The sequence below is a fragment of the Homo sapiens genome, chromosome 11 (genome assembly GCF_000001405.40).
Source record: "Homo sapiens chromosome 11, GRCh38.p14 Primary Assembly".
NCBI lineage: Eukaryota > Metazoa > Chordata > Mammalia > Primates > Hominidae > Homo > Homo sapiens.
In genome coordinates, this window is record NC_000011.10 from 123,902,390 (window position 1) to 123,961,203 (window position 58,814).

At 36.0% G+C, this 58,814-nt stretch overlaps 3 protein-coding genes across 3 annotated transcripts in view; 2 read left to right on the top strand and 1 right to left on the bottom strand.

The window, feature by feature from the left end:
• Positions 1-6,840, top strand: part of OR8D4 (olfactory receptor family 8 subfamily D member 4) — a 7,063-nt gene extending 223 nt beyond the window's left edge. The window contains exon 2 of the mRNA NM_001005197.2: positions 4,028-6,840. Within this exon, the coding sequence (NP_001005197.1) occupies positions 4,043-4,987 (945 nt within the window). The 5' untranslated portion in view covers positions 4,028-4,042 and the 3' untranslated portion in view covers positions 4,988-6,840. The remainder of the gene's footprint in view (positions 1-4,027) is intronic.
• Positions 6,841-37,227: 30,387 nt separating this feature from the next.
• On the top strand, positions 37,228-38,184 carry OR4D5 (olfactory receptor family 4 subfamily D member 5). Its single transcript, NM_001001965.1, has one exon. The coding sequence runs from the start codon at positions 37,228-37,230 to the stop codon at positions 38,182-38,184; it is 957 nt and encodes a 318-aa protein (NP_001001965.1).
• A 2,293-nt stretch (positions 38,185-40,477) lies between these two features.
• On the bottom strand, positions 40,478-41,449 carry OR6T1 (olfactory receptor family 6 subfamily T member 1). Its single transcript, NM_001005187.1, has one exon. It carries the CDS (start codon positions 41,447-41,449, stop codon positions 40,478-40,480), a length of 972 nt encoding a protein of 323 aa, NP_001005187.1.
• Positions 41,450-58,814: the final 17,365 nt, after the last annotated feature.

A 58,814-nucleotide genomic window follows, 5' to 3' on the forward strand; every position in this document is an offset into this window, starting at 1 on the left:
CCATAGGCATCCATCTCAGACTCATTTATGCATTGTCCAGTCACCTTACCTAAGTATCTTGTGTCTAATATATGAATTAATCTGTGAAATCACCTGCTTTAAAAATATATTTACAAATATATTTATGTGAACCTTATAATATGTAAAATACATTCACAGTTATTGTCTCATTTGATTTGCATAACAATCTTTTGAAGTATTTATTATTTTTTACAGATTAAAATATGAAGTTCAGAGAGACTTTATGAGTCAAAGGTTGCACTGTAAATCTTAGAAATGAAAATGATACTGCATCTTATAACTCAGGGTTCATGGTCTTTCTGTTACCTCTGTACTAATGGTTTCTTTCTTTAAAAGGGGACAATTCAGATTTGAAAGATTTAGGGAAAAAGATCACATTCTAGACTTCTGTTGTCCAGTAATATAGCCACTAGCCATAGGTGGCTACTGAGCATTTGAAATCTGGCCGGGTATAAAATACACTATGGATTTCAAAGATTTGTATAATAAAATAATGTAAAATATCTCATTATTTTTAAAATATGAATTATATGTTGAAATGATGTACATGTACATCATTTTGCATGTACAGTTGGCCTGTGTGTCTGTGGGTTCCACATCTGTGGATTCAACCAATGGCAGATGGAAGATTTTTTTTTAATGGGTGGTTATATCTGTACTGAATATGTACAGACATTTTTCTTGTTATTCCCTGAACAATATACTAAAAGAAATATTTACTTAGCATTTACATTATATTAGGTATTATAAGTAATCTAGAGATGATTTAAAGTATACAAAAGGATGTGCTTAGTTAGGTTACATAAAAATACGACACCATTTTAAATCAGGGACTTGAGCATTCAGGGATTTTGGTATCTGAAGGGGTCCAGGAACCAGTCTCCTATGGATATCAAGGACTGAACTGAGTTAAACAAAACATACTAGTAAAATGTATTTTATCTTTTTATTCTGACTTTTTACAAAATGAACTTCTAGGATGTTTTAAATTGCCCGTGTGTCTGCATTATATGTCTATTGGGCAATGCTGATCTAGCATTTACCTTTGCAAAATACTTTCAATAGTCATAGTTTTAATAATACTGTGAGATGCATTGAAATGTTTAAAAACACTTTTCTTATGATTTTAAATTGCTAAAAACCACCTGAGTCCTGAATGAGGTCTGAATCAATGTAGTAGATTATTTTGGTCAGAAATACAACCTCATAAATTTGTATCCCTAGGCTAGTCAAGTTTACTGTTTATCGGTTGGTTAAATAAAGTAGATGCTGGTTATCATTGCTTACTTTTGTGTGGACTAAGATGGAATGTGTATAATTTTTCTTCCTACAAATGCAAAAACAGAATACAATTTGTTGCAATAATCTATTTGACATGCACATTACACTGCCATGGAATCTGTGAGTTTTCAAATAGGTGGCAAAATACTGAAATGTAAAATTGTACACTTTCTATTCTTCATCTGAGAAGGCTTTCCTTGAGAAGATGTCTTCAAAGATGGGCTTTACATAATCAGGTAATGCTTTCTGGCACAAAATGAATCAGAAAAGTTTAGAGAAGGAAACAAGAAAGAAGATCGATGACTTCAGCTCTAGGAGAAAATAACTGAAAATAGCGCCTCTCAAATGTTAATGCACTCACAAATCATGTGAGAATCCCACTAAAATGTAGATCCTCACTCAGCAGGTGTGAGGTAGGGCCTGAGACTGTGCATTGCTAAAAAAATCTCTGAGTGATACTGCTACTACTGGTTCATAGACCACACTGTGTAGTACAAACCTAAACCACAGAAATGTTTTAGAAAGTGAGAACACAGGAAAAAGAAACCTCACAGGCTTGAGAAGAGGGAAGAACAGTGCAGGACACTAGAATAAAACAAGGAACATGAGCAGAATAAGACATTTTACTTGGAGAGGGAGCCCAGTAGGAATTAGGGGGCATGCAGGAGAATTAAATATAAGAGTGGTCAGTGTGTTTGTAACACTCAGGACAGATTTTAAAACATGCTTTAAAAAACCCATGATATTAAAGACAAAAAACTGAGCATATAGGTTTTTTGAACATTACTTCGATAAGCCTCTGTGACTAGACTACACACATGAATGCTAACTGGTAAGGAGTAATGGGAAAGGAAGACTCCGGGTATTTCTGTAACAGGCAAAGAGCAATTGGACACTCACTTTTGCACGTGATCTTCCATCTCCATCATTTAGGATGAGAGAGGAGCAGATACAAAAGACACAGGTTCTGAAGAATGGGGAAGCCTGCTCAGAGAATAGCTGTTCAGTGCTCATGCAGCTTATTTGTTTTAAACTGTGAGAAGGATTTGGGAAATAAGGAGTCACCTGCATCCTGGGAACTCAAGCTGCCTACGGAAGTTTGGCTTGTCCTATTACAGCAGTAATATATTGGAAACAAGAAGACATGAACAGCTTATTAAATAGCCAGGTAGCTGGGCAGAATGAGAAAATGCAACCCTAGACAATTGAGCCATTTGGGCAAATATGAGAGTCTGGAGTGAGCTCTGGGAGAGGCCCAACACTAAATAAAGGGTCAGCTTTCTCAGAGATAAGGCCATGATTGACCCCAGAATAGACGATTCCAAGATGTGTGCTATGTGGGAGCCTCCAAGTGGCAACAAAAACATCTGGGTTGCTTGCATTGCCAGTAGTGGCAGCACTAGTGTGTTATATTGGACTCCATGGCCTTGGCGAGAGATGTAGCCTTAGCCTGGAGGATGGCCAGAGATCCAGAAGGTAGAAACAGTTTTGGGAAGTCTGCCATTCTACTATCATCCAGCTTTTTACTCAAGTGTACGAATTAATTTCCCACCTGGAAATCAATGTATGATTAGATTAAAAATAGAACAAACACACAAATGAAAATATAGTTTTCTAAAATACATTCTGAGCCATGCTTGTGCTATAAAATGTTTTTAAAAAGTGTGAAGTTGGCCTATCACCAAGTAAGTTTGATAAATATTGTATTTATATAGTCCTTCAGGAGGACTGAGGCATCCTCCAGTTACAAAACCAGTTTAACTATGTAATTCAGGATGTCTGAAGTCATATGATCCTCAGATACTTATTTAATGTAACACCTTTTAACATCTCCCTGGAATTATTCTTTTGCTGAACACCCTTGGAAACCTTGATGTAGAAAATTATAATTCACCTTAACAGTAGATACCTTCTCTATAGGAAATCCTGGAGGAAGAGTCAGCCTTTGGCAAATGTGTCACTAGCAAAAGTATTCTCATAGTCCTCAGCCTCTAGTTTATGCACCTACTTAACTAATTTGCTTTAAGAAACTGTGGAGTCCTAATTAGGGAAGGGGAGTCAGGCTGGTGGGAGCAGGGAAAAGCAAAAAGAGAAAGCAGATGAGCTACAAGTCTGCCTTTCTTCATGGCCCAGGACACACAGCCCTCCTGCACAAATAACTCACAGTCTTCCTGCATCCAACTATCACCAGACACCTGCAAATTAGCTCCCTGCAACCTTGGTGTTATCAGTACTGCACAAAGCCCTCTTCAACAAACAGCATAAATATCATCCTATAAAATTTTCAGCAAGGCTTTGTATCTTTGCAGTCAGCTTCTGCTGAGTAGCTCGTTGTCTCCCTGGCAACGTATTTTCCTACTTTCTCTAATTAGTCTGTCTTCCTTTACCTACAACTGTCTTGCTAAATTCTTTTACTCCAGTGGCTGGCATTTCTCCACAACAGAAATCCCCTGGTTTTAAGCATTAGTTTTGTCTCTAACTCTGGAGTAAAAGGTTCTGTCGTTTGCTAAGAGAATTTGTTCCACTGGAGGGTATGGAAAAGTGTGTTTCTGGTTCCTAAAATCTATAGGTAGGTAGATGCTTACCGACTCCATTTCATCTGAGTGTTCACTTTTTGGTTTTCGTAACACAAAGTCAGTGTTTTCATAGAGAGAAAACACTGATATTTGTTTTCTATAGAAACAAACACTGATAGAATTTGACTTTTTCTCTCTCATCTCCACAGATTTCTCAGAGAAGAATGGGTGTAAAAAACCATTCCACAGTGACTGAGTTTCTTCTTTCAGGATTAACTGAACAAGCAGAGCTTCAGCTGCCCCTCTTCTGCCTCTTCTTAGGAATTTACACAGTTACTGTGGTGGGAAACCTCAGCATGATCTCAATTATTAGGCTGAATCGTCAACTTCATACCCCCATGTACTATTTCCTGAGTAGTTTGTCTTTTTTAGATTTCTGCTATTCTTCTGTCATTACCCCTAAAATGCTATCAGGGTTTTTATGCAGAGATAGATCCATCTCCTATTCTGGATGCATGATTCAGCTGTTTTTTTTCTGTGTTTGTGTTATTTCTGAATGCTACATGCTGGCAGCCATGGCCTGCGATCGCTACGTGGCCATCTGCAGCCCACTGCTCTACAGGGTCATCATGTCCCCTAGGGTCTGTTCTCTGCTGGTGGCTGCTGTCTTCTCAGTAGGTTTCACTGATGCTGTGATCCATGGAGGTTGTATACTCAGGTTGTCTTTCTGTGGATCAAACATCATTAAACATTATTTCTGTGACATTGTCCCTCTTATTAAACTCTCCTGCTCCAGCACTTATATTGATGAGCTTTTGATTTTTGTCATTGGTGGATTTAACATGGTGGCCACAAGCCTAACAATCATTATTTCATATGCTTTTATCCTCACCAGCATCCTGCGCATCCACTCTAAAAAGGGCAGGTGCAAAGCGTTTAGCACCTGTAGCTCCCACCTGACAGCTGTTCTTATGTTTTATGGGTCTCTGATGTCCATGTATCTCAAACCTGCTTCTAGCAGTTCACTCACCCAGGAGAAAGTATCCTCAGTATTTTATACCACTGTGATTCTCATGTTGAATCCCTTGATATATAGTCTGAGGAACAATGAAGTAAGAAATGCTCTGATGAAACTTTTAAGAAGAAAAATATCTTTATCTCCAGGATAAATATGCTCTTTATTAAGATCTATTTCTGTATTCATAATCATGATTATATGTATATATTTATACCTTGACTATTTAAAAGTAATTTGAGGTCCAGGTACGGTGACTTACGCCTGTAATCCCAGCACTTTGGGAGGCCGAGTTGGGTGGATCACGAGGTCCGGTGTTCAAGACCAGCCTGGCCAAGATGATGAAACCCCATCACTATTAAAATTACAAAAAAATTAGCAGGGCATGGTGGTGGGCACCTGTAATCCCACCTACTTGGGAGGCTGAGGCAGAAGAATTGCTTGAACTCGGGTGGCGGAGGTTGCAGTGAGCCGAGATCACACCATTGCACTCCAGCCTGGGTGACAAGAGTGAAAGTCTGTCTCAAAAAAAAAAAAAAAAAAAAAAGTAATTTGAAATCAGATGAAATTATATATATTTAGATTAGTAAATATATGCACAGATAATTACATTAATAACATGTAAAACAACATATATGAAAGTGAAAAGTAAAAAATATTTTAAATTTAAAGTTAATACCTTTGCTGGGATTGAACAACAATTTTTATCTTTAGTTTCCTGAATCCAAGCCCAAAAGGAAATCATCATCATGGTGTACTGCATAGTCATATCAGAAGAAAACCACACCTAATTTCAAAAAAAATTGAGCAGCGTGATGGAAATTATTACAACAATTTTGTAATAACTGTGGGAGAATTTTTCTTGATTGTTTCTTATAAAGGGCTTCTTGAAAGCCAGTATTGTCTTACAGTGTAATGCAATGAAGAAGATTCAACAAAGGACTAAGCTAATATGGTCTCAGTATTTGGCAGCTGTTGATCCAAAAATAAGATTTAACAATGACTAGATGAAGAGATGATGTTTATAACCTTATTAAAATGTCTTGTTTTTTTTCAGCATGACCAGTATATGTGCAGTATTTTGTAACTTTCTGTTTGTTTCTTTTGAGTTGGTATTTTCTTTGTAAGCTGTAACTAGGTGTCTTTAATTTCCTCCACATGTTTTGAGATAAAGATAATGAAAAAGCTTATGATTTTTAAGAATGAACCTATACAGTGAACCAAGATAGTATGCTGTATGGGGAATGTGATGTATTAGCTAATTCATTTGTTCAGCATATGCTTATCATGGACACCATGTGCCAGGCACTGTTCTGAGTGTTGGAATATTATGGTGAATATGATAGACAAGGTATCTCTTTACTTTTAGGGGGTGAAAAAGATGATAGATAATACAGAGGTAGTTCAGTGAACAAACATAATTATAGATAAGTCCTTTGGAAAAAATGAGTTATGTAATTTTCAGTGGTTCAAATTCTACTCTCAATAGAGCTCTTTGAAGAAAGGACATTTGAAATGAAACCTAAATGAAGAAAAGGGTACAGTTATGCAGAAACCAGAAAGGCAGCGGCAAGTACAAAGTCGAAGGCTGGAACAAACTTGGCCATATTCAAGAAACGGAGAAGGCAGTATGGCAGACGGTCAGTGAGAGAGGGAGAAAAGGAACCAAAGGAGGTTGGATAAGTAGGCAAACTCTAGATCACTTAGGGAGTTTTAATTCTATCCTAAGTACAATGAGAAGCAATTGGAATGTTTCAAAAGCAGAGCGATGTAATCTGTTTTACATTTGAAAAATATCTTCTGGTTATTGATTAGAAAATAGATAGATATTTATGTGTGTGTATGTTTGTGGGAAGGGTTAGATAGGGAAAGATAGTGCTATTGGCCAGAGTGGAAGCAGAGAGGGTACTTTTGATGCTGTTAAACTTATTTTGGTAAGAAACAATGTGATTTTAGTTCCAGGAATAGCAGTAGAAATAAAAAAAAATAGATTCAAGATACATTTCTGACTGTGAATAAATAAGATTTGCTGTTGAATTGAAAGTGTGATGCTTGAGGATGATATATTTTAATAAAGTTAAAATAAAAATTTCAAAATAAGGAAAATATAAACAATAAAAGTGAGTCAAGACCAGTCAAAATAAAAACACAGATGGATCATAAAATCCAAAGTAGTTGCAATGTTTGATCTTCATATCTGTCTGAGTTTCCAAGTAGCCAAAATTAACATAAATATAATAGTAGAGTTATACAGTTTTCAATGTATGTTAAACAATGCTTATTATAAAGAAGCAAGCCTTTCAGTTATTCATAGTAAGCAAAGTTTTCTCATAAAGTAAAAATCACTTCTAACTCATTTTCTCTTCCCCAAAGAAACAAAAACAATTTACATGGAAATTTACATAGGAGTTACTGACAGATACCACTAGACAGAGCTTTTGCAAGAAGGAGAAAAGCTGTGTTTTTTATATAAAGTGCTTAATTTTTTGTGTGTGTTATATCTCCATTATGGGATGCCTCTCATGTTACTGATTAGTTAACAAGGACCTGAGATATTTTTCTACTTAGAAGATTTTTCTGACTCCTGTTTAGAAGGTCAGTTAAGAAAATTAGGAGAGAGTAGGTAAGAAATGGTTTGACCGAGGGATGATACATAGGTGGGGTTACTGCATTTACTCTTGTATGCATATCCATGGCAGGCATAACTTCTGCATTATGGGACTCCAAAAAATTCAGATGTGGTGTGGTCTTTTTTTTTTTTTTTTAAACTCAGTGCTCAAGACTACCACTGTCATTTGACTAGCAATGACATATATAAAGAAATCTAATTTCCTTGGGGCTTTTACTAATTTTATATGCAGCTTATTCATTTTCAATACATTTTCCAAGGCTGAGAGACTACATAATGATTTAGGAACAACATCCTAGCTAGGGCTAAAGAGTATTTGTTTTTTGTATGTTCTCTTTGCATATATTCCATTTAAAATTTTGAAGGTTGAAGGTGGAGCAAGAGGGTGGAATAGAAGCCTACATTCTTTGTCCCTCTCTGCTGTAACATCAAATTTTTAACAACCATCTGCACACAGAAAAGCACCTTCACAAGAACCAAAAAGCGGGTGAGCAATCGCAGTACCTGGTGTTAACTTAATATCATGGAAAGTGGCATTGAGGAAGCCAGGAGAGACAATCTAGAATCACCATTGCCATCTTTCCTCTATTCCCTTGCAGTGGCTGTGAAGCATGTAGAATCTGTGCACTTTGGGGAGGGAGAGTACAGCGACTGGGAGACTCGGCATTGAACTCAGTGCTGCCCTGTCAAAGCAGAGAATAAAGCCATGCTAGGCTCGGCCAGTGCCTGCACACAGAGGGACCATTTGGACCAGCCCTAGCCAGAGAAGAATCACCCATCCCAGCACTCAGAACATGAGTTTCTTACCAAGCCTCACCACTGCAGACTGAAGTGCTCTATAGTCCTAGGTAAACTTGAAAGGCAGTCTAGGGCACAGGACTGTAATTCCTAAGCAACTGCTAGTGCTAGCGTGGGCTTCGAGCCAGTGAACTGGGGTGGCATGTGACCTAGGGAGACATCAGCTGGCATGGGTAAGGGAGGACTTGCACTATCCCTCCCCCAGCCCCAGGCAGTGCAGCTTGTAGCAATGAAAGTGACTCCTTCCTTCTGCTTAAGAGGCGGAGAGTGAAGAGTAAAGCAGACTTTGTCTTGCATCTTGGATATCAGCTCAGCCATAGTAGGATAGGGTACCAGGCAGAGTTGTGAGACCCCCATTCCTGGCCCTAGTTCCTGGATGACATTTCTAGACTCACCCTGGGCCAAAAGAGAGCCAGTGTCTTGAAGGAAAAGACCCAGTCCTGGCAGGATTCATCACCTGCTAACTAAAGAGACCTTGGTATTTGAATAACCAGCAGTGATACTCAGGGAATATGCCATGGGCCTTGGGCTCTGAGACATGCTAGCTTTAGGAGAGACTCAGCATATTCCCAGCTGTGGTGGCTACAATGAAAGTCTCCTGTTTGAGAAAAACAGAGGGAAGAGTAAAGAAACTTTTTATTGCACCCTAGTTACCAGCTTGGTTACAGTGAGATATAGCAACAAGTAGGCCCAAGTCCAGGCCTAGGCTCTTGGACAGCATATCTGGGCCTGCCCTGGGCTATAAGGGAGGCCACTGCCCTAAAGGGTGAGTCCCAAGCTTGGCAGTATTCACCACAAACTGATAGAAGAGTCCTTGGGGTTTAAGCAAACATCAGCAGTGGCCTGGCAGAACCCCCCATGGACTGGTGGTGGTGGTGGCCACAGAAAGAGGCTCCTCTGCCTTTGGTAAGGGAGGGAAGAGTGGGAAGGACTTTGTATTGTGCTTTGAGTGCCAGCTTAGCTGCAGTAGAACAGAACATCAGGTAAGGCTTTTGACTCCAATTCCTGGCTCCTAGACAGCATCTGGGGACATACCCAGGGCCTGGGGGACTCACTATCCTGAAGGAAAAAGCCTTGGGCAAAACCCAGTGCTCTGCTGGCATCAAGTCTGACCCAGTTCAGTCCCAGTGGTGGTGGCCACGGGGTGCTTGCCTTACTCCCACTGTGCACACCAGTTCCAGGTGGATCAGCACAGAGAGAGTGAGACCCTGAGTATTTGGGAGAAAGTAAGGGAAAAGAACAAGAATCTTTTCTGGGTAATCCAGAAAATTCTTTTGGATCCTATCGAAGACCAAGGCAAGTCGGCAAAAAGCACAGCATTATTAGGCGTGGGGCACATGTCCCTTTGAATACCTGGAAAGCCTTCCCAAGAAGGACAGGCACAAACAAGCCTACTGTGAAGATTACAAGTGCCTAACTCTTCAATGTTCAGACACTGAAGAACATCTACAAGCATCAACACCATCTACAAAACATGACCTCACCAAATGAACTATATGAGCCACCAGGGTCCAATCCTGGAGAAACCGATATGTGACCTTTCAGACGGAGAATTCAAAATAGCTGTTTTGAAGTAACTCAAATAATTTCAAGATAACACAGAGAAGAAATTCAGAATTTTATCAGATAAATTTAACAAAGAGATTGAAATAATTAAAAAGAATCAAGCAGAAATTATAGAGTTGAAAAATGCAATTGACATGTTTAAGAATGTATCAGAGACTTTTAATAGCAGAATTGATCAAGCTTCTGCTTGAAAGAATTAGTGAACTTGAAGACAGCCTATTTGAAAATACAGAGAGGAAAGAGAAGAAAAAAGAATACAAAGTGGCGAAGCAGCCTACAAGATCTAGACAATAGCTTCAAATGCGAAAATCTAAGAGTTGTTGGCATGAAAGAGGAGACAGAGAATGTGATAAAGGTAAAAAGTTTATTCAAAGAGACAATAACAGAGAACTTCCCAAACCTAAAGAAAGACATTAATATTTAAGTACAAGAAGGTTATAGAACATTAAGCAGATCTAACCCAAAGAAGACTACCTCATGGCATTTAATAATCAAACTCCCAAAGGTCAATGATAAAGAAAGGATCCTAAAAGCAGCAAGAGAAAATAAACAAATACCATATAATAGAGCTCCAATACGTCTGGCAGCTAACTTTTCAGTGGAAACCTTACAGCCCAAGAAAGTGTGCCATGACATTTCAATTGCTGAAAGAAAAAAAACTTGTACCCTCGAATAGTATAGTATATCCACTGAAAATGTCCTTTATACAAGAAGGAGAAATAAAGTCCTTCCCAGACAAAAGTTGAGGATTTCATCAACACCAGACCTGTCCTACGAGAAATGCTAAAGGGAATTCTTCAATCTGAAAGAAAAATATGTGAATGAGCAAGAAGAAATCATGTGGAGGTACGAAACTCACTGGTAATATTATATAGTAAGCACACAGAAAAGCACAGATTAATATAATGCTGTAATTGTGACACATAAACTTCTCTTAAGTATAAAGACTAAATGATGGGCTAATCAAAAGTAATAACTACAACAACTTTTGAAGACACAGACAGTACAATAAGACATAAACAGAAACAATAAAACGTTAAAAAGCAGAGAGATAAAGTGTAGTGTTTTTATTATTTTCTTTTTGCATGTTTGTTTATGCAATCAGTGTTAAGTTGTCATCAGTTTAAAATAATGGGTTATAAGATAGCACTTGCAAGCTTCGTGGTAATCTCAAACAACATGCAACAGATATACAAAAAATAGGAAGCAAGAAATTAAAGCATATCAGTAGAGAAAATCACCTTCACTAAAAGGAAGACAGGAAAGAAGAAAAGAAGGAAGAGGATACCACAAAACAACCAGAAAAACCAATAACAAAATGGCAGGAGTATGTCCCCATTTATCAATAATGACACTGAATGTAAATGGTCTAAACTCTCCAATCAAAAGACATAGAGTGGCTGAGTGGATGAATAAACAGGACCCAACAATCTGTTGCCTAAAAGAAACACACTTCATCTATAAAGATACACATAGATTGAAAACAAAGGGATGGAAAAAGATATTCCATGCTAATGGAAACAAAAAAAGAGCAGGAGTATCTATACTTATATCAGACAGAATAGATTTCAAGAAAAAAAACTGTAAGAAGAGACAAGGAAGGTCATTATATAATGATATGGGGTCAATTCAACAAAGGATATAACAATTATAAATACATACACACGCAACACTGGAGCACACAGATATATAAAGCAAATATTATTAAAGCAAAAGAGAAAGGTAGATCTCAAGATAATAATAACTTGTGACTTCTACACCCCACTGTCAGCATTGGACAGATCGCCTAGACAGAAAATCAACAAGGAAACATCAGACTTTATCTGCACTATAGAGCAAATTGACCTAATAGATATTTACAGGACATTTCATCCAGTAGCTATAGAATACACATTTTTCTCCTCAGCACATGGATCCTTCTAAAAAATGGACCATATGTTAGACCATAAAACAAGCCTTAAATCATTCAAAAAATTTAAAATAATATCAAGTATCTTCTCTAACCACAGTGGAATAAAACTACAAATCAGTAACAAGAGGAATTTTGGAAACAACACAAACACAAAGAAATTAAACAATATGCTCCTGAATGACCAGTGGGTCAATGAAGAAATTAGGAAGGAAATTGAAAAAATTTCTTGAAACAAATAATGGAAACACAACATAGAAAAACCTATGGGCTACAACAAAAGCAGTACTCAAGAGAAACATTTATAGCTATAAGTAGCTACATCAAAAAAGAGGAGAAACTTTAAGTAAATAATGTAATGATGCATCTTAAATAATTATAAAACCAAGACCAAACCAAATGAAAAAATTACTAGAAGAAAATGAATAATAAAGATGAGATAAGAAATAAATGAATTTAAAATGAATAAAAAATACAAAAATCAAAATAAAAAGTTGTTTTTTTGACAAGTTAAACTAAATTGACAAACTTTTAGCCAGACTAAGAAAAAAAGACAGAAGACCCAAATAAATAAAATCAGAGGTGAAAAAGATGTTATGACAGATACTGCAGAAATTAAAAAGATCATCAGTGACTAATATGAGCAACTATATGCCAATAAATCAGAAAGTCTAGAATAAATAGATACATTCCTAGACAAATACAACCTACCAAGATTGAACTAAGAAAAAATCCAAAACCTGACCAGACCAAGTAACGAGATCAAAGCCATAATAAAAAGTCTCCCAGTAAAGAAAAGCTTGGGATCCAATAACTTCATGGCTGAATTCTACCAAATATTTAAAGAAGAACTAATACTAACCCTACTCAAACTGTTCTGAAAAATAGAGGAGGAAGGAATACTTCCAAACTCATTCTATGAGGCCAGTATTACCCTGATACCAAAACCAGACAAAGACACATAAAAAAAAAGAAATTACAGGCCAATATCCTTGATGAATATTGATGCAAAAACACTTAATAAAATACTTGCAAACCAAATTCAAGAATACATTAAAAAGATTATCCATCATGACCAAGTGGGATTTCTCCCAGGGATGCAAGGATGGTTCAACATATATGAATCAATCAATGTATACATTATATCATCAGAATGAAGGATAAAAACCATATGATCATATCAATTGATGCTGAAAAGTATTTGATAAAATTCAACCATCCTTTCATGAAAAAAAAAACCTCAAAAATTGAATATAGAGGGAACAAACATCAATATAATAAAAACCATATATGACAAACCCACAGTAAATGGGGAAAAGCTGAAAGCCTTTCCTCTAAGATCTGGAACATGACAAGGATGCCCACTTTCACCCCTGTTATTCAACATAGTACTGGGAGTCTCAGCTAGAGGAATCAGAAAAGAGAAAGAAATAAAGGATTTGTCTAGGAATGTATCTATTTATTCTAGATTTTCTGATTTCCAAATTGGAAAGCAAGAAGTCAAATTAACCTTGTTTGCAGATGATAATATCTAATATTTGGAAAAACCTGAAGACTCCACCAAAAAACTATTAGAACTGATAAACAAATTCAGTAAAGTTGTAGGATACAAAATCAACATAAAAAATCAGTAGCATTTCTATATGTCAACAATGAACAATCTGAAAAAAAATTTAAAAAGTAATCCCATTTACAACAGCGACAAAGAAAATTAAATACTGAGTAATTAACCAAAGAAGCAAATGATCTCTGCAATCAAAACTAGAGAACGCTGATGAAAGAAATTGAAGAGGACACAAAAAATGGAAAGATATTCTATGTTCATAGATTGGAAAAATAAATATGGTTAAAATGTCTATACTCCCCAAAGCAATCTACAGATTCAGTATAATCTCTATCAAAATACCAATGACATTCTTCACAGAAATAGCAAAAACAATTCTTACACCACAGAAGACCCAGAATAGCCAAAGCTATTCTGAGCAAAAAGAACAAAACTGGAGAAATCACATTACCTGACTTCAAATTATACTGTAGAGCTACAGTAACCAAGACAGCATGATACCGGCATAAAAACAGACACATAGACCAATGGAACAGAATAAAGAACCCAGAAATAAATCCACACATCTACAGTCATTTTCTACAAAGGTACCAAGAATAAACACTGGGGGGAAAACCAGTCTCTTCAATGAATGGTGCTGGAAAAACTGGATATCCATATGCAGGAGAATGAAACTTGACCCCGCCTCTAGCCTTATACAAAAATCAAATACAGATGGATTTAATACTTAAATTTAAAACCCCAAACTATGAAACTACTACAAGAAAACATTGGGGAAACACTCCAGGACATTGGTCTAGGCAATAATTTCTTGAGAAATACCACATAAGCACTGGCACCCAAAGCAAAAACGGGCAAATGGGATCACATCAAGTTACACAGCTTCTGTACAATAAAGAATACAATCAACAAAGTGACAAGACAACCCACAGAATGGGAGAAAATATTTGCAAACTACCCCATCTGACAAGGGATTAATAACCAGAATAGCTCAAAACAACTCTATAGGAAAAAAATCTAATAATCTGATTAAAAATAGGCAAAATATTTTAATAGACATTTCTCAAAAGAAGACATGCAAATGGCAAACAGGTGTATGAAAAAGTGCTCAACATCATTGATCATCAGAGATATGCAAGCAGAACTACTGTGAGATGTCATCTCACCCCAGTTAAAATGGCTTTTTTTTCCAAAATTCAAGCAATAACAAATGCTGATGAGGGCATGGAGCAAAAAGAACCCCCTTACACTTTTGAGGGGAATGTAAAATACTACAACCACTATGGAAAACAGCTTAAAAGTTTCTCACAAAACTAAAAATAGAGCTACCATACGATATAGCAATCCCACTGCTGGATATATACACAAAAGAAAGGAAATCGGTATATCAAAGAGAAATTTGCACTCCCATGTTTATTGCAGCACTGTTCACAACAGCCAGGATTTGGAAGCCACCTAAGTAAGTGTCCATCAACAGATGAGTGGAAAAAGAAAAATGTGGTACCTATAAACAATAAAAAACTATTAAACCATAACAAAGAATGAGATTCTGTCATTTTCAATGACATGGATGGAACTGGAGATCATTATGTTACGTAAAACAAGTCAGGCACAGAAAGACAACCATTGCATGTTCTCACTTATTTGTGGGAACTGAAAATTAAACCAATCGAACTCATGGACATAGAGCATAGAAGAGTGACTACCAGAGTCTGAGAAACTTACTGGGCAGATGAGAGGGATTTGGGGATGATTAATGGGTAAAAAAAAAAAAAAAATTAGAAAGAATGAATAATACGTAGTATTTGATAGCACAACAGAAGGACTATAGAAAATAATAATTTACTTTTACATTTTTAAATAATTAAAGAGTATAGTTGGATCGTTTGTAACAAAAAGGATAAACGCTTGAGGGGATGGATGCCAGATTTTCCATAATGTAATTATTATGCATTGTGTGCCTGTACCAAAATATCTCATGTACCCCATAAATATATATGCCTACTATTTACCCACAAAAAATGTTAAAACATTAAAAAAAATTAGGGGGCATTTAGAAACAACTGTTGGGGAAATCAGAGTGTCAGGATGGCAGCCATTTTTTTCCCCAAAAGTACATCTAATACAATTTTAAAATATAATTAATATATATTTATTAAAACTTACGCTCTCCAGAGAAAACCTCTTTGTTTCTATCCATGCTTTGTAAGAACTTATTATATAAAATTCTGGGGAAAAAGTCAACAAATTCAAAACAACAGAAATGCCTTTAACCACAGCATAATAAAATTTGAAATTAATATGTGCAGTTTAAACACACCAACCTTATATTTTATATACCAATTTTTTAAAAGTCTTCTAAATAGCTAGAGTCAAAAAAGAATTCTTAGAATTAACGACAACTCCAATAAATGAGAAACTTCCACACTGGCCATGAAGAATAACTGAGATCAGGTTAAGTCCCTGCTATAAACAACCAGAAACAAAAAAAAATATTTAAAAACTACTGCTTGGACACATTGGCAATAGGTAGGCTGAGTATGATCCCTGATAGAAGAGAAACAAATGAGGTGAGTCTTATAATTACATTGATTGTTCTCCCTGTTGGCACTTTCTAGACTATAAGTCAGAGAAGGGAATCCTTAACAGAGCACAGTAGTCTTACTGTGCTGAGGAGAGTTTGGGGAGGTGAAGGCACTTAGACTATTTGGTACACATCTTCAGAGAGGAGGGGCGTCATATAGAGAAAGAACTCTATAAATTCTCATAGGAAGTTACCTTCAGTGTTTGACTGAACACCAGTGTTTGGGGTAGAACTCCACAAGGCCTAGCAAATAACAGCTGGAAAGCTACAAGGTAAAAACTTCTCAGAGCTCACAACCGTATGATCTTTTCATTTGACACAATTGATCATCCATTTGTGAAAAAAATATGTTGCAAAGCAGGAAACGACACGTGATAAAAGCTTTGAAATTATTAAAAATCTATGTATTACTTCTCTATAATGACTTGAAAGTCATACTAAAATGGACCAACTTTAAGAGAAAATTTGTATTGAGTCAAAGAGGAATTTAAAGCACAAATAAATGAAAACTTTGAAAGAAATTGCTTCCAAAAGAAGATCCAAGTCTATATCACTGGTAAATTCTGTAAAAAGCATCAAGACGTAAATATTCCCGATACAGAAAATCTTGAGAGGACCTCCTATTTATTAGGTATAATTCTGATACCAAAGCCTATCCAGATAGCTTGAAAAGTAAAGTCTGAAGACTGATTTCACCAATATAGATGTAAAAGTCCTAAAACCGACACTAACAAACCAAAGCAATGGCACATTAAAACGTCATCCAGAAAGTCTAGAATTTGTGTAATTAAGCAATCTATCAAATTTATGTCATACAAATTGATTCTATTAGAAAATATTGATAATCTTGAATTTTTTTTCTTATTTCCATAAGTTTTTGGGGAACAGGTGGTATTTTGTTACATGAGTAACTCTTTAGTGAGATTGTGGTGCACACATCACCCAAGCAGTATACACTGAACCCAATTTGTCATCTTTTATTCCTCAGCCCCTTCGACTCTTTGCCCCTGAGTGTCCAAAGTCCATTGTATCATTCTTATGCCTTCGCATCCTCATAGCTTAGCTCTCACTTATGAATGATAACATAACGATATTTTATTTTCCATTCCTGAGTTAGAAAATGTTGATAATCATAATAAGTGCCTTGTGTTCTTCCAGGTTCTGATTTGAAACAAAGCAATAACAACCAAAAAACCTTTCAATATCTTTAATCATCTAATAATAAAATGATCTTACCTCAACAAAGAAAAAAGCAATATTTAATATTAAAATCAGAGACTCAAGACAATAATGTTTGCTATCACCGTCGTTATCTAATATTTTCTGGATTTACAGCTAATTTTGAACCGGTGAAACCTATGTAAGTGTATTATTTTAAAAACAAGTAGAGCTTGGTCATACCGATAGAATTGACAGAATCTTCAATGGAATTGAATCAAAATTCTTAAAACAAAGTTTAATATATATATAGACAAACTTAGTATATGATTTTGTAAAAATCATAAACCAAAAGCGAAGTGGTAATTTACACTAAAAACAGAGATTGAAAATTTAACTTTTTTTTTTTTTTTTTTTAAAGAAATGGAGTCTCAGTAAGTTGCCCAGACTTGTCTTGAACTCCTGGCCTCAAGCAACTCTCCCACCTTGACCTCTCAGAACACTGGAATTACAGGTGTGAGCCAACATGCCTGGCCTGAAATTTAGCCTTTTTTTTTTTTTTTTTTTTTTAGTAGAAAACTTTAACTCTTCAGTTAAGAAAATCCTGGACTCTGTAGATTTAAATAGAAAATTTAAAAATAAAGGAAAAATTTTAAATAAAGCAATCCATACTAGGTGATATATGATGAACATTGGAATGGGTGAAGCCTTTTTAAACAGAAAAAAAAACAATGGAATAATATTTAAAAGACAAAAAAGTGATTTTTGACTGCTAACAGTTAAGAACATAATGTATATAAATTATAAATATGCATATCAACGCATATTCAAATGCACATTTACCTATTTATATATACATACACATACTTATGTACATGTAATATGTGTTTTTGTATGTGCAAATAGAGCTATATTCTTAATAAATAACTCGTAATTTAGATAAACGCTACAAAAATAAATGTTGTATGGGAAATCTGGGCAAAGAACAGAAAAGACATTAATACCAACATGAAAGTCATGGAAGAATTTTTAAAAGGCAAAGAAATGCTTATCCTTAATGATTAAAATGCATATGAAAATGAGATTTTTTAGAAAACTCAATTGAAAATGATGTAGAAATTGATAATATTTACTGGAGGAAAGACTGATGAGATTGGATAGCTCACATATACCTCAACTCTATGTATTTTCTCAAAATCAGTCTATACAAACCATTCAGTAGAATTTACATATCTCTGAGGGATCTTTCTAAGACATCAGCAAATTTGAGGATTTTGTGCAGCATATAATTTACCTTATTAATATGTATTAAATATTATTCACTGTTTAAATGACCTTTTAAATCTTTAACAAGAATAGTTGTGCAAAAAGCAATTAGTAGAGAACATTAAAGTCAAATCTGGGCATAGGTTTGAAGTGGTTGGCTGGACTTTTACTTTTTCAGAGAATCGTTTTACATTTAAAATTTTATCTGTATCGTAGGGTTATAAAACAGTATACAAGAGAAAGGCAGGAAAAAAGAATTTTAGAGACAGATGATTTCAAATGTAATCTTTGAATTATGGAACTATGACATGGTGATGAGGAAGCATTTAATTTATCCTACTGGGATGTCTTACTTGGGTGATTGCCCTTTCAGGCCCTGATGCTGGGTGTGGTCCCCGGCGACTCTTGGCTTTGGAAAGCACCAGAGGTTCAGCTGCCCAGACCTTGGCATTTCCCTCCTACTCTATCAATAAATCTTTCTCACCAGAACTCGCCAACTTCAATTCTCCAAGGCTGTCTCAAGGGCCTGATGAAATCTTTGCAGTCTTAGAATGTATTTTGACTTGAATTTATATATCTATGATTACTACAAGGATATCTAAAATAGGAAGCTGCAGGTGAGTGAACCACAGCTATTTCATGTATTTCTTAAACTTTTTCTCATTCAGTTGGAGGTGTTCAAGCCTGAAATTATCCATTGAAAAATTCAGTGTGGAGTTTAGTCCTGGCCATGCCACTAACTGACCTTGTGAGCTTAGTGTGCTATTTCACTTCTCTGTGCCTTGACTTTATTATAATAGAGTCTAAGACCATTTTTTTTTCCTAATATGGTCTCTCCACTTTTAGGATGAAGAACAAGATTTAAAATTAGACTAAGGGTTTCCTCTTTAAATAGAATAATTAAACAAAAGTTTTAAGCATCTGTAATTCTAGTAGGTAAGGGACAATTTCCAAATTTTAAATTATTACTCAAATTGAATGTTCAAATGCCACTGCTGGACAGCTCTAAAGTCTGTGTGTAATTTCCTCATTTCCCTGATCATAAACCTTACCTAAAATAGAAACTCTTCAATCTGACATTTTAAGTTGAGGCCACAATCTGCCATCTGTTTACTTTTCCAATATTATCTCTTATCACAATTTCTATTTCAAACTGGGCATTTTGATTTGACTCGGATATATTCTCTGCATATTTTGTCTGTTCCTTCTTTCTGAAATGTATCATCTCTGTCCCACCCTCATTTCTGACAGTCAAAAATCCTTTCCAAATTTTAAGATACAGCCACCATTATATTTATATTCAAGATACTGCTACCTGGCATCTTCTAGGCACCAGGCTAAAAACTTTTTATACATCAGCTGATTTTATGCTTAAACCAACCCTACCGAGTACATGTTATTCTCATTTTACAGTTTGTAAAATTGCAAGGGAGGAGTCATTGCCCACAACATACAGATTCAATTCAGAACAATTAGAGACTTTGCCCAGGAGTTCACAGTTAATGGGTGGCAAAGTCGGGGTCTGTACAGATGGCTCTGGGCCTCATAGCATACGCTACCCTCTTTATGAGAGCTCACTTCCATAGGGTTAGCAAATTGAGCACCTACTAGGTGCCCGGTATAGAGATCCTGAGATGAAGGACACATACTCCTGCCCCCACGGTCTCACCATCCTCACATCTCCAAGAAGAAGGAGTTTCTTCCTTTCAGTTACACTATATATTTTAAATGTTAGAGACATTTCTTATATTTTAAATTTATTCTTAATTTTTATTTTATTAGTTTATCAAGTGATTATTTCTTTACCTTTATGTCTAAAATAAGATCTAAGAAGGTAGAGATCTTAAATAACTGATTCATCAATTCTTTTGGTTGCTAGTATTCTCTGCTTTACACAAAATATTGAGAATAAATGATCACTGAATTGGATGGAATAGAAAATTCACACATGTATGTATAGAATTGTGCATATGTATGTTGAAGAGAAAAACAGTATGTCAGTGAAAAATAAAAAAAATACATTCTTGTTTCTAGTGATATGACTTATTACTATGAAGTCTCCATCATATCCATGGAAAGTTTCAGGTGTGATTCACCGGAGTAAACTTTTCTCCTTTAGTCTCACCTGTAACAGAGAATCTGCTTAAATCCAGACAGAGGCCTAACCAAATGTCAAGCCTTATATATTTACATATCTTGAATTATTTGATACTAAAAATATCTCTGAGGAAAATTGGGAACATTTTATCATTTTCATTTTACAGACAGGAAAACTAAATTTGAGAGATACTAAGTGAATTCCCACGGCCACATATATTTTAGTGCAAAGGCTGAAGTACAATCCAGGTTTTCTAATGTAGTTTTCATAAGAATAGGTTTTTGTGAGACTGTTCAAAGGAGCAGAAGTCCAAATTAGTGCATTCTCTGGTGGTCTAGTCAGGACATCGCGTCCAACACTTCCAGGTTTTGTGGCTGATCTTACAAAATGTTTCACAATAGGCAAAGATAATTGAAGCTCCTGCCCATATTATGATTTTCCAAATAACTGTTTAGTGTAAGTGAGGCATTGATAAAGAATCTGAAGTAGCATCAACTCATTGTTAACACAGCTAACCTTGCAGATTATTAAAATGGAGCTTGATTTTTCTCAGTGTTCAGAAGAACTTTCTATGATGACGGGAATATTCTATATGTGCACTGTCCAACACAGTAGCCGCTAACCACATAGGGCTATTGAAAACACTTGAAACATGGCCAGTGCAACTTAAAAAAGTGATCTTTAAATTTAATTTAATGAAAAAATTATTTTAAATCAATGAATTATAATTGTACATAATTCTGGTATGTACAATCATATATATAGGATATATATTGATATATAATACATTATTGTTAACTATAGTCATTATGCTGTGCAATAGAATGAACAAAATTTATTTATCCTGTCTAACCGAAACTTTGTATCCTTTGACCAGCATCTTCCCATTTACCTCTCCCCTTACCTCTTAACTATTTTTCTACTCTCTGCTTCTATGAGTTTAATTGTTTTAGATTCCACATGTAAGTTGGAACAGGCAGTATTTGTCTGTGTACCTAACTTATTTCATTTAACATAATGTCCAGATTCATCATTTTTTTTGCAAATGGTAGAATTTTCTTTTTAAAGGCTGAATAGTATTCCATTGCTAATGTATATCACATTTTCTTTATCCATTCCTCCATTGATGAACACTTAAATTGCTTCCAAATCTTGGCTGTTGTGAATAGTGCTGCACTGAACATGAGAGCACAGGTATCTGACATATTGATTTGAAATCCTTCAGATATATATCCAGAGGTGGAATTGCTGGATCATATGATCTTTTTATTTTTAATTTTTTGAGGAACCTCCATACTGTTTTCCATAATGGCTCTACTAATTTACATTTCTACCAATAGCATGCAAGGGTTCCCTTTTCTCCACATCCTCGCTAACCCTGGTTATTTTTGTCTTTTTGATAATAGCCATTCTGACAAGTGTAGGTGATGTCTCATTGTGGTTTTAATTTGCATGTGGTTTCAATCTGATGATTAGTGATGCTGGGCATTTTTTCATACATCTGTTGGCCATTTGTTGGCCATGTCTTCTTTTGAGAAATGTCTACTCAGGTCCTTTGCTCATTTTTGAAATCAGGTTATTTGTTTTCTTGCTATTGAGTTGTTTGAATTCCTTTTATATTTTAGATATTAACTCCTTATCAGATGCTTGGCTTGCTAATATTTTCTCCCAGTCCATAGGTTGTCTCTTCACTCTGCTGTTTCCTTTGCTACGCAGAAGCTTTTGTGTTTGATGTAATACAGTCTGTCTGTTTTTGCTTTTGTTGCCTGAGCTTTTGGGGTCAGTTTCAAGAAATCATTACCCAGACCAATATCATGTAGTTTTCCCCCTATCTTTTCTTTCAGTCATTTTAGAGTATCTGGTCTCAAGTGTAAGTGGTAAATCTATTTTGGGTTGATTTTTGTGGGTGGTGTGAGATGAGGGTTCAATTTCATCCTTTTGCATGTGGATATCCAATTTTCCCAACACCCTTTATTGCAGAGACTGCCATTTTTTCACTATAGTTTGTTCTCTGGATAGTTCCTACTGAATGTGTGTTTGTTTCCTTTTCTGTCTTGTTCTAACTTGCCATATAGTAGTCTCCAGGTTATTTATTATTTTATTCAAAGAAAGACTTTTTTGTTTAATTATATCCATAGTTTTTTTTTCTTTTTTTTTCTGGAGTGCTGCTGGGGTGAGAGAGGTATTGTACTGTTGTCTCTGTATTTTTCCTTTTTATAGTGTCTTTTGTGAGATTCTTAATTTATATATTTTCCTTCTTTTTATTTTCCAATATATTAAATGGTGATTATCCTTCTCTTCTTACTGCTTTGTCTTCTGTCTGCAGAATTTTTTTTTTTTTTTTTTTTTTTGAGACAGGGTCTCCCTCTGTCACCCAGGCTTGAGTGCAGTGGCGCAGTCTCTCTGCAGCCTCAAACTCCTGGGCTCAAGCGATCCTCCTGCCAGTTCTGAGTAGATAGAACCACAGGTACCCGCCACCAAGCCTGGCTAATTTTTAAATTTTTTGTAGAGACAGAATCTCACCATGTTGCTCAGGCTGGTCTTGAACTCCTAGGTTTCTGCCTTGGCCTCTCAAAGTGTTGGAATTATAGGCATGAGGCACCACACCTGGCCTGCAGATTTTGATATGTAGTTTCTAACTAACTATATTCTAACTTTATGTTTGAATTTTTTAAACTGAAGAGTTAGTGTAAATATATTTTAAAATTTTTTAGTGGATTTGTTTTAACTACTTTTTCACTACTAATCTGTAACGGTATAGCACATACTCTGCCATTTGGAGTTTATTCAAATTTCCTGTTACATGCTACATGGCATTTTGTGGGGGAAGACACATGAGTATTTGAAAACAATGTCACTTTCTGTTTTGGGGAGCTCACTGTTTTATGGATTTATTAGTTCAGGCTGGTCATCAGTGTTATTTAAATTCTGTATACACTTACTGATTTTTTGTTTATATAATATAGTAGATTTTGACAGCTGGACTTATCATTTATTTTTTCCTTATAATTCAAATGCACTTTTCTTTACATAGCGTGAAGCTACACTGTTAGATTCATAACTCTCCAAGACTGTTACATCTTTTTGTAAGATGACATCTTTTCTCAATCCCTGTTAATAAAATATATATAATGAGTCTTATTTCATGTTATTATTCCAGTTGCTTCTTCTCTAAACATTTTCCTGGTTAATATTTTCCTAGCCCTGCATTTACTTAATTTGTATTCAATTTTGGTTCACCATTTTTATTTAAATAGATGAATATTTATGTTGTGGGAAACTTGATTCTCCAAGACAGCTAATTCTGTTTATCAAGCAAGAGAAATATTAACCTTAACAGATGGGCTCACTCATTTTTCCTTAACATTCTGGCTCAACAATCAGAATGCTACAAAGATTAAAAGAAGAATGACAGTATCGTGTACAACTTTATGCTAATAGGTTTGACAATTTAGATGACATGGGCAAATTCCTTGAGAAATACAACTTAACTGAAAGTGATACAGTTTTTTAAAAAAAATCTTGATTTATTGTTCATGATAAAATCAACTGTGGATGGAGTGAGTTTTCCAGTCTCCCCTGAGGTCAGAAGATATCCACATGCTTAAGCAACTTGCCTTACTGGCTGAAAAGGAATTTCAGCATAATTGGCTATCAAGAAACAGTATGTCGATTGCACACACTATTATTTGAAGAGTTTCTAGAAATTTTATGAATAAAAGTCGTTTTTTGAACATGGACATTTGACAGACTCATTATGCTATATGTATTATGGAACGTAACCTGAGAAAAATATTTCTGTTAGTGAAATATGAGTGGTTTTTATATTCCAGCAGAGGCTGTAGAAATGTGGTAAAGACTCTATTTTCAGGAATAATTTTTATAGTTCATTACTCACTGTGCATTTTGCTTAGTGTGAGGAAGAGATGGAATTGTTCTCTTTTAACCAGTGCTTCACTGAAACTGCTGTTAACCATTGGTAGTCACGCCTGGAACCACAATCCCACCACCACAACTGGAGAATACAGAGGAAAAGACTGCAGTCTGAGTATGACCTTTATACTTTGGCTTATCAGAAAAAAAGCTCTTGGTAGAGTTCTCTAGACCTTTTTCTGTTTGTTAAAAGGTCCAAATACAGTAGTATGTCAGTTAATTTTATAATTATGTTCCTTCCACAATTCCCTTGTTTTTAACAAGCAATTTTCTTTTAATACCGTTGATGCAGTCTAGGAGGCTTTGGTTGTCAAATATGCTTACACAAGCAACCATATATCTCAATTTTGTTTCCACGTTTGGCACTTTTGAGAATGCTGAGAATGTAGATTTTCTGATGAGGTTCTACCTTTTCCAGGACAAGCCTAGATTTTGGATGAGTTTTACGTGCTGCATTTGGAAGCATAATGGACTCCTCTGTTTACTGGACTTTTTAGGTCTACTTTTAAAAATAAATATTTTTTAATTGATAAATTATAATTGTATATGTGTATGAGATACGATGCAATGTTCTGATATATGTATACAATGCAGAATGAGTAAATCAAGCTAATTAACATATCCATCGCCTCACTTATTATTTTTTACAGTGAGTCATTTTTGAGCAACACCCCAGGTGCATTTCTAGATCCTCTAGGCCTACATAGTGGATATCCTTGAGTTAGAGTCACTTTCTTGTATACTATATTTATTTTCTTTCTTTCTTTCTCTTTCTTTCTTTCTTTCTCTTTTTCTTTTCTCTCCTTCCTTCCTTTCTTTCTTTTCTTTCTTTCTTTATTTCTTTGCCTCTTTCTTTTTTTTTTTTTTGAGGTGGAGTCTCACTCTGTCGCCCAGGCTGGAGTGCAGTGGCCCGATCTCAGATCACTGAAAACTTTGCCTCCCAGGTTAAAGCGATTGTCCTGCCTCAGCCTCCTGAGTAGCTGGGATTACAGGTGTGCACCACCATGGCTGGCTAATTTTTGTATTTTTAGTAGAGAGGGGGTTTCATCATGTTGGCCAGGCTGGTCTCGAACTCCTGACCTCGTGATCTGCCTGCTTTGGCCTCCCAAAGTGCTGAGATTAGAGGCGTGAGCCACCGTGCCCAGCCTTTTCTTTCTTTTTTTTGTATGAGACAGAGTCTCGTTGTGTTGCCCAGGCTGGTCTGGAACTCCTGGGCTAGTGTGATCCTTCTACCTCAGCCTCCTAAGTAGCTGGGGTTATAGGTGTGCACCCACTGCACCTGGCTTACATTTTCTTTTGTCCTGGCTTACTCTATTTTGCAAGAACACATCTTTAGTAGGTTTCTGAAAATTGTTCTGAGAACTTGAGTGGTTGAAATGTCTTTTTTCTACTTTCCCTTTCGAATAATATTTTGACCAATTCTAGAATTTGAGGAAGAAAGTCATTTTCTATTAAAATGTCGAAGGTATTTCTCCATTGCTCTACCATCCAGAGCTGCTGTTAAGAAGTTCAAAGCCTTTCTAATTCTTATTTCTTTTTGGACATCTGTATTTTTAGCCTCTGAAAATCATGAGAATATTTACTTTCATCCAAGTGTTCCAAACTTTTATCAATATGTGATTTGTTTGTTTGTTTGTTTGAGAGAGTCTCTCTCCGTCACCCAGGCTGGAGTGCAGTGGTGCAATTTCAGCTCACTGCAGCCTCCATCCACCTCCTGGGTTCAAGTGATTCTGCTGCCTCAGTCTCCCGAGTAGCTGGGACTACAGGCGCTCACCACCACGCCCGGCTAATTTTTGTATATTTTGGTAGAGACGGGGTTTCGCCGTGTTGGTCAGGCTGGTCTCAAATTCCTGACCTTAAGTGATCCGCCTTTCTTGGCCTCCCAAAGTGCTGGGATTGCAGGCATGAGCCATTGCACCAGGTTGGAATCGAGAGCTCTTTTAATTCTGCTATAAAAACAAATTTGTTTCCCGCTCTATTCTCCTCTATTCTCTTTCCCGAGTGTGCATTAATCAATCAGATATTGGTCTTCCTAACTTGATTCTGTGATTTTTGTACCATTTCTGTCACATATTTCACTATTTTCCACACATTTTTAGGATATTTCCTTGACTTTATTTTCTAACCTTCCTATGGAAATTTTTTTATTATGGCTATCAACTTTTCAGTATTCAGGAGTCCTTTGTTGTTAGCTGATTGATATTTTTCATAACATTTTTTTCTTGATTTTTAGATATTACTTCCTTTTGTCTCTCTCTCAGGATATTATTTCCATTTGCTCTCTACATTATCTCTGTTTGCTCCAAATTTTCTTTTTCAGCTTGTTTATTTTTTTCTCTCTTATTGGAGGTTTTCCCAACTGGTGATCCTTGGCTCTCAGTTTGTATTCTAACTGAGACACTGAAAAGCTCATTGGAGCTCTGTGAATATGGATGGAGTTCTCCATGATAAGCTTCGCTTTTGAATCACAGAATGATGATCCAGCCTTAGGTGACCCCCCAAATATCAGTAAATGGAAATATTTTCTTTGAGCTCTTCATTTTCTTCTGTGAAAATTGAAGGGGAGGTATACTCAGTAATTTAAAGCCTGTCTCCAGCCCAAGGACTATAAAGCCCTCAGACCTGCCACGTTTACCTTCCAGACTACTGGACAGTCATGGTAGAACAATGATGGACAAGCACAAGTGTCTCACATGTAATTCTTGTGAACTGGTTGTAGCAGACTGTCATAGGACTATAAATTTTAGATTTGTCTTAAGCAATAACACCTCTGAAATTATAAGCTCAATGTACAAAAATTTTCTAAATATATAATAGATACTCAATAAAAATGATTTTTGCATAGCATTTAATTAATCACATGGTCTACCAGTGATCCTTGTGTTTTGTTTTGTAAACACTGCTCCAGAGCAGAGTGACTGAGCCTGGGTCCAGGTTTGTATCTCCTGGGCTAATTTCTAAGCCAAGTTACTTAGAACCTCTGTGCCTCAATTTTTGTTATCTACAAAACTGGGTAATAATAGTATCTATTTCATAAACCATAAGAAATAATTGAGTTTTTATATATATGTAGAATAGTGCTTAGAATAATATTTATGTTTATTTATAATAATATTTATGTTTATGTTTAATACTTGTTGACTATAATTATTAGTTATTATTTTGTCTAAAATTAAAAAAATTATGGCACTTTTTCATTTATTTAGGTCTCCTTTAATGGCTTTCAGCAATATCTTGTAGTTTTTGTAGTTTTCATTGTCGTGGTCTTGTAAGTCTTTTGTTAAATTGATGCTTGAATATTGTTAAATGACATATTAAAAATTCCATTTTCCAAATACTAGAAATGTTTGTTTCTAGTATTTAGACATTCAAATATCTTAAAAAAAAATTGATCATGTTTTCTATGACCTTGCTAACTTTATTTATTAATTCCAATAGTGTCTTTATGTTTCTTAGGATTTTATCCATGAACAATGATGTCATTTGTGAATGACTTATTTTCTTCCAACCTTTACGTATTTATTTCTTTGATATTGGCAAAAGGGGCCGTCATTTTTTGTTCCTACCTAGAAGAAAGTATTCCATATTTTACCATTAAGTATAAGATAGACTTCTGGCTGTTAGTAGGTACCTTTTATTAGATTGAGAAAATGTCTTTCTGTTCCTACTCGTTATGAGTAGATGTTAAATTTTACTAAATGCTTTTCTCCATACCAATTGAAATGATCACACAATTTTCTTCTTTCTTCCATTAATATAGAAATTTTTATTATCTGCATTTTAATGTTAAACCATTCTTGATTCATGAGAGAAATTCTCCTTTACTATGATATATGTCATATAAAATGTCACATAGATCAACATTACATATTATCAACATGATATGACTATTGACACTATTGTAATTATCTGACTGGGGTAATGTTTGTCAGGTTCTCCCCTGGAAATTTACCATTTTTTCACCACTTTCCATAATGTTCTCTTTGGAAGGAATACTATGTGCAGTTCGCACTTGAGTAAGAGTTTGCTTCACTTCCTTGAGGAGAGGGTATCCACCTAAATTACTTGGCATTCTTCCGCAAGGGAGATTTGACTATTCTCTCCCATTTATTTATTATTCAATCATGTATTTACATCATGGATGTTTATTTAATGCTTTGGTTTAAAATTCAATGCTGGTTTGTTTTATTGTACAAATTGCTTCAGCTTTGGCCATGGAATCTCTTTCAGTTGATTCCTGTGTCTTTTTGATATATCCCATCAATTTTTTGAACACTTTCTCATTTTCTGTCACTATGAGTTCTTCCAGGCTCATCCTGTATATTTCCTGCCTCAGTTTTAGAATCAGCTATTTTCCTAAGGAGACTTGATTTCTTTTATTAGAGAATGTATTAGAAACAAAAATCTGAGTGCTAGGTGTGTCCTTTGCACACCTAGAATTTAACTATTTCTAGGCACTTTGAGCTGACACAGCAAGGAAGTATATGCATGTATACTTGTCCATGTGTATACATGTATCTATAAATATTTTTATATGTGACCATCTGTGTTTATATCAAGCTAAACATGAATTTATATTGGTGCCCCCATCTTTAATCCATTACTATGTGGATCATCTTAGCCTCTTCCCATTGCTTGTCTGTAAATTCACACTTCAACAGTGAGAATCCTGGGTTCCACAATGTGCCATTTATTTACTTAATTGTTCAATTGAGGTATACATGTATAGTGATACTAGAATTGTTTTCCTGTACCTCCATGGAAAATTATAAATGAAACTACAGTTGTTTTGCATAGTTGCTTTGCTTTTAGTCTTACAGACTGTTCTCATTTCTAAACTTACTTAAGTCAATACTTTCTTCTCTTTCCCTTCTGTCTTCCTGCCTTCCTCAATGAGGTTGCTTTATACATTGGTAATACAATTGGTTTTTAAAATCACATTCTGCATTCTATCTTAGGATCTTGTGACTTCCTGAATGACTTTTAAAATATATGCATACATGCATACATTAAGGTTCACTCTTTGTGCTATAAAGGTCTACAGGGCTTTAACAAATGTGCAATGTCATAGATCCATTATTGCAGTATCAAGCATGGTTTCACTGCTCTAAAAAAAAATCCAGTAATTCACCCACTCAACACTTTCTCCCAGAAAACCCCTGACAATCAATAATCATTTATCATTTCTATAGTTTTGACTTTTCCAGAATATCATATAATTGGAGTCAGACAGTATGTGGTTTTTGCTGATTGGCTTCTTTCATTTAGCAATATGCATTTAAGATTTATTCATGTCTTTTTGTGGCTTAAAAGCTTAATTCTTTTCATTATTCAATAATATTCCATTGCGTGGATGTACCAGTTTGTTTATACACTCACCTATTGAGGGCATATTGTTTGCTTTCAAATTTTTGCAATCATAAATAAAGCTGCTATAGACATACATGTGGAGGTATTTTTGTGGACATAAATTTTCTAACAGTTCCTAAATACCTAAAAATATGACTGATGGCTTGTATGGTAAGACAACACTTACCTTTGGAAGAAAATGCCAAACTGTCTTTCAAAGTGGCTGTGCCATTTTGCATTCCCACCAGCAATGAATGAGAGTTCCAGCTGCTCTGCATCATAACTAGCAATTGATAGGGTTTAAAAAATTTTTTTTTAAATTTTAGCCATTCTAATAGTAGTGTAGTGGTGTCTTATTATTGTCTGAATTTGTAATTCCCTAATTACAAATGATGTTTAGCATCTTTTTGATGTGCTTATTTGCCATCTGTATATCTTTGGTGAGGTGTCTGTTCAGATCTTTTACCCATTTAATTGCATTGCTTACTTTCTTATTGTTGAGTTATAAGGGGCCTTTGTATATTTTAGATACAAATCTTTTATCAGACATGTGATTTTCTAGTATTTTTTTCACTGCTATCATTTGTCTTTTGATTTTCTTCACAGTGTCATTTCGAGAGCAGACATTTTTAATTTTGAGAAAGTCCAATTTATCATTTTTTTCATGGATTGTATTTTTGTTGTTGTATCAGAAAAACCTCATCATCAAAACCCAAGGACATATAAAATTTTTTGGGTGTTTTCTTCCTAGAAACTTTATAGTTTGAATTTTACATTTAGGTGTAAGTTTCATTTTGAGTTAATTTTCATGAAAAGTGTCAAATGTGTAAATGTGTACTTTTTTTTACGTATGGACATCCAATTGCTTTACCACCATTTGTTGAAAAGACAACAAATCATCTCTCCATTGAATTCCCTTTGCTCCTTTGTTAAATATCGGTTGCCTATATTTGTTTGAGAAGGTGTCTAGTCCCTATTTTGTTTCATTGATTGATTTTTCTATTTCTCTCTGAATATCATGCTGCTTTGATTATTGTAACTTTGTAGTAAGTATTGAAACCAGTTAGTGTGAGTCATCCAACTTTGTTTTATTCAGTATTGTGTTGGTTATTCTATGCCTTTTGCCTTTCCATATAAACTTTAGATTCACCTTACTGATATCTACAAAATAGCTGCTGAGATGTTGATTGAGACTGTGTTGAATCCATAGATCAATTTAGGAAGAAATAACATCTTAACAATCTTGAATCTTCCAATCCATGAACACAAAATATCTCTCTTTTTTTAAATTTTACTTTTTTGTGAGTACATGGTAGGTGTATATATTTATGGGGTACATGATATATTTTATTAAGATCTTTAATTTTTTAGTCAGAGTGTTGTACATTTCCACATATAGGTCCTGCAAATTTTTTGTTAAATTTATACATACATATTTCTGTGTTGGTGCTATTGCAAATGGTATTGGTTTTGTTTTGTTTTGTTTTTTTGTGAAAGAGTCTCACTATGTCACCCAGGCTGGAGTTCAGTGGCACGACCATATCTCACGGTAACCTCAACCTCCTGGACTCAACCAATTCTCCTGCCTCAGCTTCCCAAGTAGCTAGGTCTACAGATGTATGCCACTATGCCTGGATAATTTTTAAATTTTTTTGTAGAAATCAAATCTTACCATGCTGCCCAGGCTGGTCTTCAACTCCTAGCCTCAATGCTCATTGGCCTCATTGTCTCTCAAAGCACTAGGATTACAAGCTTGAGCCACCATAGCTGGCCTTGTTTTAAAATTCAAAATGCCAGTTATTCATTGCTGGTGATGTTGCCGGAAGGCCCAAAGGGTCTCTGGACACTGGTGAAACCAAAGCCCTAGCCCGGTTCCAGGTTCTTGACATCTTTTTAAGGAAGAATTCAGGGACCTGATGTTAGGAAAAAAGCATTTACTTTGTCACAATTAAGTGTGATGCTAGCTGCATATTTTTTGCAAATATTCTTTATCAAGTTGAAAAGGTGCTTCTCTACTTGGTTGCTAAGAGTTTTTGTTGGGGATTGGTGTTGGATTTTGCAGAATGTGTTTTTGATAACAGTTTTTGAGAATAAAGTGAAAGGCAAGAAGCTTTTATTGTGAAGGGAGAGTACACACGTGAGAGAGAAGTGTTGGGGGCTCCTGGGAATGGGTTGCACATAAAAAAGTTTGTGTTTCTAATTTTATGGGTGTTTCTTTAATTAGGGGGTAGAATAATCATCAGGTATTCTGGAAAAGGACAGGATTTCAGGAACTCCCATTCACCTCCCCTTTCCTCTTATTTGGGTTTGCCCAGAAGAGTCATGGACATGTCACCCTGACAAGAGTTTTGGCTGTTTTCTCTCCCTTATTTTGGATTTTCTGTTATCCCATGGTTTCTTTGCCTAGTACCTGTTTGAGGTGTTGTTTGGGTTTTTCTTTCTTCCTGAGACTACCCAGTGCTATTCCTATCTCAGTATATGACTTTTGTATACGAACCCATCTTGTAACCTTGCTATAATAGTTCAATAGTTTCTTTTTTTTTTTCAGTATTCTCTGGGATTTTCTACATAGACAAACATGTCAGCTGTAAACAGATACAGTTTGCTTTTTCTTTCCATTCTTAATAGCTTTTATTTCATTTTCTTATTTTATTATACTAGCTAAGATATCCAGAATAATGCTTAATAGGAGAGGTGAGAGTAGGTAACCTTATTTTTTTCCTGATGTTAGGAAAAAAGCATTTACTTTGTCACAATTAAGTGTGATGCTAGCTGCATATTTTTTGCAAATATTCTTTATCAAGTTGAAAAGGTGCTTCTCTACTTGGTTGCTAAGAGTTTTTGTTGGGGATTGGTGTTGGATTTTGCAGAATGTGTTTTTGATAACAGTTGATAGAATTATATAATTTTTTTTCTTTAGCCTGTGGATGTGGTGGATTACAATTATTAGCTTTTGAAAGTTGAATCAGTCTTGCTATCTGCAATACATTTCACTTGGTTGTGGAGTATAATTCTTTCTATACGTTGTTGGATTTAATCTGATAATATATTGTTGAGAAATTTTGCATCACATTCATGGGAGATACTGACCCATAATTTTCCTTTTTTTTGTATTGTGTTTACCTGAATTTGCTATCAGGGTAATGCTGGTCCCATAGAATGGCCTAGGAAAAATGTTTCTTCTGCTCCACTTTGGGAAAATATTGCAGGGAATTGGTATCATTTCTTCCTGAAATGTTTAAGAATTTACTAGTAAAAGCCTCTGGGCTGCAATCTTTCTTTTTTTGGAGGTTATGTGATAACTGATTTCATTTTTAAAATAGATATAGATCTGTTCAGATTGTTCATTTATCCTTGTGTAAGTTTTGGTCTTTTAAGGAATTGGTTTATTTCATATAAGTCATCAAATTTGTAGGTATACATTTGTTCTCAGTATTACTTTATTATCCTTTTAATGTCCATGAGATTGGCAGTGATAACCCCTCCTTCATCTGATATTGGTAATTTGTGTGATATCAATTTTCTTTTTTGTTATCTTGGCTACAGGTTGATCAATTACTGATCTTTTTAAAGAATTAGCTTTTAGTTTCATTGATTTTCTGTATTGATTTCTTATTTTAATTTCATTGATTTGTGCTATAATCTTTCTTATTTCTTTTCATCTGGTTCTTTAGGCTTAAGTTTTGATTATTTCTCTACTTTTCTAAGATGGAAACAGGTTATTAATTCAAATGTTTCTTCTTTTCTAATATATGTATTTAATGCTATACATTTCTCTCTAAGCATTGCTTTTGCTATATCACACCAAATTTGATATGCTGTATTTCCCTTTAAATGTATTACTTATATTAAAACATTTCATTTGTTCTGCGATTTCTCCTTCGAGCCATGTGCTATTTAGAAATGTCTTCTTTAATTTTCAAATACTTGGGCATTTTCCACCTTTTTTTTTTTTTTTTTTTTGAGACAGGGTCTTGCTCTCTCACCCAGGCTGGAGTGCAGTGGCACAATCATGACTTGCTGCAGCCTCAACCTCCTGGGCTCAAGCGATCTTCCCAGTTCAGTCTCCCGAGAAAGTGGAACCACAGGTGTGCTCCACCATGCCTGGATAATTTTTTATTTCTATAGAGATGGAGGCTCCCTATATTGCCCAGGCTGATCTAGAACTCCTGGGCTCAAGTGATTCTTCCACCTCAGCCTCTCAAAGTTTTGAGATTACAGGTGTGAGCCACTGCACCTGGCCTCAGCTCTCTTTATCTTATTGATTACTAGTTGAATTCCACTGTAGTCTGAAGACATACATTGTATGATTTCTATTCTTTTAAGTTTGTTAAGGTGTATTTTCAGGTCTATAATGTGGTCTATCACGGAGAACATTCCATGTGAGTTTGAGAAGAATGTGTATTCTGCTGTTGTTCAATGGCATTTTGTATAAATGTCAACTAGAACCAGTTGATTGATTGTGCTGTACAGGTCCACAATATTATGATTTTCTGTTTTCTTGATCTATCAATCAATGACAGACTAGTGTTGAAATCCCCAAATATCTGACTCATTCTGAGCTAATTTTTCTAAAGAGTGTAAGGTCTGTGTCTAGATTTTTTTTTTTTTTTTGCAGGTGGATAACCAGTTCTAGCGCCATTTGTTGAAAAGGCTATCTTTATTCCATTGCATTGCCTTTGATCCTTTGTCAAAGATCAGTTGACTATATTTCTGTTGATCTATTTCTGAGCTCTCTATTCTGTTTAATTGATCTATGTGTCTAGCCTGTTGCTAATACCACAATGTCTTGATTACTATAGCTTTATAAGTCTTGAAGTCTAGTAGTGTTGGTTGGTCCTCCAACTTTATTCTTCTCCTTCAATATTGTGTTGGCTATTCTACATGATTTGCCTCTTCATATAAACTTTAGAATCAGTTTGTTGCTATTCACAAAATAAAATTCTGGGATTTTTATTGATATTGCATTGAATCTATAGATCAAATTGGGAAGAACTGACATCTTGGTAATATTGAAACATCTTATGCATAAATGTGAACTATCTCTCCTATTATTTAGTTTTTGAATTTCTTTTATCAGAGTATTGTAGCCTTCCTCATATACACTTTGTAAGTATTTTGTCATATTTCTCTCCAGATTTTCAGGTGTTCATTTGCCCTGTGACCTCATGTCTCTGCTTGGTCCAAGAAAAGCCATTGACTTTCGGTTTACTCAGCTTTTTCTTGTTTTAAGGATAGGACTATTGACTTTCAAAGTCTTACATGTTGGAACCGAATCTGAAAATTCCCAATTATTTGTGTATTTTAAATACACAAATTTGGTTTTAATGTTATTAAAACTAAAGCAAAATAAATACATAGAGATGAATAAGGGAAATCAAGGAAGCATGGGTTGAGCATAACTTCTGGCAACTTCAAGTAGTTTGATGTGCTCTAGATCACAGTTTATGTGTGAAAGAGGCTACACATGTGTATTAGTCCATTCTCACACTGTTCTAAAGATACTACCTGAGACTGGGTAATTTATTTAAAAAAAAGGAGTTTTAATTGACTCACAGTTCCACAAGGCTGGAGAGGTCTCAGGAAACTTACAATCATGGTGGAAGGCAAAGGGGAAGCAAGGCATATCTTACATGGTAGCAGGTAAGAGAGAACAGGGGGACTGCCACTTTTAAACCATCAGATCTTGTGAGAACTCCTTCACTATCATGAGAACAGCATGGGGGAAACCACCCCCATGATCCAATCACCTCCCACCAGGTCCCTCATTTTACATGTGGAGATTACAATACGAGAAGAGATTTGGGTGGGGACACAGAGCCAAACCATATCAATATGTTTTGATGAAACCTAATAGATGGGCAGGTGTTGGAACACTCCTATGCAGAGTGTTACACACTTAGAGATGTATTAAATCATTGTAGCTTACTCTTTAACCCCTTAGTATTTAGCACAGTGCCTAGTAAGTAGAAGGTGCTGAATAAATGCTTACTGAATGAATGGACAAAGGAAAGAAAATATAATTGAAATCCATACTTAATATTAAGTTAAATTGAAATGACACTTCACGGTTCTATTCAGCAACATGAAGGCTTTTATTCTAGAGTTTGTTTAGTCATCTTTCTGAGTATGTTTTAAAGTACTTAAGTGTATGAAAACACCCCTTTTATTTTGAAGGTTTCCAAGGTAGCTCTGCGTTTTTAGATGGTGGTTTTAAAATTTTAATTAATATTTATAGCTTCCTCTTGCTGCTTCCCCTATGAATAAAAATTATTCTTTGGGTAATGTCTCTGAAATTAATATTGACATTCAAACGATTCGGAAGTGATTTAATATTCTTGTTGCCTTCTCCTATGTTTCCTCCGGGACTATAGTTTCTCTGGGTTTCCCAGAGCCACCAGACAGGAAGCTTTTTCTATCACGTTTTCTTATCTAATTTTAGAGAGACTAGTAGTTCTTCACTACCCTTTTAAAGTGCAGGGGGCAGTGATTTCTTTTCTTTTCTTTTTCTTTTCTTTTCTTTTTTTTTTTTTTTTTTTGACAGAGTCTCACTCCATCTCCCAGGCTGGAGTGCAGTGGCGTGATCTCAGCTCACGGCGGTATCCACCCCCAAGGTTCACGCCATTCTCCTGCCTCGGCCTGCTGCTCATCCCATTTTTCAATTTCTGAGTTTTTGAGTAGCTGGGATTACCGGTGCCCGCCATCATGCCAGGTAATTTTTGTAGTTTTATTAGAGACAGGGTTTCTCCATGTTGGCCAGGCTGGTCTCGGACTCCTGACTTCAGGTGATGCGTCCACCTCGGCCTCCCAAACTGCTGGGATTATAGGCGTGAGCCACCGCGCCCGGCCCCGGTGATTTCTATTCTGCTCCCTTACCCATGGCTTCAGTATCCTGCTAGGCCTGAAAATGTATATCCAAGATAGAGCTATATCAGAAGGCAACTGAATATTTATTCAGGGCTGTAATGGACAACTTGCACTTCCTGTTGTTTTGGGACAAATATTAGAACTCTGTCAATCCATGGAAGCTTCGTCTAAATGTCTGGCATGCAGGGATGCATCAGGTTTTCTAAATTAAGGCCATATATGGTATCAAATATTAAAGTAAAGGAGACTTTGAGGACATTTTGGTTAATTTTATAGCATAGACAAGGGAAGCGAGGCTTAAAGAACTGCAGATAATTGTTTCTGTTTACACAACTAGTTACTGGAAGAATCAAAATTCATTTTCCATTTAACACTCTCTTCTCTACATGCCATTTTCAATTTTTGAGGGCTTATTACTTCTGATTCTCATAAACCAGAAATAGTATGAGTGCTATCCTGAGTTTTATGCCTTTGGAGTTTGATATCACCAATATATGATGTTCAAATGCTTGGTGTCCTGCAGAACCACTTACAACATTCTCCTTATGGAAAATGAAAGAGTGAAGAATTTCCCAGAGGAAGCAGAGGGAATTATTTTAGAGAACTTTGCAGATCCCCTGAATAATATGTCCTTTTTTCTTAGCAGGTTCATTGACAAGGTCATACCAACCAGATGAATCCAGCAAATCATTCCCAGGTGGCAGGATTTGTTCTACTGGGGCTCTCTCAGGTTTGGGAGCTTCGGTTTGTTTTCTTCACTGTTTTCTCTGCTGTGTATTTTATGACTGTAGTGGGAAACCTTCTTATTGTGGTCATAGTGACCTCCGACCCACACCTGCACACAACCATGTATTTTCTCTTGGGCAATCTTTCTTTCCTGGACTTTTGCTACTCTTCCATCACAGCACCTAGGATGCTGGTTGACTTGCTCTCAGGCAACCCTACCATTTCCTTTGGTGGATGCCTGACTCAACTCTTCTTCTTCCACTTCATTGGAGGCATCAAGATCTTCCTGCTGACTGTCATGGCGTATGACCGCTACATTGCCATTTCCCAGCCCCTGCACTACACGCTCATTATGAATCAGACTGTCTGTGCACTCCTTATGGCAGCCTCCTGGGTGGGGGGCTTCATCCACTCCATAGTACAGATTGCATTGACTATCCAGCTGCCATTCTGTGGGCCTGACAAGCTGGACAACTTTTATTGTGATGTGCCTCAGCTGATCAAATTGGCCTGCACAGATACCTTTGTCTTAGAGCTTTTAATGGTGTCTAACAATGGCCTGGTGACCCTGATGTGTTTTCTGGTGCTTCTGGGATCGTACACAGCACTGCTAGTCATGCTCCGAAGCCACTCACGGGAGGGCCGCAGCAAGGCCCTGTCTACCTGTGCCTCTCACATTGCTGTGGTGACCTTAATCTTTGTGCCTTGCATCTACGTCTATACAAGGCCTTTTCGGACATTCCCCATGGACAAGGCCGTCTCTGTGCTATACACAATTGTCACCCCCATGCTGAATCCTGCCATCTATACCCTGAGAAACAAGGAAGTGATCATGGCCATGAAGAAGCTGTGGAGGAGGAAAAAGGACCCTATTGGTCCCCTGGAGCACAGACCCTTACATTAGCAGAGGCAGTGACCTGAGAATCTGAAAGATGCTACAGGGTATTAGCCTGCTGGATAGGACCCTCGAGGTAGATAAAATCTATGCCTACTTCTTCTCCATTGTTCTTAACCTCAATCAGGTTCTGGTGACCTGAACTATTAGCCACAATAGAAGATGGGATGAGTGTCTTAGAACTGCTTCTAAATGCCTCCCAGATAAAAAGTATCAAGTTCTATGTAGAAGTACTGTTTGGCTCAGGGGCCACTTTCCCACGTAAGAATGATGTTGGCCTTGCTGAGAAAGTTTCAACTAGTAAATCTGGTGTCTCTTTCCTGATATCACTTTTTGGACACAAAGTACATTGGAAGAGCTTAAAATATTTTTAAATTTCTTTGAGACAAGGGTTCTCTTGAAATATTGGACCCTGAGTCCCAGTGGAGACTGATTGATTGATTGACTGTTCGTCAATGAGGAAAAAGGAAATTACCTTGGGCAAATCACTTTCTTCCTCATAGTTTCCTAGGGTCACTGTTGTTGCCATCAGTGTCATCATCATCATCATATTAATAACATTTAGTTAGAACTTACTATGTTCCAGACACTGTACCAGGTGATTTACATTTATTATTTTAATTTTCTCAAAATTCTTAGGAGGTAGGTATCATCTTTACTTTAAACATGAGTCCATTACAAATTAGAGACATTAAATAACTTACTTAAGGCTACAGAGCTTGTTTTCTGGAATTCAACCCAAGTCTATACAACATCAGAGCCCAAGTGCTCAACAGTACCTAAAACGTCTTATAGATTCTAAGGATCTGTGGGTTTATGTCATCACAGATAGAGTTTATATCATCGTGAGTTATACTGACATCATAGATAGACTTGGCATTTGATCCATCTTTTAAAATATGACTTGATCATTCTCTCCCTTACAATCACTCAGAGGCTTTCCATTGCCTTTAAAAAAAAAATCCACATGACTATTATAGATAAGATGTTGTCTGACCTGGCCTCCACCCATCTCTCCAATCTCACTTCTCTAACTCCACTCTTTTCTAACCCTCTGTTTGCATTTACTTCTGTCAGTTTCTCTTTACTTCTTGAGTTTGCAAATACTCTTTGCTATCTCTGGGATGCTCTTCTCTTCATCCTTGCCTGGCAAACTGTTGCTCAATCTCAATCCTCGGTCTAAAGGTCACTTCCTCAAAGATGTGTTCACTGATCTTTAATCCGAATTAATTTGTCCTTATTAGTTTCTCTAACAAAACTCAAAAGTATTTATCACAGATTTCAATTACACACTGATTTATGTATTTATTTATTAATATTTTTTGTCAGCCATCGCCCACTATACTATAAATTCTATAAAAGAAAGGGCCGTGTTTAGCTTACTTAATACTGTATTCTCCAAGCCTAGCACCACAGCCTAGATGAGGGTGCAGCAACAGAGGGGCCTCATGTCAACAATGAGCAGACATTTACTATCGAGTTTGTACACAGCCTGACCCTGCGCTAACACTCCCCTAAAAGTGCATGTCTCTTTAAAATTTGTTCTGTAGACATCTTCCTTGGCTCACCCTAGTTGGAGCCTTGCCATATTAGAGATTTAATAATATTTCTTAAAGGAATGATTAAATGAGTGTTGCCATATTTCAGTTTGTTGCCATATTTGAGTTTGTTAGTAGAGTTTGACTTAGGAATTAGGGCTATCCAAATATTTCACTGGTCTTAACATTCTTCCTTTATGAGATTCCTATAGGAGCTGCTAGTTACATAAGGAGCAATAACAAATGCAAATCAGAGAACCATTTATTACTGCAGCCAGAATTTGATTTTCTAATAATACAGAGGTTCTGGTTAATTTTATTTGCAGTACCCAGTCTAGTTGGAAGACCTCAGAGACCCTCTTACTCCCCACTGAGCTCCAAATCTGAATCTCCATATTTCAGCATCTTCTGATTGGCTACATGACACAGGAGACTGAGGCAGTAAGAAAAGTGTTTAAGCACACACGAAGAGAAGGAGGAGCCTCCCTGTATGCGGGTCACGTGCTCACACATGCTCTCCAATCCAAGGATTCCATCTTGAAAGAAATTTGACCAATTGGATCAGCCTTCTCTGTGGGGAGGAGGAGGCACAAGGAAGGTTGTAGGGAGGGAAAATGAAGGTTTACCACCGTATTTCATGTTGTATATTTATGAAGACTGTTCTTTCATTAGCTGAGAAAAGTGAACAGTGTTGCCTACATCCCTTAAACTTCTTGCACATTTAAAAAATTTTCAATAAACATTTAATCTCCCATTTAATAAGATCATTTCCTTTGACTTGTGACCCTCAGTTTCATCACAGCAGTGAGCCTGGGCCACCCCAAGGCTTCTCTCAGTGCTTGCTGCACCTTGTCATTGCGGAGAGTGAAGATGAATGGGTTCAAGAGGGGTGTGATGATGCAGCTCAGGACGGAGGCACCTTTGTTGAGCAGTTTGGACTGAGCCTCTGACATACGAATGTAGAGAAAGATGGAACTGCCATAGATGATGACCACCACTGTAAGATGCGAGGCGCAAGTGGAAAACGCTTTCCTTCGCTCAGCAGCTGTAGGGGCCCTGAGAACAGTGGCAAGAATGCAGGCATAGGAAACTGAGGTCAGAGCCAGTGAGCCCAGTAACACCAACGTAGAGAGCATGAAAGCCACCAGTTTCAGCAGGTGGGTGTCCCCACAAGAAAGCCTGAGCAAGGGCCAACTGTCACGAAAGAAGTGGTCAATACCATTGGGGCCACAGAAAGGCAGGCTGGCCATGAGGACAGTGGGGCAAAGGACCCAGAGGAATCCAGCTAGCCAGGAGGCCAGCACTAGTTGGGAACAGACATGGCCATTCATCAGGGTCTCATAGCGGAGTGGTCGGCAGATTGCCAGGTAACGATCCAGAGACATGACGGCCAAGAGGAAGAAGTCAGTGGTGCCTAGAAAGAAGTAGAGGTAGGACTGGATGATGCAGCTGACAAATGAGATGGTGTGATCCCCCGTGAGGATGACGACAAGCATCTTGGGAACCACAACAGTTACCAGCAACAGCTCCAGGAAGGAGAAATTCCGCAGGAAGAAGTACATCTGTATGTGCAGGCGTTGGTCTATCCAGCTGAGCACAATAATTAGCAGCTTGCCTGTGGCTGTTACAATGTAGGTCACCATTAACCCCAGGAACACCAGGAACTGTATGAGGTGGCTACTGGGGAAACCCAGAAGGACAAAGCTTGTTACCTGAGTCCAGTTTTCAGGGTTCATCTTCAGTCACCTGCAGGGGAAATGAAACAGAACTCTGTAACTGGTCTATAGCTACCAATCATCATTTAACCAATCGGTAAAATAATATTGAACACCCAACACTTCCTTACATTCTGAGAATATGTTGATCTATAGTTTGGTCTGCACGTGACTTACAAAGAGAGAAACAAATTACAATAGTAAGCAGCATGGCAATATTGAACATCAATTATATATCTGAAAATTTACACGGTGCACAGTATCTCTTCTCCTAGCTACTCTTAAAACTATGTTTTACTATTTTCAAAGATAAGAAAAGGATGACGAAGGGAGTTTAAGTGACTCTTCTATGATCAGGTAGGAAACAGGTGGTAGAGGCAGGATTTCATACTGAGCTTCTGTGACTCCAGCACATGCTGCTGATACTGTTGAGCTCAGGCAGAGAACCGTGTGAGTAGTGTGGCTTTAGACGAGTCCAGAGGAGTAGAGGGGTCAGAGAAGACTTCACAGAACAAATGCACCATGAACAAATTTTACTGGTATTAAGAACTCTCATTTTAGTGTTTATGGTCCTTCTGTGTCCTGGCTTGACATAAAATAACAGAATTTAAAAATCTGGGCTCTCGGTATACTCAGAGATTTAATTTTCATTAGTCAGCCATGAAGCCAAATAGGACCGGATTGTGCAAAGCCCAGTCCTGTCATAAAGTGTTATTTTTCTTTTTTCCCCCAATCCAGACTCCTGTAGAATGCTAGAAATCCTTCTTCCTTGTGGAATGCTTACTAGCTTCTCTTACCTTCAGCTTGCTCAATATTCTAATAGTATAAAATGAGGAATAAGGGAGAATGGTCTCAAAGGAGATGGTATATATCAACTTGCCTTCTCAACTTTTGCCTTAATTTGGAGATATGTTCATCTTGTCCTTGGAGCTTTTGGAATCCTGTAAAATGTATCCACATGTTTTGAAGGACTGGATTTCATTAGACAATTAGATATCTTGGGTTCTTTTTTTTTTTTTTAAACATCTAGCACCAAATACTCAGAATCACATAGATTTGGCCTAATCAGGGAAAATGGAAAATGTTCTAAGACAAAAAGAATGAAAATGAGCATCAAGTTACATTGTTTAATTGACAAGGAATGAAGTGTTGAGAGTTTAGACAGTTTAACTGAGGAATATCTATTACTTCAGACCAACAGTGTTAAAGACGAGGAGCACAGATATTTTCTCAATTCTGTCTGAAGCTACTTTAACAGATAGTATTGAACTGAGGCAAGAAATCCAGGTTTGAAGGATATTTCTGTTCTGTTTACATCAATTTTGGAAAGAATAAGTCTGGGATTTAAGTAGCTAAGTAATAATAATGCTTCATTCTGCTAGTCTAGGGCTTGTGTCTCCAAAATCAAAGAAATACCATAATAAAACCCAGCAAAGGAGGCCAGAGCACTGTTTCAGGATAACATAATCATTTCAGATAAGGAAAACATGCTACTGTGGCTATTTCCAAAGCTTTGGTTAAATATTATTAAAAGTAACTTATAAAGTCCGTCAAACACACAAAATCAGTTTCTGGCTACTGTGATAAAATACATGCACTAAAGTCTGTTCTCTAGCCTCTCTTTGTCAACCTGAATAACTGCTTATCAGTTCTGGAGAGCCTCATCAGTTGGCTGGCTGTCTCTCAAAATGCCAGACCATAACACTATCATCCCTGTATACGCATGTTTACAATTTTGTCATTTTCAACCTCAAAATAATCTTAATGCTTTAAATCATTTGCTTAATGTCACACAGTTAGAAGTTGTTTGTACTATAGTTGGAAATGTTTTTTTGTTCCTATGTATTTTGCACTAAAAATACTGGTTAACAAGATGAGAATCAGTGAAGGGAATTAGAACTTTGAGGGACTCACATGCACACATTTTTCATTGACATAATGATCTAATTTACACAATTAGATAACTATTATTATTGTCCACTTTATAATTGAGCAAACTAGAACAGTGTGGGAAAAAAATACCCACCCTCAAACACAAAGCTAAGATACACATCTAAACTTATCTGACTCTGGTGTGTGTCTATGGCACTAGTGGATAAGACCATGAAATTTGAACCTATCAAGGGAAAAAAAGGATGTGGATTTAGAATGCCATAATATAATGATGCTTCTAATGATAACAGCTAGAACTTACTGAATAGTTACTATATGCCAGAGACTTTGTATTTATTTCATTGTGAAATATCTCAGCAACTATACGTTATTATTCTCTCCATCATACAGGCAAGGTTTAGGGTTCGAGGGATTAAGGACCCACATTAGTGAGTAGTAGAGTTAGTGAATAAAATTTTGGCAGTCTGAATTCAGAGCCTGAATTATTAGCTGCTAAACCACAATATCTTATATATGAGAGTTTGTCATTATAAATTTGATTTGATATCAATTTCCACTTGTCATCTTACTTCATCTGTCAACTAATGATAGGAATTCTACATATAGAAATAAATTGTTATAGTTTAAAGATTTGATCCTGAAAAAATGAAAACATCCCCCAGGATATGTGTTAGGTTGAGTTTCATCCAAAAGTCTTTCAGCTCCTCCTCCAGAGCAGTGGACAGTAGAGGTTATCGTCCCAATCACCACTCCCTATTCCCAGAAGATGGACACACCCCACCCCCTTGAATAAGTTGTTGAAACTTGTTTCTTCTTGTCCTTCAAGTTCTATTTCAGGATGTGCTGCATTTATATCACATAGAAATGGAAGCATTTTACTTGGCAACAAAGATGAAGTATTAATCATACGCTTTATTTCTTTTTTCTTTTGTTTTTTTTTTTTCCCGGAGTCTCCTCTCCTCTCTAACCAGGCTGGAGTGCAGTGGCGCAATCTCGGCTCACTGCAACCTCCACCTCCCAGGTTCAAGTGATTCTCCTTCCTCAGCCTCCCAAGTAGCTGGGATTACAGGCAGGTGCCACCACGCCCAGCTAATTTTCGTATTTTTAGTAGAGACAGGTCACCATGTTGTCCAGGATGGTCTCGATCTCCTGACCTCATGATCTGCCTGCCTCAGCCTCCCAAAGTGCTGAGATTACAGGCGTGAGCCACTGCACCCAGCCCCATACACTTTATTTCTAGCCACTAACTGGTTATAGATCTAGAAGCACACATAAATACATACTTATTTTATCAGTCCCCAGTAAGTATTCCCTTATGGCATTACTACATTTTGCTTGTTATCCTAAATTTGATGGAATCATCAAAATCGTCCTATCTCCCTTTTGTAAGATGGAACTTCCCTGCCAGGGCGTACCATACACCTGTGCTTATCAGACTCTTTCTCTAGCCCTTCATCCATCTGGACCATTTGCTTTTGTAAATTTCTCCTTGGCTGACTGATATTTGCTAATGTGTGTATTTAGTCTGCCTAACCTTGTTACCTCTCAGTTTGCAGTCCTTTCATGCCTTCCTTGGCCAAATCCTTCCCATTTTATTGACAACACTATTGCTTACTTTTCTTCCCTTTCTGCTCTGTAGATGTACTCTGGGAATCTTGAAGTTTGAATGGATTTTACACCGTATTAATCAAGGGTGACTTTAGATTTATTGGATTTTTCCTAAGAGTATGGAAAACTTGCACTGGAATCACCTGGTCTGTTTCTTAAAAATGCCGATTTCTAGGTTCTACCTATAAAATTGCAATTATTCTCTGGGTTTAGGGCTCAGGAATATAAATTTATATCAATTTGTATGGGTTATTCTTATTCAATCAAAAGTTGGAGAAATACTGGCTTTTGGGAGAAGGAAAAGTGTTGAGCAGGTTTGAGTATTATTAGGGTAAAGGACTGAAGTGTAAGGGAGGGGAAGGTTGAAGGTCAGATCTAGAAGGGCCTGCATATGGGAGGCCGAGTTTTCTAAACTAAAAGCATCACCAACTTTTTAATGTGGTGATAGAACTAACTATGCGGATGACCCAGAGCAGCAATAAATCTAGCTTTCTGAATTCTCACAACATGTGTGGATGGCTGTTGCAGCCTCTAATATGTCCACAGGCATGCAGAGGCTATTTTTTTTTTTCAGGTGTGGGCTAGCAAAGTATTCTCACAAGGGTGAGACTGCACACTTGTTGTGTGCTGGATAATCTACCAGGTACAGGAGGTACCTAGCAGAATGAGCTGAATAAACTACTGAGGAGCTCATAGTATATAAGGGTTGGATACATGTAAATGATAAATTCCATTATAACTCAAATTCCATGAGCCTTTAAACTCATCAGGTCAAAATCGGTTTTTAACTTAGCAAATAGCATGCTCTGTTCTTGCCATCTTCAAAGCAGCATATACTTATGTAATAACTATGAATATATTTTGAACAGTAGTTTGATAATCCTTATATTCTTATTTTCTTTATTTCCTCTTATTTTCAATTTATTTCTATATGTAGAATTCCTATCATTAGTTGACAGATGAAGTAAGATGACAAGTGGAAATTAATATCAAATTTATATTAATAAATATAATCCTTATATTCTTATTTGCACATATGTGCAAATTGTACACCCAGGTGATCAATGGAGATTAGAAAAATATTTGAATCTTACTCATCATTAAGTAGGACAAATAAAAAATTATCTTCTCATTTATATATATGTCAATTAAATCCATGACAAAAGTAAAATCACAGTTTCATGGGGGAAGAGAAAAGGAAGGTAAAATTTTGTTTGGGGACAGCATGGGACATTTCAAAAGTTTAGTAACATTTAACTGGATGTTTATAGAATAAGTTTTTTTGAGACCAAGCAGACACGTGAGTCTTTTAGGTTTAGAGTAGCCAAATACTAACATTTTGAGTTTTTTAAATAGGAGAATAAGGTTATGAAGATTATCAAACTACTGTTCAAAATATACTCATAGTTATTACATAAGTGCTTCCTGCTTTGAAGATAGCAAGAACAGAGCATGCTATTTGCTAAGTTAAAAAACTATTTCGAACTGATGAGTTTAAAGGCTCATTAGAACATGGGCTGAGTTGGCTTTTGAGACAGACAAAAATATAAGGTCTACCTTTGAATCTTTCTCATCTCTGGTAGTAGTATCATAATATTCTTGCTTTTTAGTAATTACCAAATAATCTTATTAATGGAATTTAAAAAGGTGTGTGAATATTTCCAGGTGTTTGCTTTTTATGTAGAAATACTTTGTCTTGAAGGCTTTAGATAAAATGGCTAACATTGTAATTGCAGAATAAAAAAATTTCTCTGAAATTGTCTATTTTGGGCAGGGTACAATGTCTTGTGATCTCTCAAATGTAATAGGTTACCAATTGCTCCTCTGTATGTAAAACCTTATCTTTCCATGAAACTTCAGTGAGTACTTTAAAGATAAACTTTCCAAAAGCTGGAAGCTTCTTAACTCAGTCCCTAGTGAAAAAGAAAGTTGTTAGGGTCATTTTCTGGATACTCAAAATATGCAAATCAGAGCTTCTCATAATGCAGTGCTGTACTTTATGGGCTCAAGTGTTGGTTTATCTGTGCAGAACTCAATAGCTGAGGATATAAATGAAGAGCTGTCATTCCTATCTTCCATCAGTAAATAGAAATTGTATAGCTGTGTACAATAAAATGTATCATAGTTTTAGTACTCTAAATCTTTATGCCTTAAATTACTTATAAACAAAACTCCTTGATTCCAATGAGTCCAGTTTTAAGTCAAGAATAAAAATAAATTTTGGATATATGAAGTTGCCTGACATAGGAGGTGATATAAGTTATCTCCTTTACCTGTTCCAATACTGCATTTCTTAGGCTTCTTCCCCTGGCCAGTTTGAGGAATGTGCACTCAAAAGTTCTATCAGGATCCTGTTTATGTTCAATGGAGCACACAGAAGGCTTCTTGAATCTGCAGTTCTTTATGCTTCAAGTAATACCAAGCAAAACTCCTTCTCAGTGTTGAAAGAGAAGTTACTATAAATTTGCATGATTATTTCTTTGTACCTCCAATCAATTAAAATTTACTTTAACTTGCTTTGAATGGAAATCTCAAAAGGGAATAACTTTGACCAAAGTTCTCTAAAAGTAAACTAATGTAATTAGTCCTTCAAGGCTTTAGGGGGTGAGACGTTTGAGATTTGTCATAGAGTATGAACTGTACTTCTTCAAAAAAAGATAGAGCTACTTCTTGTGTACAGAAGTAGTAGAAAACTTGTTACTGTATTTGAACTTTAAGAAATTCTCTTAAGCTAGGTAGTGACTCAGTGAGGCCTTGGGTATCTTGACGATGTAATGAAATTATAACAAATATATCCATATATATTTATCCATATATATATGGATATATATTTATCCGTATATATATCCATATATATTTATCCATATATATATGGATATATATTTATCCGTATATATATCCATATATATATGGATATATTTGAATATATATATATGATCAGTGTTAATTTGAAAATCCAATCTTTTTTTTTTTCAATGAGCATTGAACATTGAGTCACATACTAATTATGGTATATAATACTTGGCATGAACTTGGGTAAGTTACTTAAATTCCTAGCTTCAGTTTCTTCATCTGTAAAATGGGTTTCATAGGATCTTTAAGAGAAATAATTGTGTATAATTTGCACCCAGGTGATCAACGGAGATGAGAAAAAATATTTGAATCTTGCTCATTATCAAGAAGTTCAAATAAAAATTATCTTCTCATTTATATACATTCAATAAGCTCAAAGTATCTACTTATCAAATTATCTGCGTACTTCACCCCTTTCCCACCAAAATGTTGAACTTGTAGTTCATCAAAACCATACTGTAAACTGTTATGAGTTTACCTTTCTAGACGTGGTTATATTGAAATATTTTGCATGCACTGAAGTGTAAAATGAATGAAAAATGTTGGATTAAAAGAGATTCAATAAAAATCTAAAGAATATTTAAAAGCTTTATTAATGATTGTCTAACCTTGATTGGAATTTTAAAATGTGAAGTTATGTCAAAATGTGTAGTAGGGATTTTTATTTGCACTAAATTATGTTTTTTTCTCCTTCCCTAGAAGCCATTTTATGCTACTCTTAGGACATCATATGCTAAAGATATTATGGCTTAAAATAGATAATGGACAATGTTACACTGATGAGAATTATCTGTGTAAAGAAAGTTTTCAGTCATTCTAGGATTTCCAAACCTTGTCTTCTTAAATATGATAGAATGGTAAGTTCAATAAAAACTATCCATGTTCTGTGGGGAAAGGGGGTCAGTGAAGAGCCAGCCTTGCTGTCCTTTTCAGGAATTAGATAAAGTGTGCCTTAAGAGTGTCAAATACAGGTCTGGGCACTATGGGCACACTATTTCCACCTTTATTCTACCTTTCCTGCTGGGTCAACTTGCTACAGAACTGGGAGTCAATCCTGGAGTTCTAGTCTAAAACTCACTTCCTAAGCACACCTGGTGATTTTGTAAGCACTTAATTCTCTATTCTTTCTTGCTTAAAATAGCTAAAATCATTTCCGTTTCCTTCACTGAAGCTTAAATAATATAAATGCCAATGAGGAGGGACTTCTGTGAACTATGACAATAATCATCTTATCCAGAGGATATTTTGGTGTCCTACTTGTTCTGAAAGCTTCCCCTATAGAACAGCCAAGAAACAAGAAATGAGTTCAAAATAGAGTGCTCATTAACACATCTAATGATATCTACATTCATCTTGAGAAATAATGCCCCTATGTGACAATACTTCATCTTAGGAAAAAAAAAAAAAGGATATTAATCTGAGAGGGGTTTGGTATCATTGTTATTTTTTAAAAAGTGGATTTTTAAAAATTTTCTTTAAACATTTTTTACATGCCTACTTAATATGGTTAATCCATATGAATGGGTTAGGAAAAACTGAAATGTCTACTGATTAACTGAGTTACCTCAAAAACTAAACTGCAGCATTAAATTATTCTAAGATGTTACCCAAATCGAGAATATGTGTTGAATTACATAAAGTATGTAGCATTCCAGATCCTTTTCTTGAATCTCTTCTCCTAAACAAGATAACTTATTGGCTGTTTAAATGCTCTTGTGGAATGTTTCTTATCTTTTCCTTTTTGCCATCAAAATATACCTTTATTTGTTACATGAGTAACATAAACATTAAAAAATAGTGTATTATTGATTTTGCCACAACACTCCCAGAACTATTAGCAACTTAAAAAAAGTTAGAAGTGACGAATAAGAGCATTACATATTGATATAGGGGTCAATTCAATAAGAAGAGCTAACTATCCTAAATATATATGCACCCAATACAGGAGCACCTATATTCAAAAAACATGTTTTTAGAGACCTAAAAAGAGACTTAGACTCTCACACAATAAAAGTGGGAGACTTTAACGCCATACTGTCAATATTAGACAGATCATTGAGACAGAAAATTAACAAAGACCTTCAGACCTTGAACTCAACTCTGGATCAAGTGGACCTGATATATATCTACAGATCTTTCCACCCCAAAACAACATAATACACATTCTTCTTGGCACCACGTGGCACTTACTCTAAAACTGATTACACAATTGGAAGAAAATCACTCCTCAGCAAATGCAAAAAAAAAAAAAAACCCTGAAATCATAACGAACTGTCTCTCAGACCACAGCACAATCAAATTAGAACTCAAGAGTAAGAATCTCACTCAAAACCACACAACTTCATGGAAACTGAACAACCTGCTCCTCAATGATTCCTGGGTAAATAATGAAGTTAAGGCAGAAATTAAGAAGCTCTTTGAAACCAATGAAAACAAAGAGACAACGTGCCAGAATCTCTGGGATGCAGGTAAAGCAGTGTTAAGAGATAAATTTATAGCACTCAACGTCCATATCAAAAAGCTAGAAAAATCTTGAATCAGCACCCTACCATCACAACTAAAATAATTAGCGACCCCAAAGCAAACAAACCCCAAAGCTAGTAGAAAACGAGGAATAACCAAGATCAGAGTGGAACTGAAGGAGATAGAAATATGAATAACCTTTCAAAAAAAATCAATGAATCCAGAAACTGTTTCTTGGAAAAAAAAATAATAAAATAGACCACTAGCTAGTCTAATAAATAAGAAAAGAGGGAAGAATCAAATAGACCACAATAAAAAAATGATAAAGGAGATATCACCACTGACCTCACAGAAATACAAACTACCACGAGAGAATACTACAAACACCTCTATGCACATAAACTAGAAAATCAGGAGAAATGGATAAATTTCTGGACACATACACCCTCCCAAGACTGAAACAGGAAGAAGCTGAATCCCTGAATAGACAAATAAGTTACAAAATTGAGGCAGTAATAAATAGCCTACCAACCAAAAAAAGCCCAGGACCAGATGGATTTACAGCTGAATTCTACCAGAAATACAAAGAAGAACTGATATCGTTTCTTCTAAAACTATTCCAAACAATTGAAAAGGAGAGACTCCTCCCTCACTCATTTTATGAGGCCAGCATTATCCTGATACCACAACCTGACAGAGATAAAACCAAAAAATAAAATTTCAGGCCAATATCCCTGATGAACATTGATGCAAAAATTCTCAATAAAATTCTGGCAAACTGAATCCAGCAGCACATCAAAAAGCTTATCCATCATGATCAAGTTGGCTTCATTCCCAGGATGCAAGGCTGGTTCAACATATGCAAATCAATAATTTATCACATAAACAGATCTGAAGACAAAAACCACATGATTATCTCAATAGATGCAGAAAAAGCCTTTGATAAAATTCAACAATGCTTCATGTTAAAAACTCTCAATACACCAGGTACTGAAGGAACATACTTCAAAATAATAAGAGCCATTTATGACAAACCTACAGCCAATATCATATTGAATGGGCAAAAGCTGGAAGCATTCCCTTTGAAAACTGGCACAAGACAAGGATGCCCTCTCTCACCACTCTTATTCAACATAGTATTGGAAGTTCCAGCCAAGGCAATCAGGCAAGAGAAAGAACTACAGGGTATTCAAATAGGAAGGGAGGAAGTCAAAATACCTCTGTTTGTAAATGACACGATCCTATATATAGAAAATCCCATTATCGCATCCCAAAAGCTCTTAAGCTCATAAGCAACTTCAGCAAAGTCTCAGGATATAAAACCAATGTGCAAAAATCACAAGCATTCCTATACACCAACAACAGGCAAGCAGAGAGCCAAATCATGAATGAACTCCCATTCACAATTGCTACAAAGATAATAAAATACCTAGGAATACAGTTAACAAGGGAAGTGGAGGACCTTTTCAAGGAGAATTATAAACCACTGCTCAAGGAAACTAGAGAGGACACAAACAAATGAAAAAATATTCCATGCTCACGGACAGGAAGAATCAATATTGTGACAATCACCACACTGCCCAAAGTAATTTATAGATTCAATGCCATTCTCATTAAACTACCACTGACATTCTTCACAGAATTAGAAAAAACTGTTTTACAATTCATAATACAGAACTCAGATATAAGATCACATATCTACAATCATCTGATCTTCAACAAACCTGACAAAAACAAGCAATGGGGAAAGGATTCCCTATTTAATAAATAGTGCTGGGAGAACTGGCTATCCATTCGCAGAAAATTGAAACTGGACACCTTCCTCACATGTTATACGAAAATTAACTCAAGATAGATTAACGACTTAAATGTAAAACCCCGAACTATAAAAAACCTACAAGAAAATCTAGGCAATACCATTCAGGACATAGGCATGAGAAAAGATTTAATGATAAAGTTGCCAAAAACAATTGTAATGAAAGCAAAAATTGACAAACGGGATCTTATTAAACTAAAGAGCTTCTGCACAGCATAAGAAACTAGCATCAGAGTGAACAGGCAACCTATAGAGTGAGAGAAGTTTTTTGCAATCTATTCATCTGACAAATGCCTAATATCCAGAATTTACAAGAAACTCAAACCAATTTACCAAGAAAGAAACAAACAACCCCATTAAAAAGTGGATAAAGAACATGAACAGACACTTCTCAAAAGAAGATATTCATACAGCCAACAAACATATGAAAAAAAGCTCAACATCACTGATCGTTAGAAAAATGCAAATAAAAACTACAATGAGATACCATCTCATGCCAATCAGAATGGCCATTATTAAAAAGTCAGGAAACAACAGATGCTGGTGAGGTTGTGAAGAAATAGGAACAGTTTTACACTGTTGGTGGGAATGAAAATTAGTTCAACAATTTTGGAAGATGTGTGGTGATTCCTCAAGGATGTAGAACCAGAAATACCATTTGACCCAGCAATCCCATTACAGGGTGTATACCCAAAGGAATATAAATCATTCTATTACCAAGATACATGCACAGCTATATTCATTGCAATACTATTCACAATAGCAAGGACAGGGAATCAACCCAAATGCTCATCAATGATAGACTGGATAAAGAAAATGAGGTGCATATACAACGTATACAACATGGAATACCATGAGGCCACCAAAAGGAATGAGATCATATCCTTCGCAGGAACATGGAGGAAGCTGGAAACCATTATCCTCAGAAAACGAATGCAGGAACAGTAAACCAAAACCCGCATGTTCTTACTTGTAAGTGGGAGCTGATCAATGAGATTACATGGACACAGGGGAGGAACAACACACACTGGGGCCTGTCAGGGGGTTGGGTGGGAGGAAGGGGAGCATTAGGAAAAATAGCTAATGCATGCAGGGCTTAATACCTAGGTGATGGGTTGATAGGTGCAGCAAGCCATATGGCACACGTTTACCTATGTAACAAACCTGCACATCCCACACATGTACCCCAGAACTAAAAATAAAAATTAAAATTACAAAAAAGAAAAAAAAATGTTAGTAGTTAGCCTCAGTGAATACCAGATTGTTATAAAATTTCAAGCATCTTTAAAAATGAGCAACAGAGGTGAGTGATGTCAGCGAGATGACAGAATAGAGATTCCAGCCCTCATCCTCCTATGGAAACACTGATTTTGGCAGCATTCATGGATGAGAATATCTTTGTGGGAGTTCCAAAAGCTAGCTGAGAAGTTCCAGCACCCCAGTAAAGTAAAAAATCCAAGAGTGGACACATTAAAGAGAGAAAGAAGGGAAGTTAAATTTTATCCATATTTTCCCTCCTCAATACTCTCTCTGCTGAGTCCTCTCAGTTGTGATTTTTTTTCCCATGAAACAAGGTATAAGTGAAGTGAGCTCCTGGCTTCCCCAGTCTTCCAGGAGCCCCTTGTAGGTCTTTTCTTACCCAGAACACTGAGAAGTTCAACATAACTGAATGCTGTGAGAGCAGCTAGGCACAGGGAGAAGAGGCAGGGAGTAACAGAAACCAGGGTGTGGAATTCAACAGCCTGCCACAGATCCTGCTGACTAACTTGCAGACTCCACCAAAAGGCCCACCTACAAACCTTGCCTGTGGACTCCCCAAACCAGTCAATGTAAACCCTCAGTGCCTCATGCACCACCCCCCAGGTGGACAGTGCACTGTGTACACCTGTGATGGCCTGCACAAGCTCCTACAGTCAGCACACAGATCTTAACAGCAGGAGTGAATCTTGGCAGTTGTCTCAACTCTGCTGGTTTGGGAGAAGGTGCACATCTTGTATACTTCAGGGCACTTCCCTAGGGAAAATAAACAGGCAGCTGTTTGCAACAGCCCGAGCTTTGTAGGATCAGGGGAAGGCACACAATCCTAAGACTTTCTCCTTAAGAGGAAACAAGAGGATCAGAGGAGGCACATCTATACAAAAGGCATGAGAGACCCTTAGAATCTCTAGGCAGGCTTACTGGCAAACTCTCTTTCTCTCCTGAAGCCAGTCTGTAAAGACTGAAGGAGGTTACTTTTTAAAAAGTGAAGATAGCAATGTAAAACTTCAAGAAATATGAAGAACCAAGAAAATATAATACCAAAAAAGAGAAGAAAATAAAGCTGTAATGACTAAACCCAAAGAAATAAAGATCTACAAATTGCCTAAAAATAATTTAAAATAATATTCTTGAAGAAGCTCAGTGAGCTACACAAATAGACAACTAAACACTATCAGGAAAACAATACTGGAAAAAAGTGAGACATTCAGGAGAAAGACTATGATATCATCCCTTTTTAATGGCTGTGTAATATTCCATGGTGTATACATACCACATTTTCTTTATCCAGTCCACCACTGATATGTTTAAATTGATACCATGTTTTTGCTATTGTTAATAGTGATGCAAGGAACATACATATGCCTGTGTCTTTATGATAGAACAATTTATCTTCCTTTGAATATACACCCATAATGGGATTTCTGGGTTGAATGGTAGTTCCATTTTAAGTTTGTTGAGAAATCACCAAACTGCTTTCTATAATGGCTGAACTAATTGGCATTCCCACCAGCAGTGTATAAGTATTCCCTTTTCTCCACAACTTCACCAGCATCTGTCATTTTTTGACTTTTTAATAGTAGCCATTCTGACTGGTGTGAGATTGTATCTCATTGTGATTTTGATTTGCATTTCTCTAATGATTAGTGATATTGAACACTTTTTTCATATGCTTGTTGGCAGCTTATATGTCTTCTTTTGAAAAGTGTCTGTTCATGTCCTTTGCCCACTTTTTATGGGGTTGTTTTTTTGGTTTTAAATTTGTTTAAGTTCGTTATGGCTTCTGGATATTAGACCATTGTCAGATGCATAGGTTGCAAATATTTTCTTCCATTCTGTGGGTTGTCTGTTTACTCTATTGATAGTGTCTTTGCTGTGAAGAAGCTCTTTAGTTTAATTAGGTCTAATTTGTCAGTTTTTTTTTTTGTTGTTGTTGCAATTGCTTTTTGTGTCTTCGTCATGAAATCTTTTGCCAGGGCCAATGTTCAAAATGCTATATCCTAGGTTTCCTTTAAGGGTTCTTATAGTTTTAGGTTTAACATTTAAGTCTTTAATTCATCTTGAGTTGATTTTTGTATATGGTGTAAGTAAGTGGTCCGGTTTTAATCTTCTGCATATGGCTAGCCAGTTATCCCAGCACCATTTATTGAATAGGGTGTCTTTCCCCCATTGCTTGTTTTTATCATCTTTTTTTTTTTTTTTGAAGATCAGAATGTTGTAGTCATGTGGCTTTATTTTTGTGTTCTCTATTATGTTCCATTGGGCTATGTGTCTGTTTTTGTACCATGCTGTTTTCGTTACTGTAGTCTTGTGGTATAGTTTGAAGTCAGCTTTATTCTCTTTGAATTGATATGGCTATTCAGGCTCTTTTTTGGTTTCATGTGCATTTTAAAATAATATTTTTCCTAATTTTGTAAAGAATGTCATTGGTGGTTTGATAGGAATAGCATTGAATTTGTACAATGCTTTGGGTAGTATGGCCATTTTAGCAATATTGGTTCTTCTTATCTATGAGTATGGAATGTTTTCCATTTGTTTGTGTTATCTCTGATTTTTTCTTCAGTGTTTTGTAGTTCTACTTGTATAGATCTTTCACCTCTATGGTTAGTTATATTCATAGTTATTTCATTTTCTTGGTGGCTATTGAAAGTGGGATTGTGGTATTGGTTTATGCTTATCCTGAATGTTGTGTATAGGAATGTTACTGATACTTGTACATTGATTTTGTATACTGACTTTACTGAAGTCATTTATGACTTCTGACAAAGTGTTTAGGATTTTCTAGGTATAGAATCATATTGTCAATGAAGAGAGAGAGTTTGAATTCTTCTTTTTCTATTTGGATGCCTTTAATTTCTTTCTCTTGGCTGATTGCTCTGGCAAGGGCTTCTAGTACTATATCAAATAGGGGTGATGAGAATGGGCATCCTTGTGTTGTTCCAGTTCTCAAGAAGATGCTTCCAACTTTTGCCCATTCAGTATGATGTTAGCTGTGGATTTGTTGTAGATGGCTTTTATTATTTTGAGGTATGTTCCTTTGATGCCTTGCTTGTTGAGGGTTTTTTAATATGAAGGGATATTGAATTTTATTGAACGACTTTTCTGCATCTATTGAGATAATCATTTGGTTTTTTGTCTTTAGCTCTGTTTATGTGATGAAACACAGTTATTGATTTGGGTATGTTGAACCAACTTATCAGCTCAGGAATACAGCCTACTTGACAGTGTTGGGTTAGGTTTTTGCTATGCTGCTGGATTCAGTTTGCTAGTATTTTGTTGAGGGTTTTCCCATTGATGTTCATCAGAGAAAATTGCCTGAAGTTTTCTTTTCTTGTTGTCTCTGCTAGGTTTTGTTATCAGAATGATGTTGGCCTCATAGAATGAGTTAGAAAGGAATCCCTCCTCAATATTTTGGAATAGTTTCAGTAGGATTGGTACAAGCTTTTTTTAATACATCTGGTAGAATTCAGCTGTGAATCTGTTTGGTCCTGGCTTTTCCCAGTTGGTGGGCTTTTTATTACTGATTCAATTTTGGAACTCATTATTGGTCTGTTCAGAGTTTTAATTTCTTTCTGGTTCAATCTTGGAAGATTGTATGTTTCTAGAAATTTATCCTTTTCTTTTAGGTATTCTAGTTTCTGTGCATATAGATATTTGTAATACTCTGAAGGTTTTTAAAAAATATTTCCATGGGGTCAGTAGTAATATGCCCTTTTAAATTTCTGTTTGTGTTTACTTGGGTATTGTCTCTTTTTTTTTCTTTATTGGGCTAGCTAGCAACCTGTCAATCTTATGGATTCTTTCAAAAACCAACTTTTTGATTCATTGATTTTTATGTTTTTTTCACATCTCAATATCATTCAGTTCAGTTCTAATTTTGATTATTTCTTTTCTTCTTCTAGCTTCAGGATTGTTTTTGCTCTTGTTTTCCTAGTTCCTCTTGATGTGATATCAGGTTGTTAATTTGAGACCTAACTTCCTGATGTGAGTGTTAAGCACACTCAACTTGCCTCAGTGCTGCTTTAGCTGTGTCACAGAGATATTGGTATGTTGCATGTTTGTTTTTCTTAGTTTCAAATTATTTATTTATTTCTGCCGTAATTTCATTGTTTATCCAGAAGACATTTAGGAGTAGGTTATTTAATTTCCATGTAATTGTATGGTTTTTAGAAATCTTCTGAGTCTTATATCCTATTTTTATTGTACTATGATCTGAAAGTGTGGTTGGTAGATTTTTTTTTAACTTGTTGAGAATTGTATTATGGCTGATCATGTGGTCAATTATAGTGTATGTGCCATGTCCAGATGAAAAGAATGTATATTCTGTTACTGTTTGGTGGAGAGTTCTGTAGCTGTTAGATCAAATTGGTCAAGTGTGGAGTCCAAGTCCTGAATATCTTTATTAGTGTCCTGGCTCAATGATCTGTCTAGCACTATCAGTGCATATTGAAGTCTTCCACTATTATTGTGTGGTTATCTGAGTCTTTTTGTAGGTCTCTAAGAACTTGTTTTATGATTCTGGATGCTCCAGTGTCAGGTTCATCTATATTTAGGATAGTTAAATCTTCTTGTTGAATTGAACCCTTTACCATTATGTAATGTCCTTCTTTTTTTATTGTTGTTGGTTTAAAGTCTGTTTTGTCTGAAATTAGAATAGCAACTTCTGCCCTTTTTGCTTTTTTGTTTGCTTGGTAGATTTTTCTTCAGTTCTTTATTTTGAGCCTATGGGTGTCATTGCATGTGAGATGGGTCTCTAAAAGATAGCATTCAGTTGGATCTTGCTTCTTTATCTTACTTGCCACTCTGTGCCTTTTAAGTGGGGTGTTTAACCCATTTATGTTCAAGATTAACATTGATATGTGCAGAATTTTTCCTGTTATATTGTTCGCCAATTGTTATACAGACTTGATTGTGTGGTTGGTTTTTAATTTCAATGTTTTATGTATTTAAGTGTGTTTTTGTGTTGGCCAGTGCTTTTTTAAATTTTTAATTTTTTTCAGCTTTAAACTATTAATGCATGTAACAATCTAGATGAATATTCAGATAATCGAAGTAAGTGAAAAAGTTAATATCAAAAGGTTTCATACTGTGTGATTCCATTTATATAACGTTCTTGAAATGACAGAATTATAGAAATATCAAACAGATTAGCGAGTGCCAAGTGTCAAAATGAGAGAAGTGGATGTCTGGCTATAAAAGGTCAGTTTTAAAATCCTAGTTGTTATACTGTGCTATAGTTTTGCAAGATGTTACTATGGGGGAGATCTAGGTAAAGTACACAGAATCTCTCTTATTTCTTATAAATATAAATACATAATTATACCAAAATAAAAAATGCAATAACAATACTCAGCAAAAATGAGTATATAATTTATGCAATGTATCAATTTATATTTAAAACAATATTAATATGTTTAAAGTTTATGCTAACCTAATACAATTTATATGGTGTCATTAAAGTTTTGCACTTGATACATCTGGGTTTTTCTTAAAAAC

What these genes read in the sequence shown, in the direction of transcription:
- OR4D5 (NM_001001965.1), top strand. Translation starts at nt 37,228, where the DNA reads ATGAATCCAGCAAATCATTCCCAGGTGGCAGGATTTGTTCTACTGGGG.
- OR6T1 (NM_001005187.1), bottom strand. Translation starts at nt 41,449, where the DNA reads ATGAACCCTGAAAACTGGACTCAGGTAACAAGCTTTGTCCTTCTGGGT.